This window comes from Henckelia pumila, chromosome 1 (genome assembly GCF_033568475.1).
Source record: "Henckelia pumila isolate YLH828 chromosome 1, ASM3356847v2, whole genome shotgun sequence".
Classification (NCBI taxonomy): domain Eukaryota; kingdom Viridiplantae; phylum Streptophyta; class Magnoliopsida; order Lamiales; family Gesneriaceae; genus Henckelia; species Henckelia pumila.
Genome location: NC_133120.1, coordinates 111892348 through 111964436, shown reverse-complemented (window position 1 = coordinate 111964436; position 72089 = coordinate 111892348). Strand labels below are relative to the sequence as shown.

General features: G+C 35.2%; 5 protein-coding genes across 6 annotated transcripts; all 5 read left to right on the top strand.

Moving 5' to 3' along the window:
- Positions 1-6949: 6949 nt before the first annotated feature.
- LOC140872704 (uncharacterized) lies at positions 6950-9324 on the top strand. Its single transcript, XM_073275573.1, has 7 exons — positions 6950-6961; positions 7075-7250; positions 7344-7485; positions 7573-7830; positions 7903-8719; positions 8771-9056; positions 9234-9324. The coding sequence occupies exons 1-7, from the start codon at positions 6950-6952 to the stop codon at positions 9322-9324; spliced, it is 1782 nt and encodes a 593-aa protein (XP_073131674.1).
- A 5157-nt stretch (positions 9325-14481) lies between these two features.
- On the top strand, positions 14482-16759 carry LOC140876339 (protein NRT1/ PTR FAMILY 1.2-like). The gene is made up of 4 exons (XM_073280292.1): positions 14482-14612; positions 14913-15130; positions 15239-15792; positions 15929-16759. Exons 1-4 carry the CDS (start codon positions 14504-14506, stop codon positions 16734-16736), a joined length of 1689 nt encoding a protein of 562 aa, XP_073136393.1. The 5' UTR covers positions 14482-14503; the 3' UTR covers positions 16737-16759.
- Positions 16760-34351: 17592 nt separating this feature from the next.
- LOC140874971 (protein disulfide isomerase pTAC5, chloroplastic) lies at positions 34352-37458 on the top strand. 2 transcript variants are annotated; one of them, XM_073278480.1, is made up of 7 exons: positions 34352-34739; positions 35329-35547; positions 35667-35762; positions 35861-35995; positions 36454-36697; positions 36800-36837; positions 37089-37458. In XM_073278480.1, the coding sequence occupies exons 1-7, from the start codon at positions 34377-34379 to the stop codon at positions 37191-37193; spliced, it is 1200 nt and encodes a 399-aa protein (XP_073134581.1). In that variant the 5' UTR covers positions 34352-34376; the 3' UTR covers positions 37194-37458. The 2 variants fall into 2 exon arrangements, with proteins under 2 accessions (XP_073134581.1, XP_073134582.1); XM_073278481.1 differs by having other exon boundaries at positions 35341-35547; positions 37089-37454.
- Positions 37459-38126: 668 nt separating this feature from the next.
- LOC140874756 (protein NRT1/ PTR FAMILY 1.2-like) lies at positions 38127-40941 on the top strand. The gene is made up of 4 exons (XM_073278134.1): positions 38127-38328; positions 38569-38786; positions 39411-39961; positions 40098-40941. Exons 1-4 carry the CDS (start codon positions 38235-38237, stop codon positions 40924-40926), a joined length of 1692 nt encoding a protein of 563 aa, XP_073134235.1. The 5' UTR covers positions 38127-38234; the 3' UTR covers positions 40927-40941.
- A 14206-nt stretch (positions 40942-55147) lies between these two features.
- Positions 55148-59828, top strand: LOC140875035 (protein NRT1/ PTR FAMILY 1.2-like). Its single transcript, XM_073278576.1, has 4 exons — positions 55148-55414; positions 55882-56099; positions 58204-58754; positions 58885-59828. The coding sequence occupies exons 1-4, from the start codon at positions 55306-55308 to the stop codon at positions 59711-59713; spliced, it is 1707 nt and encodes a 568-aa protein (XP_073134677.1). The 5' UTR covers positions 55148-55305; the 3' UTR covers positions 59714-59828.
- Positions 59829-72089: the final 12261 nt, after the last annotated feature.

Genomic DNA, 72089 nt, shown 5'->3' with positions numbered 1-72089 from the left:
CTCCCAAATCTCCTTTGCTGTGGAACATGACTTGATTTTGCTGAACATATTCTTGTCCAGTGTTTTGTATAGGATGTCCCGGGCCACATTGTCAAGATTGGCCTTCTTTTTGTCCTCAGTGGTCCACTCAGCTCTTGGTTTCTCAATCATTTGTCCTGCACCATCGGCTAGAGCTGGGTTGACCTTCGTAATTTTGATAGGACCGTCTGTTATGACATATAGCATGTCATCATCCTGTGCTGCAAGATGTGCCTGCATGCGAATTTTCCAATCATCATACTCTTCTTTAGAAAACATAGGAATTCTGTTGAAAGAAGTCATGATTTGAAAACTTCAGATCAGCAGTTGAGAAAGGAACCCGCTCTGATACCACTTGTTGGGATCGGTTCAGAGGGTAGAGGGGGGGTGAATACACTCTGAAACTTTTCTTCTACTTCTTTAAAATGATCAAGTGAAGTTTAGTTCACTTAATCAGTTTTCTCAACTTCTAAAACGTTTTGAACAACTTAAATAGTGCGGAAATAGTTCAGAGGTTTTAGTGATGCAAAGTTTATAATGCAATGTATGAGCAGGATGTGAGATAAGTGGCAGTAAATGCTAAAGCACGATTTTATGGAAGTTCGAAGGCTTAATCCTTCTACGTCTCCCCTTCTTCCACTTAGGAAGGAATTCACTAGAAGACTTTGGTTATTACAACGTCTTGTAATACACCCACTTCAGACTTAGGACTTATCCAATGCCTAATCCGAAACTCCTAGATTTACACAGATAAGATTCTCAGTTCTTATCAGACTGGTGGAAGCTTTCAGAGCAGCTTCAAGTCTCTTCAACACTGAGTATAGTTGAGTTGAGCTTCTCAGACTGCAGAGCGGTCGAGAGGCTTGAAAACCCTAGGATGATCCTTGACGATCAGATATGTGAACTGTAGGCGAGGGTTTATTTGAGCAGCAGATGATTGATCTTGTAAGTGTGCTCAAGTATATCAGATGAGGACTTCTGATATTAGTCAAGTGATTGAAATTTTTCTGAGTTGCTTGTCTCTCTTCGTTGTCTCGTATCACTTGTTGTTGTTGTTTGAGCAATCTTCCCTTTATATAGGTCAATCATCAACGTCTTTATTTTGAACGTTCTGATGCTGCATTGAATGCACATTTAATGCTCATAAATGCATTGATGATTCTGCATGAGGATCGTACACTGCAGACAACTTCCAGGGTCCAAAACTGGAATAAACGGTCGAATGCTTTATCTGCAGTCATTCTGTGTTTTTGCCATTTTGGTACAACCTGTTGTCTTGATTTGCAGGAGTCAACAAATCTTCTGAAACGCCGGTTCTGCTTTTAATAAAAGATCCTGCAAAGAACATCTTGTCATAGGTACTTATCTCGAGATATCTAGATAGGCAGTTGGCATTCTACCGGTAGAGATATTTGTCCTCTGCTGGTTTGAATAACCAGTCGATAAGCTTGTGACTTCAACCGGTCGAGAGATAAAGGCGGTTGACAAGCTTCCGGTAGATAGATTTATCCTCTGCTGGTCTTGATAGCCAGTTGATAGGCTTGTGACTTCAGCCGGTCGAGAGCAAAGGCGGTTGACAAGCTTTCGGTTAGAAGTTGTAGTAGGTTCCTGAAATACAATGGTTGGCAGCACATTCCTATACAATGAGTTGTTGTTTGTTATCACCAAAATATCGGATTCAACAGACACCGAAAAATATTGGTGTGACATCGAGAAAATATAACATGGCACTGAAAAATTCTCACTTGTCAAGTTGCTACGTCAACAATTGAACCAAAATCACCGAAAATTAAAAATTAGTGTACCAAAACCCAAAAATGGACAAGTTAATGGACCAAAAAAAACATTTTTATTATATTTTTTAAAAGAATACTATTGGTTTCGTCTATTTTAATCTAATTTATTTACAATCTTTAACTCAATTTTTAGCCTTGTATTTATATCTATCATATTAACCAATTTCTTCCATAAACACATATCAATCTTATGTATCATTACATGTTAATTATTTTATCATGCTTAATTATGAATGAACTATCTAAATTTAAGATCTTATGTTATTAGGAAAAGTACACTTGATCTAGTATTGCTGCTCAATATATTTTTCGAACCACCCAAATCGAATTATACTGTACCTAAATTTGCAATTTATTTTAGAAAATCGCGATTAAAATATAAATTTTAGACTGGACTGTATTATATGATGAGGTGCCAATTTTTTTATAGAACCACATCGACCGTACTTTTTATTTAATTATTATTTATATCTTATGATTATTAAATATATGAAGAGATTCCTAATTTACTAATTTTATTTATATACATATATTTAAAAAATAATACAATCAGTTTGATCTATTTTAACTAATTTATTTACGATTTTTAACTCAATTGTTAGAACTTGTATTTATATATATGTAAAGAAATTTCTTGCATAGACACACATATCAATCTCATGTATCACTATGCGTTAATTATTTTTATAATGCTTAATTTTGAATGCAATATTTAAAATTAAGATCTCAAAACACAAATTTGACAAAATAATTCAAAGACGTAAAAATCACAATGTGTAAAAAAATAATCAGTTAACACACAAAAAGATAAATAAAACACAGGTTTACGTTATTTATTTAACACAATAAATGAAAAGGTAAGAGAACATTCTTTCATAGACACACATATCAATCTCATATATCACTACGCGTTAATTATTTTTATATTTCTTAATTATGAATGTATAATTTAAAATTAAGATCTCAAACACAAATTTGACACAATAATTTAAAAACAAAACACCTCATTATATGACGTGGTGCCAAATTTTATTTTATAAAACCGCATCGATCACAGCGCTTATTTAATTATTATTTTATATTTTATAATTTCTAATTAAATTTATATCTATTTAGTATGTCGTGCGATATTTATATTTATTAATTACTAAATAAAATAAAATATTGCTAATTTACTAATTATATCATTTTTTAAAAAAAGAATACTATTTGGTCTATTTTAAATTTTTAACTCAATCTTTAGTCATTATATTTTATATATCTAATCATATTAAGCAATTTTTTTCATAGACAGAGTCACACATGAATTTCATGTTTTACGACGTGCTAATTATTTTTATCGTGATTAATTTTGAATGCATTATCTAAAATTAAGATTTTAAACACAAATTTGACAATAATTTAAAGACATACAAATCACAATGTGGATACAATTAATTAGTTAACACACAAAAATAAATAAATAAAACACTGATTTAAGTTATTTATTTAAAACAATAAATGAAAAATATAAGAGGACAACACATTTAACACAATTACAAATGTATACACAAAAAATGGACATTAAATATAAGGACACAATTATAAGAGGATAACACAAATTTAACACGATTAAAATATGGATACAAGGAAAATGGACACAATTACAACACATATTTAATTTATTTATTTAACACAATAAATGGAGAAGATAAGAGGACTATAGAAACTTAACACAATTAATACAATATTATGGATATAAGGGCAAAATGGACATTATACAATTCAACTCCTCATTTTTAATAGAATATTAGATTTATAATTTTTAATTAAATCTATATCTATTTAGTACGTCATGCGATATTTATATTTATTAATTACTAAATATATAAATAAGATATTGTTAATTTACTAAATATATCATTTTTTTAAAAAAAAAATACTACCAGTTTGGTCTATTTTAACTCAATTTATTTATGATCTTTAACTCAATCGTTAGCCATTATATTTTATATATCTAATCATATTAAGCAATTTTTTTCATAGACACACATATGAATTTCATGTTTCACTACGTGTTAATTATTTTTATCATGATTAATTTTGAATGCATGATCTAAAATTAAGATCTCAAACACAAACTTGACACAATAATTTAAATACATACAAATCACAATGTGGATACAATTAATTAGTTAACACAAAAAAAAGATAAATAAAACACCGATTTAAGTTATTTATTTAACACAATAAATGAAAAAGATAAGAGGGCAACACAAATTTAACACAATTACAAATGTATACACAGAAAATGGACATTAAATCTAAGGACACAATTATAATAGGACAACACAAATTTAACACAATTATAATATGGATATGAGGAAAATGGACACAATTACAACACATATTTAATTAATTTATTTAACACAATAAATGAAGAAGATAAGAGGACTATACAAACTTAACACAATTAATACAATATGGATATAAGGGCAAAATAAAAATTACACAATTCAACTCCTCCTTTTTAATAGAATATTAGAATTAGACTAGTAGCAATTATGTGTGTTGAACATAGAAAACAAACGTGATAAAATAAGAATGATCGTAATTTTTTTTGAAAAAATAATTATCATTCTTTTGCAAATGAATATATACATATAATTTTTTCATTTCTCATTCAATAACAATATTGTTCCATAATTTATTTATGACTACAAATAACCATGATTTTCAATGTTTTAATGCTTGATTTTCACGAGATTCATTTCTTTTAATTCATCGGTTTTTTCCTGCTTTTTTTGATCAAATTCAACAATGCTTTCATCAAATATCGTGGTTTTTGTGTCATCATTGAATTTAATGTTGATTATTCACTATATTTGTAGTAATTTGATTTTTTAAATAAGCAATTAATTGTCTAAGCATGTTTATAATGGTTAAAATATGATTAAAGAACTCTCGGATGAGATTATTAAGTAAAAAATCGGATTCAGGACGTTCAAAAATGGTCTCGAGGGTTCAAAGTGTTCAAGTGGTTCGGAAGGTCCAAACTTAAACTATAGATCGGTGGTTCCGATCCCTTCGGAAGATAGATTTGATGTTCGGAAGCTCTGGGCAGTTCGGAAGCTCCGATCCTGAGTTCGAAAGATCCGAACATCCAAAAAACAGATATGGGTTTTTGATTGGTGATTTGACAAGAGCGCGTTCGAAATCTCCGAACTCTGTCGACAGCTGTGTTGTCCAATCAAAGGACACACGTTTCGTGATGAGAGATCAGAAGGGATATCGAAAGTTCTGAAGTGCGTTTGGAAGCTCCGAACAAGAGATCGGACGTTCCGATCGTGGTCTATAAATAGGGGATCAGGGGCCTTCTGATAGTTATGTTTTTATTGCATTTGTTAGTGTCATTTTGCTGTTGTTTTGCATTTGTTTACGTGTCTTATTTATGCATTTTGTTCGTATTTCATTTTCCGTGTTTGCATGATTGGTTTCCCGGTTTTGTGGTTAGGTTGTAAATTTTGGCGGATACATGGAAGGAATCTTTGAAGCAATGGAAAAGCTGGAATTTCTGAAGAATTTTTGGCCGCTCGATCTGCAGGAGTTTACCGATCGAGCGGAGCATGTTCTGCGAAGACAGTAGGCTCGGATATTTTTTGGCCGCTCGATCTGCAGAAGTTTACCGATCGAGCGGTGCGCGTGTTTTGAATCCAGTAGCTTGATTATTTTGGCTCGCTCGATCAGCCAATGTTTACCGATCGAGCGGGCGTCGCTATCCGGGAAGAATTTTATGTTTTTGGAAACTTTGTTATTTTAGACTCTAGGCTTTATTAGAATTTTAATGCCATTTTTGGGGGATTATTATCAGACGAGGGAGATCTCTAAGGCGGCTAGGTTTTATTCTTTTCAATTTTATCTCTAGTTTTCTTCTCTTCTTTGAATTTTTATTGATTTGGTGATGAATCGTTGTAGCTAAACCTTTAATACTTGGTTGAGGGAGACGAAACCTTGATATATTTTATTCATGAGATTCGATTTTCAGTGTTTAATTCTTATTAAGTATCAATATTTGATCTGGTTTATTTGATGTTTGTATGCGAGATTTTAGGATTGGCCATCTTAGGATTTTGTTTTGCAAGCTATAGCTAAATTAGAATTCAAATCTGTAATTGTTTGAATGAACTAATTTGCGAAGCAACTACGTTTGATATTTTTTGCTGTTGAATTTATTAAATTGTAGGATCAATTATTGACTAGGCTAAATACAACCGCTGGTGTTTGTGTTGTCTAGGTTCGTCAGTTTTACTAGTTTGAATGCTACCGTGGATTTAAATCTGATCGCTGGTATTGGGTTAATCTATGGGGTAAGGGTTAATCTAGAATGCTGTTTTCTAATTAACTAAAATTAAGGTGAAACGGGAATTTGATTTTCAATGACGAATATTTAATAGGATTAATTATTTTTAGGGAATCGATGATTGAATGAATGAATATCAAGGGTGTAGTCGACTGATACCAACTCTCATCTCTTATTGATTTCTCTAGTTGAATTTTTATTCTTGCATGATAGTGATAATATTAAATTTTTTATTGCTTAAATTTCTAGTAGTTAATCTCAATCTCAAACCCCATTTTATTTATTTCCAGTATTTTTAAGAATACAAATAAATTTCACTTTTCTCGTGGAAACGATCCCTACTCTCACTACTACATAATTTATTTATCTGATTGGAGTCGGGTAATTTGGGTGCGACACGACTGAGCGCTACCAAATTTTGGCGCCGTTGTCGGGGAAGGCGTTTAGTTTATTTGTGTTCTTGTTTTTATTTTTTATTTTATATTCTTTCCCCAGTGCTTTTCGGGTTTGTTAATGCTTACAGGAGAATCTTCTGAAGAAGAATTCCCCTACGACACGGAGATTGAAAGAACTTTGCACAGGCAAAGGAGAGAACTCCGTAGGCAACAACAAGAAGCCACTGCTCGAGCTGCTTTTCCAGAAGAAGAAGAGATGGCTGCTAATGCAAATCTGAGTCTTCAACAATTGGGCACTCCTGACCCCAATCAACAACCTTTATGCATTACTTTTCCTACTTTAGAAAATAATGTTACTTTTGAGCTCAAATCTGGATTAATTCACTTATTACCTGCTTTTCATGGTCTTGCAGGTGAGGATCCGAATAAACACTTAATGGAGTTCCACGTGGTTTGCACAAGTATGAAACCCCATGGAGTGACAGAGGAGCAGATTCAGCTGAGAGCTTTTCCTTTCTCTTTGAAGAGTGCTGCTAAGGATTGGCTGTATTACTTGCCCTCTGGTTCCATCACGACGTGGACAGAAATGAAAAGAATCTTTCTGGAGAAATATTTCCCAGCCTCTAGAGATGCGAACATCCGGAAGAAAATCTATGGAATCAAGCAATACTCCGGAGAGTCACTGCATGAGTATTGGGAGCGGTTCAAGAAGCTTTGCACTAGCTGTCCGCAACATCAGATAAGCGAAAACCAATTAATTCAATTGTGCTATGAAGGTTTATTGTCTCATGACAGGAATATGCTGGATGCGTCCAGTGGAGGAGTTTTCGTGGACAAAACTCCAGTCCAAGCAAGGAATCTGATAGAGAACATGGCCGCCAATTCTCAACAATTTGGAACCGTCAAGAGTGATCCAACACCCGGAAGGAATACTGAGGTAAATGTTTCTTCCCTTGAACAACAACTGATTGATCTGACGTCTCTAGTGCGTCAAATGGCTGTAGCAAATGGACAAAATATGAAGGTTTGTGGAATTTGCACTGCAAGGGGACATTCGACTGACATGTGTCCCACACTTCAAGAGGGATCGACTGAGCAAGTCAATGCAGCAGGAGGATTTCCCGGACCGCCACAACGGAAGTATGATCCATACTCCAACACATACAATCCTGGTTGGAAGGATCATCCAAACCTGAGATATGGGAACCCACAAGCAATTCAAGCACCACCGCACAATCCAGCTTATAGGCCGTTGTACCCCCAAAAATCACAGCATCCTCAAGTCCCCACGCCTGGTGAGTTTCTAGAAAACATTGTTAAGGATCTTGCTACTAATACTGCCGCTTTTCAACAGGAAACTCGAGCAAGTATCCAAAAGTTGAACACTCAAATGGGGCAGTTGGCAACTGCAGTGAACATGTTGGAGGCACTGAATTCGAACAGCTTACCATCACAGACTGTGGTGAATCCGAGGGAGAATGTGAGTGCAATCACCTTGAGGAGTGGAAAGGAGTTGAAGGTTAATGAAGAAGTGGTGAAAGAACCAGTACAGAACAAAGATGAGCAGGAATCCAAGGTAGAGGAGGACGACACAATTCAGGAAGCACCTAGAGGTAAGTTCTCTCCTTTTTCCGAGTATAAACCTGTAGCCCCTTTTCCCTTAGCATTGAAAGAGTCTAGGAAAGATGATGGAATTAAGGGGTTGTATGAATTGTTTCGTAGATGCGAGGTAAATATCCCTTTGTTAGATGATATTAAACAAGTACCTCGTTATGATAAATTTTTAAAAGAATTGTGTACTGTGAAGAGAAAACAAAAGTTAAAGGGATGTCAAAAAGTTGAATTGGGAGAACAGGTCTCTACCATAATTCAAAGAAAGGTACCTACAAAATGCAAGGATCCAGGTATGTTCTCAATTCCTTTCAAGATAGGAGATGTTCAGCTTGATACGGCCATGTTAGATTTAGGAGCGTCGATCAATGTCATGTCATATTCTGTGTATGCTTCCTTAAAACTAGGGCCTTTGACTGAAACTGGAATTGTTATTCAAATGGCTGATAAATCTACAATTTTTCCAAGAGGAGTTCTAGAAGATGTTCTTGTGCAAGTTGACAATTTGGTCTTTCCGGCTGATTTCTATGTTCTTGATATCAAAAATAATGATTTGAATAGTCCAATTTTACTAGGAAGACCATTTTTGAAAAATTCAAAATCTGTTATAGATGTGAACAATGGCACTCTCACTATGGAGTTTGATAGGGAGGTTGTTAAGTTTCATATTTTTTATACCCTGCAAATTCCTGATTGTGAAAGTGTTGTTAATAATCTTGATGTCATTAATAACTTGTCGCAAGAACACAAGAAGGTTGTGAATGAGAATAAAGTTAAGAAGGTTATTGCAAGACCTATGGAGAATTTTACTACTGAAAGTGTTCGTTCTGAACTGCAGGCACCCAAGAAATCCAAGAAGAAGAAGCAAAGACCAAAAATCTCTACAAAACTGCGCAAGTGGGTAAAGGTGGACAAGGGAACTAGATATAAACCACCTTGATGAACTGAAGCTTGCAGTCGAGCTATAGACTCACTGTAAATTTATCGCTGGCTGGGAGGCAACCCAGTGTTAATTTCTTTTCGTTAGTTTTTATCTTTCATTTTGTTTTTGCGTTTTATTTTCGTTGATTTCAGAAACCGATTGCCGCCACCTCCGCAGTCAAAGTTTCAATATGATTCTTTCATGATGCTGTCAGACGTTGAAGAGGACAGTGTCATCACTTAAACCAGGGGAGTTTCGTTTTACATTTTTTGCATTGCATTGTGTTGAGTTGTTTGTTTGTGTTTTGTGTTTTGACGCATTGAGGGCAATGTTTCATTTAAGTGTGGGGGGATGTATTCATATTGTTGCATTTGTGTTGTTTTATTATTGCATTCATTTTGTTTTTTGTTTGTGTCGTATGCATGAGTTGAGGATGAGATTGTTAGCCTATGACGAGGTAGTTGAAAAATAATAAAATTTTTGAAAAATTTTACTCTTGATTGGATTTGAGAAACCGTAGGTTGTTTGTTGAATATTCCAAGCACGCCTGTTTAACCAGTGAGTTGTAGTGATGTATTTGATATTGTGAATGTCTGTTGGACCATTGCACGACATTAGGTGTTTGTGGAACTTGACGGTTCTTAAGTCTTGATAATCTTATTGATAGAGCATTCACTCTCTTGTTTTTTTTTTTTTTTGGAACATGCTTTTGAGCAATCGACTCCATCCGGGTTTCGAGCGAGATGTTTGAAATCCTATTCATCTTGTTTGTGGCTAAGTCTGCGGAAAAAAAATAATAATAAAATGGGGTTAAGCCTTGAAAAAAAAAATCTAGTAAGGCATCAGTTCCATCCGGGCTATAGACGAGGGGATTGAAATTCGAATCCTATCTAGTTATAGCTAAGTTTGCGGGTAATTATTGGGACTGTCAAAAGATCTAGATAATTGGTGCGTATTTTGCTTGAGAGAGTTTATGTTTTGTTGATGGATTATTGGGAGGAGAGTTCTTGATTGTGAGGCTTGCACTGAATTGTTTTAGGTCTGCGAACAGTCTTGAAACTTTGTTTTTTGAAGTTGCATGTAGCTGGGGTAACATGACACACACACACATTCGCATTCGAATGAAGGTATATCATTGATGATTGAGAGTAGCTATGAACTTGTTTTAGATGACAGTGGTTTTCTCTGAGGCTATGTTGTGTATGCTCATTCTTGCTTGTGTATCTGTTTTGTTTCATTTTGTTTTGCATGACTTACTCGAGGGCGAGTAAGGAGTAAGTGTGGGGGAGTTTGATAGTTATGTTTTTATTGCATTTGTTAGTGTCATTTTGTTGTTGTTTTGCATTTGTTTATGTGTCTTATTTATGCATTTTGTTCGTATTTCATTTTTTGTGTTTGCATGATTGGTTTCTCGGTTTTGTGGTTAGGTTGTACATTTTGGCGGATACATGGAAGGAATCTTTGAAGCAATGGAAAAGCTGGAATTTCTGAAGAATTTTTGGCCGCTCGATCTGCAGGAGTTTACCGATCGAGCGGAACATGTTTTGCGAAGACAGTAGGCTCGGATATTTTTTGGCCGCTCGATCTGCAGAAGTTTACCGTTCGAGCGGCGCGCGTGTTTTGAATCCAGTAGCTTGATTATTTTGGCTCGCTCGATCGGCCAATGTTTACCGATCGAGCGGGCGTCGCTATCCGAGAATAATTTTATATTTTTGGAAACTTTGTTATTTTAGACTCTAGGCTTTATTAGACTTTTAATTCCGTTTTTGGGGGATTATTATCAGACGAGGGAGATCTCTAAGGCGGCTAGGTTTTATACTTTTCAATTTTCTCTCTAGTTTTCTTCTCTTCTTTGAATTTTTATTGATTTGGTGATGAATCGTTGTAGCTAAACCTTTAATACTTGGTTGAGGGAGACGAAACCTTGATATATTTTATTCATGAGATTCAATTTTCAGTGTTTAATTCTTATTAAGTATCAATATTTGATCTGGTTTATTTCATGTTTGTATGCGAGATTTTAGGATTGGCCATCTTAGGATTTTGTTTTGCAAACTATAGCTAAATTAGAATTCAAATCCGTAATTGTTTGAATGAACTAATTTGCGAAGCCACTACGTTTGATATTTTCTGCTGTTGAATTTATTAAATTGTAGGATCAATTATTGACTAGGCTAAATACAACCGCTGGTGTTTGTGTTGTCTAGGTTCGTCAGTTTTACTAGTTTGAATGCTACCGTGGATTTAAATTTGATCGCTGGTATTGGGTTAATCTATAGGGTAAGGGTTAATCTAGAATGTTGTTTTCTAATTAACTAAAATTAAGGTGAAACAGGAATTTGATTTTCAATGATGAATATTTAATATAATTAATTATTTTTAGGGAATCGATGATTGAATGAATGAATATCAAGGATGTAGTCGACTGATACCAAGTCTCATCTCTTATTGATTTCTCCAGTTGAATTTTTATTCTTGCATGATAGTGATAATATTAAATTTTTAATTGCTTAAATTTCTAGTAGTTAATCTCAATCTCAAACCCCCTTTTATTTATTTCCAGTATTTTTATGAATATAAATAAATTTCACTTTTCTCGTGGTAATGATCCTTACTCTCACTACTATATAATTTATTTATCTGATTGGAGTCGGGTAATTTGGGCGCGACACGACTGAGCACTACCACCTTCATTTCCTTGCTCACTTTCCCCTCTTCTCTCTCGTTTCCTACTTGATTCTAGTGGGTTCTAGGCGTCGTTTCGAGGTCAGTCGATAGCGAGACGCTGCTGAGATCGTAGCGAAGTTGTGTCTAAGTTTTGAGGTCATCTTCATCAAAGGACTAACGACGGATGCAGGTATATTGCTAGACTCTAATTAACTTCTGTGATAACTATTAGTCTAGTTAAGGCTTTTTGTAAACGACAAGTGATATGGTGATTATCTGATTTTAGGCTTGGATTTGAGTGCCCGAGTGGCTAGGTTGCTTGAGTTGCTTCATTTGAGGTACAGACGTACTATCCAAGATATCCTGGTTGAGCATGCATATTCTATGTTTCCATGGTTTATATGGCATGACTTATGTGCATTTATTATGTCACGATTTTTATGCTACATGCATTATGACGTTGAGCCTATACCTTGATATTACAAATAGAGAGGTCGCTCAGCCCCGAGTTATTGTGTGGATGGATTCAATGGATTTGGTGTCATGCCCCGGGCCCAGGCCCGCGCAAGCGCGACTGCATAATGGGCCTCTACGAAAATGATTAACCCAAGTTGCTATAGAAATCCATTGTAGCCCATTTTGAACTCATTTTAAATCCTTGATTTTTTCCATGTGGGATAGGGGTGTCACAATCACCTCTCCTTCAGAACGCGACGTCCTCGTCGCGACCTGACCTCTCAATCCACCAGCACCGGGAATCTAGAGGTGGCTCCTACGGGTTCAAGAGGTGGCTCCCGTCATGTAGCACTTTGCCCATCAGGTTCAAAAGGTGGCTCCCACGCACGTAGCACTTTGTCCCGCATAACACTTATTTCTCGGGGTCTGTCGGCTGGTGACCGTCTCTGATACCATTCTATCACGCCCCGGGCCTAGGCCCGCGCAAGCGCGACTGCACAATGGGCCTCTATAGCAACTACTTCGTATTCGTCCTCGCTTTACGAAAATTATTAACCCAAGTTGTCATAGAAGTCCATTGTAGCCCATTTTGAACTCATTTTAAATCTTTGATTTTTTCCATGTGGGATAGGGGTGTCACATTTGGGTCCGATTATTTCCACAATTTATGGTATGAGAGCCACCTCATGATGCAACGACCCAGCGTACTAGATACCATGGCGCCTACGCGACTAGAACTTCGAAAATACCAACATTTTTATCCATATCGCTGCGTTATTCGTTCTCATTTTCTGAAAGTTCGAAAAAACATCTTTTGTTCTTCGGTTTTGTAATTTTGAGCTCTCTTTTTACAAAACGTTAATCCTTGTATTTTGAGAGACGTGTGACACAATCAGAAGTACCAATGTGGGAAAAAAAATCATCTTAAAAACATCTCCAGCCACAATTTTGATTTTTGTTTATGCTCTCATAATACAGTTTGCTGCAAGACAAACAACGACAACATATAATCGATTTAATTTTGCACCTCGTACAACACCAACAAATATGACTGTTGAACATTTATTTTACTGTAGGAAAATTTGTAAATTTGATCATATACATTTGTCCTTTTATAATTTAGATTTTCTTTGAAGTCACGGTTCATTATCTTTATTACCCCCACCCCCCAGTATGCCGACAAATTCCTGTACCTACAAAAAGTCATATGCACAGATGTTGATATCAAACATCATTTGATCTGTCCACTCTTTTGCACCCTATCTATCTACTCTATTATAATTTGCAATAGATGAAAGATATGTAAATTCAATGCCCACGATACGATGGTACGATAATAAAATAACCATGACATCTGTATTTTAAAAATTAATAAAAAAATATGGTCAAACACCATAGATTTTAAAAATTACTAGAGATTATTCTATTTAATAGTCAAAAGCCTTATTAAAAAAAACATCTCCAGAATTCTTAATCTTAATATAATCTCCATAATCTTGTATAGATTTCTTATCGATATAAATAATTCATTTATGCGTACAATACGTATCAGGTGATCTTGTAATCTAGTGACTATTATTATAATATATTCAGTGAGAGATGGACTCATATAACAAATAACCCTGGTCTATAAAATACTCCAGATCATTTTCTTTTCCAATATTTCCATTTTTTCACCTTTTATTCATACTTTCATGAACAAACACTCGAATAAAAAAAAAATTAGCCTGATAAAATGTATATCCCACATAAATTACAAAAACTAATACACACATCCACAACATTCTATGCCAATAATCAAATACTTATGCACTGTACACGAAGAATGAGTCACCATAATATAGATTCTTTGTTCCGTATTCTTACAACTATTTTTTATTAATCTTAACATAATACTCGAAAAATATAAATATAAAAATTAAAAAAAAACAGCAATCACTTTTTATAATTAAAAAAATAAAAACATATTAAAAAAAATAAATCTGGAAGTGGCGTGGCAGAGAACGTAGTAGATTAGTAACATGTAAAATAGATGACTCGTCAATGGAGACAAATTCCCAGGGGCCTGCAAAATCGGACGACGCAAACACGTACAAGCCAAAAGAGTCGCATCTATTTATGTTGTTTACACCTGTACACCACATCAAAGATCCATGTCTCTGCTGTCGCTTTCGACATGAGTTTTTTTAAATCGTGACTATGTTTTCTTCTGAAACTGTTCTATTTCTCGTGCTTGTATAAAAATGTACACACATCTGCGTGTTTCCGAAATATAATGAGAGAAGATAGAGAAGGAAAAATGATCGAGGAAGAAGGTGAGCTGCCTCTTCTGGAGCCGCGTAGTCGGGACGATGAAGTTGAATATGATAATGACAAGGGTGGATTCAGGACTTTGCCCTTTATCATTGGTGAGTTAGCGGATTACATATGTTTTTAGATTGAAACTACGCGCGATCAGAGACAGAGCCAAAGGAGGACAGTGGGACAGTGGATGTCACTGCCCCTCTTTGACTCCATTCTAGACTCTACACATTACTCTGTTTCATTAAAAAATATGTATATATTTTTTTATTATTATTATTTTTTTAAGTTTTTCTACCCTGTTTAGACAATAATAAAATTTTGTCGAGTTTTCTTGGTCCGTTCATGTACACGATCATATTTGCGGCAATTGATTTGAAGTTTTACTTGATAATAAATGATGACAGGGACGGAAGGATTGGAGAAGATGGCAACTTTTGGGTTGAATCCAAATATGACAGTTTATATGATGGGACAGTATCAAATGGGAATGACCACTGCATCAAATATATTGTTTATTTGGTCATCGGCGACAAATTTTATGCCAATTATATGGGCTATCATTGCAGATTCTTTCTTGGGCCAATTTTATGCCATCGGACTTGGAACGATAATATGCTTTCTGGTAATTTTTTTAAAGAAGTCACTTCTTGTTTATCGTATGAAATTTCAGTGTTTCTTTTTTATATATTTGATTTGATTCAGTATCTGAAGTAAATGCTTGTTTGTTTAGGGAGTGCTGCTTCTGTGGTCGACTACGATCATCCCAAATGCGAGACCGCCTCCATGCGACGAAACCAGTAGCAATGGCCTCTGCTACTCCCCCACATTCAACCAGCTCGCGTTCCTGTGCAGCGCATTCGGCCTGATCTCCGTCGGAGCCGGAGGGATCCGGTCGTCGTGTCTAGCCTTCGGTGCGAATCAGCTCAGAAAAGGACATTTCAAGAAGACATCATGTGTAAAAGACAGCTATTTCAGCTGGTACTATGTGTCCTACACTTTCTCCATCCTCATTGCCTACACATGTGTCGTTTACATTCAAGACAACTTGGGATGGAGCGCCGGTTTCGCCGTCCCCGCCGCCCTGATGTTGGTAGCCGTTTTCGTGTTCTTCTCGGCTTCCTTGTGGTACATCAAACCGGAGAGTAAAACGAGCTTAGTGACGAATGTTGTGAAGGTCGTCGCTGCTGCTTACCGAAACCGACATGTAAAACTGTCCGATAGAACCGATGTCTTGTACCATCGCAAGAGCGGCTCATCAAATGTTCCCCCCAGTCGGAAGCTCAGGTGAATGAGTTTTATATATCCTTTTCTTTTCGCTCTTTCGTGCGGTCATGAGCTAATAAACAGAGCCGAGTCAGGGGATTCTTGGGAGGGGAATGGATAATCGATGAAATTAAAGTTTTATGTTGAATGTTTTCAGGTTTCTGAACAAGGCTTGCGTAGTGAAAGATCCACGGTACGACACACATGCAAATCATCTTTGCACGGTGGATCAAGTCGAGGAGCTCAAGTCGTTGCTACGGATAATCCCGATATGGTCTACGGGAATGATCATGTTCGTAAACGTATCCCAGCCCTCATTTCTGGTACTCCAAGCCACAAAAATGAACAGAAAAATATCGTCTTTCGAGTTTCCTGCGGCCTCGTTCAGCATGTTTTCAGTCCTATCCATCATAGTATGGGTCATTTTCTACGACCGTGCGTTTCTTCCATTAGCATCCAAAGTCAGGGGGCGGCGGGTTCGGATCAGTACTAGAACAAGAATGGGACTCGGGATATTTCTCTCGTTCATCGCCATGTTGGTTACGTCTGCTGTCGAAGGCATCCGACGGACGGGAGTCGCGTCCAACATGTCAGCACTGTGGCTCATACCACAATATTGCCTCACAGGCTTCGCTGAGGCATCGAACGCGATCGCGCAAAACGAGTTCTATTTTTCGGAGCTTCCGAGAAGTATGTGGTGTATAGCTGCAACACTGAATGGGATTGGATTGGCTTTGGCGAATTTGATCGCGAGTTTGATACTGAATTGTGTCGATGTGATCTCGAAAGAAGGCGGGCACGAGAGCTGGATTTCGGACGATATCGATAAGGGTCACTATGATTATTACTTCCTGGTTCTTGCGGGATTGAGCATGGCTAATATGTTGTATTTCATTGTTTGTAGCAGTGCTTATGGTCCATCGAAAGCGGAAAGAAATCTTCCAGAAGAAGAAGATGAGTTCTGAATCTTGTTTCCCAGAATGTATATGTCTTGTATATCTTAGATTCTGGCAGTGGTAAATAATGTAATTATTATACTACAGTACAGAGTTTCCTTGTTTTTTTTTTCTGGGAATCATTTCATTAATAATAATATCCAAAAATTTTATTTTTTTTTATCTTGTATACATTATTTCCTCTGTTTTTATGTATATAAAAAAACCATGAAGATTTATGAATATTTTTATCTATAAATAGTATTCATCGATCTTTCTAGTTCGTAACAAACCACACTAACTACATACTAAGCAAGGGTGATCCCCGTGCAATTTAGGCGGTTTCATCACTACATCAAACCAAATTACCATGCGCATTTCGGTTTCAAGATTGCAAGTTGCGGTTTTATAAATTAAAACATGATGAACAATTTATGGTTGGTTTTGGGCATTTATCCAGTTTCTTTTTCTTTTTTTTCAAAAAAAGAAAATAAGCAAGTTCAAAATCAAGAAATGATCATGAGTGTTTTGTCGTTTTTCAATATTATCCCTCTTCCTTTCTTTTTTTTTTTTTCTTGTTTTTTTTTAATTGATCCAACAATCAATATGAGCTGGATCGAAATCGATCAGGATATTCTAAGGATAACATAGTATTATGCTATCCGTATATAAGAATGTTTTCTGCTTTTGTTTTGATGTCTTTTATGTTTATATGGTACCTCTACTAACCTAAGGTAGCATGCCCTCCTGCTTTTAATAGTCTATACTCTATATCCCTCAAAATTAGTTATTTAGTTTTCCTTTTTCTTTTCTTAAAAAGAAAAATTGTCAAGTGATATCATATCATGATATGATCTTTTACGTGTCAGGTGTTCGTATCACACATATGTCCAACTTTATGGTTAATTTTTTATTATTTTTCAACACGTATTTTATATCTCATATTTTATTATATATTTGTGACATTTATTTTGGTAGTTGGGAAAGTGGCGGATTGCAATTTTTTTTTTTTTTTGGCGGATTGCAATTTTTTTTTTTTAAAAAAAAAAAAAAATTGTGCTCTAACCAGCTAAGCTACCTAAATAAGTAAATAACCTTTCTAATGTTGAAACTTGAAAGGGAAGTTCTGTATGTGATTCCCAATCTCTAAATTGAGAGTGATGATCAGGAGCGGATTTAGGATCCTATATTAAGAGGATTTAGGATCCTATATTGGGAGAAATCGTATCGGTATACACAATGATAAAATAATTATTATATGTTTATATATAATTTTCAATAACAAAAATACAATAAATAAAAAATAAATAAATATTGTGATGTCTCGTATATTTGATTGAAGATTATGAAAATATTAAATACCGAATAATTTTTTGATTTTCTAAAAGATGCGTTGTGTTCGTAGGTATAAAATATGACACGTAAAATTAAGTTCAATCAACGAGTCAAAAATCATATTAATCAAAACTTGTTTAAAATTTCGCTGAACAAAATGATACTAATGTATACAGGAACGCATGCACTTCTTATTACATGCAACTCAAAATTATAAAATTAGGGGTGATCACGGTGCGGTTTGACGGTTTTTCGTAAAAAGACAAACCGAATGGCCAATTACGGTTCGTTTATATTTTATTTTTTTAGTTGCGGTTTTATATGTAAAATTATTTCAGGGTTTTCGGCGATTTTATACGGTTACGGTCGGTTTGCATTTTTTTTTAATGATAACTAAAATGGAAAAAATAGAACTATTCAAATTATTAGAACAATGAATGATAACTATAATAAAAAAATACAACTAAATAAAATAACAATCAAGCGACAATAAAGTTAATCAACGATAATATGTTTAGACAAGGTTGAAGATTAATATTTGTATAGAGAAGTAATAAATAGATTAACAAGAGAGAAAGATGGAAATTTTTTTTGAAAAAGAGTTGGGAAAGAAGAGAGTGGAGGCGACATTGGAATATGTTGTGTATAATGTATATAAAATGTGCTATAAATATAACCCTACCTAAATACAACTATACACGGTGGTGCGGGGCGGGGCGGTTTGGGCCAAAAATTATAACCGAACCGTGGCGGCGGGGCGGTTCCCATTTTTTAAAAAAACCACGATTATTTTAAAAAATGAGATACGACAGTGCGGAGCAGTCGGTTCGGGCGGTTTTTGAAAAAATTTGATCACCCCTATATAAAATATACAGTCTCAAAATAATAACGTATTTAAAACATGATTCGATCTTAAAAATAACATGCTAAAACACAAATTCAAATAAGCATGCATAAAGTATTATAATGCATAAATTTTATAATATATATAAATTTGAAGACACAAGTGGATATGAGTTTGTTTTTTATGCAAGTCGATGAGTAAATTTTCATTCAGAAAAAACATTGCAACTTGAAAGCAAAACAAGATCATCACAAAACGTCAATAAAAAATAAAATTAAATATAATACAATACAAAAAAGAACGAAAGATTAACAGAAGTCACGTGACTAAATGAAAAATTATCAATCACGTACTGAGCCAATTTTGATGTTAAGAAAAACCGAAAATTTATTAATCCTGATTTAAAAAAATAATGAAATTATTAATTACCAAAAACTCCAAATCTCAAATCTTAAAATCACTTCAAAGATATTAAAAATAGAGCAAATTAATGTACATTGAAGACAAGTTAAATAAAAACTTTAAAAAACTAAAAAAATTCACGAGTTTTTTAAAATAAAATATTTTAATTTTTCAAATAATCGAAAAAATAAAAATTATAATAGGGTTTAAATAAAGTATTAATTTTACAAATAAAAAATGATAAAATAATTTTAAATAAAATGAGTAAAAACGAGTAATAAAAACATAATAATAAAAAAAGGTCTTCAAATGGTGTCATGCGGAATTTAACTTGCATCTTATAATAGATTAGTTGGGACTTAAGTAAGGCCAACAACCAGTAGACCAAACACATGAATGTTTAACAGAAAAATTATACTTTTACAGTAGATCCGCCCATGGTGATGATTATTATTGTCGGGTCTCGGATTCAAGAATCAAGACCTGTTGAGATAATTTCATCTTATGTTTATCTGCACTATCCGATAATGTATTTAAATGTGAGGATTTATCAACATTTAAGGGTCCACCGAAAAAATAGTAAGACCTACATGTATTGATAAATTTTAATCTTTAAATATGTGTTAAGATAACGTCTGTACATGTAAAATCTCACTCAACACTTAGTTTCAAATTTGAGATCTTGGAATTTGATGGTCTACACATCATCAGAAAAAAAAATTTCAATTCTAATTATACATTGATTCGTTATCGTATCGTACTGAAATCTTTAATATATCAAAAATTTCGATAAATTTTGTAATTTTTGGTACGATAACCTCGGTATACTAAAAATTTTGGCATATTTTCCCACCCCTAGATCGATTCATATAAAAAATAACTATGGTCTTTAAAATATTTCAGAAATTATATATACTAGTAAAAGTCACGTGCGATGTACGTGTCAACATCTTTTGTTGTCGATAAAGGTTTTTAAATAAATTAATTGAAATAAGAAGATATTAACACACAACTAATAAGTGATTTCCATGGTAATAATATGTACTTTTGAAAGAAAAAAAAAATCTATTACATGTCTTAGTGATGTAATCAATATAATATTTGACATTGCAACTAATAAAAATATTTGCAACATTTTCGAATAATGTAACACTTGCAGTTTCAATGTTTGTATTATTTACGGTCATGATTATTTTACATCCATATTAACATTTTAGAATAAGACATTATCAATAATACATGTAAGCTTATAAATATAAGTATTACGTTTATTGTAGTTTTATATTAACACAATATTGATATTGAAACTTATGTAATTATTACAGATCAATCTATTTTTTTATTTTTTTATTAATCTTGAAAAATTATGACATGTTTCGTACCATGAATTCGTCTTATTTTCTATCTCATGTATATATGATTTATTCTTTATTTGTTAATAAGTGAGATATGTTAATCAAATTATATTAAATATGATTTTGTAATTTTCTATGTTATATATTGATCACTATTGATTTATGAAAAAAAAAAAAAATTGGTATAGATAATGCATTCTAAACCTTAACTTAAATTATTGCGTCAAATATTTTTTTTTATATTTGAGATTTTTCTTTTTTTAACGATTTTTCATATCATGTGTTTTTTTATTCTACATGAAATAATCATTATTATCATCATCTTTAATAACAATTCTTGTAATACTATCTTCATCAATCATTTGCATTTTTCTATCGTTATTATTTAATCAGACGGTATTTTTTTTATGCTAAAAATATTTACATGCAAAGAATAATAATGAATTCATCATTCTCATCTGCATTCTGGTATTTATCGTCTTCCATTACTTGTATGTCAGTATCGTTAACGATCAATGTATTTGTTGGGCATCATCTTTTCTTTTTGATTTCTCGTTTTTTGAAATCTACTGATCTCTTTTTGCTTACAATGCTCTCATTGCTGAAACTTTTGATTGAATTTTGAATGTCTTTTTATTACAAATGTTAATATTTCATATTTTATTTCAACCGTTCTGTTCCATATTTTTTTTATTTATTCATCTGATTGAAAGTTTGCATCAATGTAATTTTTACATGATCTTTAATTTAATGTGAGACGTGTTATCCATAATTTTTCTAGACTTCTTTTTTTGATTTATTAACTAACCCGTAGTAGATTGATTAACATAGATATAATTACAGACTTCAATAATATTTAAATAATATCAATTTTATAGTTTTGCTAAAAATAATTGAAGATATTCATCTCCAACTCTTGTAAGAATATTCCTTCGTTAATTGTAACATCATATCATAAAATAATTGATATAGTTTTTAGATTTTTTGAAGATGAAAAATAGTTAATTTTTTAAATTTCAAATTTTACATATATAATATTTGTGGGTTGGTTTGTTTTTTGTTTATTATTTTGAATTAAAACTTGACTCCACGTGAATTGATTTATTTCAACACCGATGTGTAATTTAATTTATATATATACATAATAATGTTTAAAAATCTGATATTTTGTTATATTTATGAACTCATGATATAATTATTTAGTTCAATAGATCCTTACGCAAATTAAAATACATAAGATTTTTTTGTTGAAAAATGTCATTCCATGTACAAACAAATAAAAACTAAAATATTTTGATATTTGAATCTTTTAGAAAACTGGATAAGTATTTAATTTAATTAAAATTTTGTGGAAAAAATATGTTCACTTTATCTACAAGAAAATAAAAACTAAAATATTTTGGTATATCAATATTTTTGAAAACTGAAACCTTATCTAACATGCACACATTGTCAATTTTGATATTATCATAATAATTGATTTTACAAATGTATCTTGATAGAATTTATCGAGTGTGTACTAACCAAGGACAAAGTTAAAAACATTATTTTTAGAACCGGACCGGACCGGCCGGTTCAACCGGTTCGACCGGGAACCGGTTGTCGGTCCGCTCCGAAACTTCACCAAGAACCAGAAAACCGGTCCAACCGGTCAGAACTGGTCAAAATCGGTTGGACCGGTCAATAACCGGAAAATCGGTTGAACCGGTTAAACAGGTTTTTTGAAATTTTTTATTTTTTTTTTGAAAATTTTAATTTTTTATTTTTCAAATTTTTAAATTTACTATTTTTATATATATACATGATTATTTGGAATTTTTACTAGATTAAAAAATTATTTAAATAATTATTGTTTTTTTAAATTTTAATAATTATTTATTTAAATAATTTAGAACTATAATTGATATTTTGAATATATTTACATATTTATTTAGTTTTCAAACTATGACAAATATATATATTTTTGTTTATTTATATATATTTTTTAATTTTTAAAATTCAAAATATATTATTTATTATATTATATTATATGAACGATTTTTCGGTTCGACCATCCGGTTAAAACGGTTTAACTTTTACATTTATATCCTTATATGTATTTAATTTTACATAAATTTGTGTAGAGTAAAAGGGCAAAGTTGTAGATTCACAATTGTTAAATTTTGCCCTTTTACTCACTCTTTTATATAGGTAATAGATATATATATTATTACTATTACATTACACATATATAAATATGTGAGTCTATTTGTGAATTTACTTGACTACTTTTTTCTCATTATTAAATAATTAATTTGTTTTTCTCTTTAAATAATTTATTTATGTGACTCTTTACTTAACTATTTAAAAGTATATCATTCACTCATCTATTTAAAAAATATATTATGCACTATTTCGAATATAAAAAAATAAAATACTATTAATATTCTCTAAAAAATTTTACCATACTTTCTAATTTATTTTATTCGATTTATAATTCACATATGAAAAAGTACATGTAATACTAATAATACTCTTATAAGATATTATATGAATACTTAAAATAAAAAAGTTATATAGTGTACTTTATTTCTTATAATCTATCTAATATTTATTTTATTACTATTATAATTTAATATATGAGTAACAATTGTGAATTAACTTTAATATTTAATTTTTTACACACTATTTTTCTATTGTACGATCCAATGAATGAATTGTAATGAGAAAATAAATTGACTCATAATTAGGAACATTGTATAACAATAGTACGTACAAATGAGATATGTAAAACAGTCTACTGAATTTATTATTTATCTTTTGTAACCAGTGTATATTTTTAATGACTATAACTTCTCTTTTAAAGGTCATCTGACATATTCTGATGGAAAAAGTATTACATTGTATTTACGACTATCAACTGGTTTTCTTGAAGACATCAAATCATCAAAACTAGATTGTTTAACATGATAGCTACAATATATATTAATATGATTTTAGTGAATTTTTCGATATTAAGATGCATAATAAATCTTATATAATAATATATAAAATTTTAACCTTATAAGTGAAATAATTCAAAACATATATAAAATATACAAAATTTCAGTACAAATACAATCAAGTGTTTTTATTTAAAATTGTGTTTTATTCTGCGCAAATTCTTGTCAAACTTAGCGATTATGGATTCGACATATATTAAATCAACAAGCTAAAGAACATGTCGGTTAACGAATTGTGTAACCACATATTTTTAAATGTCTGTATTAGTTTTTATCTTGATAATTTGTTTCATTTGATATTTTCAATTATAAGATACTATTATTATAACTAAAGGCAATAAATTTTTTTCCCAAAAATGCTCATGAGGATTCTGTTGGGGAGCGGTTGTGTGTATAGAGGGGGCTGAATGCACACTCTCAAAAATATTATTGTTATCGTAATGAAGTTCAGAAGATGTTAGTCTTCTTAACTAGATTTTTCTCAGCTTCCTAGATGAATAAGATCTACAAAAAATTAGTGCGGAAAACGGCTCTCACTGAACTAGGTGACAATAGTGAGCATATGAAGTGATGCAATAATGTAAATGTGAACAGAGTTGTCTATGGATGTTCGGAGCTCAATCTCCTACGCCACCCCTTCTTCCTCACGGGAAGGATACACTAGAAGACTTTGGCTATACATCTTGTAATACACCCGATCTAAGTTAAGACTTATCACTGCCTAAAGTGGAACTCCTAGATTTACACTGATAAGATTTCTAAGTTCTTATCAAACTTCTCCGGTAGATGATGATAAATTCCTAAGCTTTTGAAACCTTAGAATCTCAAATCCTTGGAGTATAGTCGGTGTTCTTCAAACAACGGCTTGGATTTGAGTAACCGTTGCGAAATTTACACTCGCAAGCGCACGATTGTCAAGTTTTAATAAAGTGATGAATAGAGTATCGTTTCCACGAAGAGTAATATGAAATTATTCAGTGCTTGTAATTAAAATAGTCCTAATTTTATTTAAAAAATTAAATAAGATAATTTTGTTTTTCAATAATAAATTAATTAATAAATTCTGGAAAATTTAGCAAACCACACACTTCAATTCAGAGAAATATCAATATGAGAAAAATGGTCTAAAGGTTTTGATTTCACCTGGTTTCGACAATAACTACTCCTAAATAATTTATTTTCATGAATTCTATTCAATTAATAGCCAAGAACACTTAGGTTATTCTATTTCCCTCTCCCGAGCAACAAATAGAGTGTATCAACTAAGATTCAATTTCAATATCCCTATTAAAAATCTAGTCTTAGTGATATGTGTAAAACAATGTTCTTTCTAAGGCTCCATTAAAGTTATATACTCTCCCGAGCTATATCAATTAACGGTGTAAATTCTAATGATCCTATTCAAAATATCCTCTCCCAAACAATGATTTCAAATAAATATAACAAATCAATTTATGGCCAGTAAATTGAAGAGACAATCAAAACTAGAAAAAAACAATTAATCTAGAAAAATTCAATCCAATAATATTAAAAACTCGTAGAAGTATCTACACTAGGTTCCATCCTCCCTCTAGACTATGAAAAGTTTAGTTCATGATAAAATTCAAATAAATCACAATCATTTTTTTCAATCCAGACATAATTCAGAATTTAAAAGAATAAAGATAAAAGAACAAATCCAATGATCGATGTCGTGTCCGGGTGATCTTCGTCTTTGTCACGGTTGAAGCTCTTAAGATTCCTTGCCCAGATTCGCTCCTTTAAAACTCACGATCAGTCTCTCCAATATTGCTCTGAAGTGTGTGGTGGCTTCCTCCTCATTGAGTCCAAAATAATCCTTTTATATGTCCCCAAGACCGTCCAAGAAAAAACCCAAAATAATCTTCTAATTTCCTTCTAGAATCAGATTCTGCAATTCAGAAGATCGCGATGCGCGGGCGCACATCATATTCGCATATTGTGGGCGAACAATTGATATGGGCGGGCGCGCATGCAATACGCATATTTCCTCACAACTTTTCCTCATCTGAGCGGGCAATGGCGGCATCTTGTCCATGAATGCTATTGTTGAGGCTCTTCATAGTAGTACGAAAATTCTCAATGATACTTTCAAGATCATATTCGGGAGACTCCATGGCGATTAGAGAAGTTGAGGCAGGCTTGGCTACCATACTGACGTTATCAATTCTGGAAACAGGATTGGTGATTGTTGTATTTCAGAGCACAAGGAGAGCAATTTATATCATTCACGGCAACCATTATCAATAGACGATTCACCAAAATCCAGCCAACATTCGAAGAATAAGAACACACACAAGAGAAACAATAACAACACGACAATTTACTTGGTTCGGATTGAGATCAATCCTACATCCAAGGTTCTGGGAAACTCCCAAAGAATTCACTAAGAATCGAGACAAAAAAACTAGTTCAATACAATCCTCTCAATCGATGTTATGCCACGAACTAAAACAAGTAAATCAGGCATAAAACGAACAAGAACATCAGGGACACAATCACCGAAGTTTCAGCTCCAATCAGGAACCCTTCAATCTTCACTCTAATATCAAGAAGAAGATCCCTAATAATCTTCAAGGATAAGAACTGTTCGACGACTCAAGAAGGAGAAGAGCACCCAGATCTATTTTACTTTTTCTGTGTCGATTAACCCCCCAGATCCAAGCTCTACTTAAACTAACTCAACTAATTAACTACCCTAACTAACTGAGCTAATCTAATCTGTTGAATAACATCTTGACTCCATTAGACTGATCTAAGCCGTTGAATACAACTAATGCTCAAGTCAACAAGTCAATATTTTATCCCACAAATCTCCACCTTTGACAGATTCGTTGCTCCAAAAAAAAATGAATTCAATGAGTTCCCATTTCAACAGAGATTAGATCACTCCACAAGCTGCAGCATGCTCAAAGCTTGATTGAGCTTGCCAACCGGTATTACTTTAGTTAACATATCTGCCGGATTAACATTTGTATCAATTTTCAAAATTTTAATCAATCCTTTTGATACAATGTCCCTTACAAAATGCAACCTTACATCTATATGCTTTTTCCTTTCATGACAGACAGAATTTTTCGATAGATGTATAGCACTTTGTGAATCACAGAATATTGTAACACCTTTCTGCTTGAATCCAATTTCTGTCACAAATCCTGAGATCCAAAGACCTTCTTTTACAGCTTCTGTTAAGCTTATATACTCTGCTTCAGTAGTAGATAACGCAACCACACTTTGCAAATTTGACTTCCAGCTCACTACATTTCCTCCAAAAGTGAACACATATCCTGAAATTGACCTCCGTTTATCCAAATCAGCTGCATAATCTGAATCACAATAACCAGTGACTTCATATGGTTTCAATGCAGGTTCTGAATACTTCAGCTTTAATCTTTTAGTTCCCTTAAGGTATTTTAGTAACCACTGTACAGCCTTCCAATGATCTCGACTTGGTTTACTCATGAACCTACTAACAAGACCCAAACTATAAGTAATATCTGGATGAGTTGAAACCATCATATACATGATGCTTCCTACAACATTAGAATATGGAACATTCTTCATATGCAAAGCCTCTAACTCTTCTTGATCTTCCTTCATTGCTTTTAACTTGAAATGAGCATCAATAGGAGTAGTTACTGATCTAGCTTCTGCCATATTGAAAGTTTCTAGGACCTTGTTTATGTAACTTTCTTGAGTCAAACACAAAATCCTTGTCCTTCTATCTCTTTGAATTTCAACTCCTAGTATTTGCTTTGCTGGACCAAGATCTTTCATTTCAAATGCAATATTAAGCTGCTGCTTTAGTTTCTGAATTTCCTTAAGCTCTTTACATGCTATAAGCATGTAATCCACATAAATCAACAGATAGATAAAACACTGATCATGAAGCTTCTTGAAATAAACACAACTGTCAAATTTGGACCTTTCATAACCTTGCTGGAGCATAAAATCATCAAAACGTTTATACCATTGTCTTGGTGATTGTTTAAGACCATACAAGGATTTTTTCAGCATAAAAACTTGTCCTGCTCGAGGATTAATCTCAAAACCTTTAGGCTGTGTCATCAGAATCTCTTCTTCTAGATTTCCATGTAAGAACGCTGTTTTAACATCTAGTTGTTCTAATTCAAGATCTTCCATAGCTGTAATGGCAAGAAAAATTCTGATAGAAGTGTGCTTCACGACTGGAGAAAACACTTCATGGTAGTCTATACCTTCAATCTGAGAGAATCCTTTTGCAACTAATCTAGCCTTGTATCTCGGTTTTTCAACTCCTGGGATTCCAGGTTTTCTTTTGTATATCCATTTGCATCCAATCACCCTCTTATCTTCTGGTTTATTGACTAATGTCCATGTGTCATTCTTGATCAATGACTTATACTCTTCTTGCATAGCATTCTGCCAGAGTGCTCTATCTTTACCTTTCATTGCCTCTTCATATGTTGTAGGTTCATTTACTTCCATTAATTCAGCCATATTAAGAGCAAAAGCAGTGAACTCAGATGATGCAAATCTTGAGGGAAGCCTGATTTCTCTTCTTATTCTGTCTCTTGCTAGTTTATAGTCTTCCAAATTGTGTTCAGAATCTGTATCAACATCTTGTTCATCTTTGTTTTCATTTGAGACCTCTGAATTTTGAATTTCATTGTGACATATATCATAAGAATCTTCAGGTGAGTCTTGGTTAGCTCCACCTTCATCCTTATACAGTGCATTGCTGGATGTTTGAGTCTGATTTTCATTGTGAAAAGGCTGCTCAGCATGTTTAGAGCTGGCTGCTCCTGGAACAACTTTGTTAGCATAAAAATTAGACTCATTAAATACCACATCTCTACTGATAATGCACTTTTGTTCATCTAAAAGCCAGATTCTATACCCTTTTACGCCAGTAGGATACCCCAAGAAGATGCCCTTCTTAGCTCTAGGACTTAACTTCCCTTGATTTGCATGAGTATATACAACACAACCAAAAGTCCTTAGATGTGTATAACTTGGTTTTATGCTAGACCATTTCTGTTCTGGAACCATAAACTCGATGGCAGAAGATGGTGATAAATTGATCAAGTAACAAGCTGTGGAGGCAGCTTCTGCCCAGAATCTTTGTGGCAATCCACTCTCACTAAGCATGCATCTAACTTTATTCATGATAGTTCTATTCATACGTTCCGCAACTCCATTTTGTTGTGGTGTATAAGTGCAAGTCTTATGTCTAGTAATGCCATACTTAGTACAATATTCATCAAAATCATGATTACAAAATTCCAAGCCATTATCAGTTCTTAAAGTCTTGATTTTATTTCCAGATTTGTTCTCAACTAAGATTTTCCACTCTATAAACTTGCTAAAAGCTTGATCTTTTGTTTTCAGAAAATATATCCAAACTTTTCGAGAATAGTCATCAATAAAGGAAATGAAATATTGACATTTAGAGAGTGATAGAGGTACCTTAGGAGATCCCCACAGGTCAGCATGTATATAATCCAGAGGTGACTTAGTGTTATGAGTAGCTGTATTGAAACTCAATCTATGTGTTTTACCTAAAACACAATTCTCACAGAAGTTCAGATTACTGATGTATTTTGCATCCAGAAGTCCCTGCTTGCACAACTCTTGTAACCCCTTTAAGCTCATATGCCCGAGCCTTTGATGCCAAAGAAGAGTTTGATCTTTATCAGACATGGTTAGATGAGTTTCAGATAATAGAGTTGATCCCTGAAGTATATACAGCCCTTGTTTCAGAATGGCTTTCATTATCACTAGTGAACCTTTCACTACTTTAAGAGTGTCACCTTGAGCTTTGTAACTCATCCCCTTCTGATCCAAGGTACCTAAAGAGATCAAATTCCTTTTTAGCTCAGGAATGTACCTTACATCAGATAGAATCTTCACTGATCCATCCCACATCTTTAGCTTTATTGATCCAACCCCATGAATTTTGCAAGACTCATTGTTTCCTAGAAGCACATAGCCTGTTTGTGTCTCAACGAAATCTGAGAACCAGTCCTTTCTAGGGGACATATGATAGGTGCATCCTGAATCAAGAATCCATTCTTCTTTTGGGTCATCCATTGAGATGGTTAGGACCTCAGCCTCTTCATAACTCTCAAGAATATTTGCTGCATCAGTTGTATGAGTGACCTCCTATCCTTGATTGGATTTTCTCAAAGGACAGAACCTCCTGATGTGGCCTTCCTTCTTGCAAGACCAACATGTTCTCTTTGGTCTTGACTTAGATCTAGACCTTGATTTTGGCCTACTGGCAGGTCCTCTTTTCTCAAGTGATCTTCCTCTTATATTTAGGCCTTCTCCAGCAGGCTTTTGAAGCTTTCCATTTGCCTTCAAGTCTAGTTCCTTGGAATAAGCTGCTCCTGTCACTTCTTCAAGTGTAAGAGTCTCCCTGCCATATTTCAAGGTGTCCCTCAGTTGATCATATGCTCTTGGCAGGGAGTTTAGAAGAAAGATTGCCTGATCTTCCTCATCAATATTGACCTCCATATTCTCGAGATCTGATAACAGCTTAGTAAAATCATCAATGTTCTCATCTATCGATTTGTGTTCCTCCATCTTAAAGCTGTAAAATCTCTGCTTCAAGTATATCCTATTTGGTAATGCTTTTGTCATATACAATTGCTCCAGTTTGAGCCACATATCGGCAGCAGTTTTCTCTCTTACAACTTTTCTAAGGATCTGATCACTTAGACTGAGAACAATTGTGTTTCTTGCCTTCTTTAATATCTCTGATTTGTTCTCCTTCGAATCTGGAATCTTAGACTCTCCTAATAATGCATCATCAAGACCAAGATTTCCTAGATGTGCTATCATCTTCTCCCTCCATAGGTTGAAGTCATTTTTTCCATCGAATTTCTCTACCTCAAATCTTGAGGTGGACATTGCTAGAGAGTGTCCATGGCCAGTAGACATTCTTCAACAATAATTCCACACACACCCGAGACAGGATAATCCAATGATTCAAACAAGAGGAAGATAGATCAGAACACCCTCTCAAGATCTTTTCGCCCCAAGATTTTTACCTTGAGGCTCTGATACCACTTGTTGTATTTCAGAGCACAAGGAGAGCAATTTATATCATTCACGGCAACCACTATCAATAGACGATTCACCAAAATCCAGCCAACATTCGAAGAATAAGAACACACGCAAGAGAAACAATAACAACACGGCAATTTACTTGGTTCGGATTGAGATCAATCCTACATCCAAGGTTCTGGGAAACTCCCAAAGAATTCACTAAGAATCGAGACAAAAAAACTAGTTCAATACAATCCTCTCAATCGATGTTATGCCACGAACTAAAACAAGTAAATCAGGCATAAAACAAACAAGAACATCAGGGACACAATCACCGAAGTTTCAGCTCCAATCAGGAACCCTTCAATCTTCACTCTAATATCAAGAAGAAGATCCCTAATAATCTTCAAGGATAAGAACTGTTCGACGACTCAAGAAGGAGAAGAGCACCCAGATCTATTTTACTTTTTCTGTGTCGATTAACCCCCCAGATCCAAGCTCTACTTAAACTAACTCAACTAATTAACTACCCTAACTAACTGAGCTAATCTAATCTGTTGAATAACTTCTTGACTCCATTAGACTGATCTAAGCCGTTGAATACAACTAATGCTCAAGTCAACAAGTCAACATTTTATCCCATAAATCTCCACCTTTGACAGATTCGTTGCTCCAAAAAAAAATGAATTCAATGAGTTCCCATTTCAACTGAGATTAGATCACTCCACAAGCTGCAGCATGCTCAAAGCTTGATTGAGCTTGCCAACCGGTATTACTTTAGTTAACATATCTGCCGGATTAACATTTGTATCAGTGATGACTTGAACAACAATGGTAGTCTTGATAGTAGATAAGATGGTAGGATCATCATAATTTTCTGCCAAGATCTCCGGGTCTTTTGAAGAAAATTCAGCTGTTCTTGTGATCTGTTCCGTATTGATTGTATAATTATTGGGAAGAGTTTCTTCAAAGATTGTTTCTGGAGACGATTCAACTGACGTGGTCTCAGTATGAAAAGATGCATGCTGAGCAACTTCAAAGTCGGATAACGGCTGAAGAACTTTTGAAACAGAGGTGAGGGGAATTTCGGGTAATGGATCTTCAACAGCATCTGTGTTCATAGTTGATGAGTTGGGATTAGAAATTCCATGATGTAGTGTTGTCGGTGGTTCTTCTAATGTGGTTGCAAATCATGTGGAAAAAGTAGGATAATACATCGGAGAGTCATCTTGTGCTGCTAGGAAAACTTGTTCTTCGGCTGTGAAGATGTGCTCATGTTCATCAGATGCATCGTAGGATTCCATGGTGAGTATCATGGCCTTAGCTTCTTCAAGATACATTTGAATATACTCGTCACAGACGGTTGATGAGGTATGTGATGCTTCAACCGATATTCATGAAGAAATTCACCAGCTACGTCAACCGATTGCTTGAGATGCAAAATAACCTCACAATCATCTTTGGCAGTTTTGCTCATTGGGTCAAAATGTGTTCTCTTCAAAGAATAACATGTCGAGCTAGGCTGTCACTAAGATGAATATCAACGAGTTTAAATCGGCCTATAGCTGTTTCAAGATGAGAGGTAGCAGTTAGAACAAATATCTTATCTTTTATCTTCAAATTTGGCTAAATAATCCAACTTATTTTCTTGGAGAATTTGAGAATATGAGATTTGGGTTCTGTATGTGAACCACTCATCAGATTCTCGTAGCCTGAATTGTATTGCAATGAGGATTCCTGAAAGAATGAGCATTGCTTCAATTTTGGCAACAGATTGTTGGCACTTCCCAGGAATTCTTCCGACTAGGTTTTTCTTTCACAACTACATAAAGGACAGGACAGAAAGAAAAGGGCACGTCTTACTTTTGGGATTCGACAATTTTATTATTATTTCTATTAACAGCGTAATTTGAGAACTGTAAATAATAAATATTATTATAAATAAAAGATTTTATTGTAAGGCTATTAACAACGTGTAGAACTTGCTACAAATATAAAATTTTAACAGCATATATATGTTCGTTGTTGAAATAACTATTTACAACGTGCATTTTTTGCAAGCTGTTGTTTGTATAAGCTATAATAATATTAACAACGCACATGAATGGGGGTGTTATGTAAATAATAACATTGGAAGCGTGCTTTTAATTTACGCCGTTGATGTTGTGCCGCGAAAACCTATTTTTCTTGTAGTAACGAAGAGTGAATTGGTCCATCAAATATAGATTTTCTATTCTGCCCTCTCACAGTAATGGCTGGCTAATTTAATTATTTTATCTATCTTAACATAAAATTGGAAAAAATAAAAAATAATATTTTAAAAATATTACCGCAACGTGAGCACTCTGTATATTAAAAATAAAAGGTCATAATAAATTTAAGGCGTGTCTCAAAGAATATTGATGTAGTAGTCCACCTAGCATTCCACCTCCGCCCAAAAAGCGTTCCACCTCGGTCCAGGGAGCATTTCCACCTCTGCCCAGGTAGTACTGTAGTAGTCTGCCGCAGCTCGAGAAAAAGTCCACCTTGACTCGACACAGGATGATTGACTCGGGATGGTAGGGTAGTATATTCAAAGGAACAAGTCCGGAATGACAAGCCTCAAGAGGGTCTAATGGAAGTCGGAGCCAGTGGTAGAGGTACTGGAGGACGAGGTCAGAAGTGTTATAAGATTTTGTTTCCTTTGTAAAAGATTTTATATTCTATGAGATAGGAAATAATCTAGGACAAGGGAAAAAATAAGATTTTTATTTCAGGAAAGGATAATGTTTCTTATTGGCGAGAATCTCCTAGGATTCCGAGGTTTTCTCAAAATTTTGATTCATTATTACTTAGGCATTGGAGTGGTCACACCGAAAAACTCTTCCGATGCCCATTCACGAGTTGTTTATTGTGTGCAGAAAATCAATCCGATTGAAAATACATGGTGAACAGGAATATCTACCCATCTTTTTTCCGGTGATATCAAATATATAATTAATGGCTACACATTAAAGATCAGAAATTAATAAGGCCAGCAAGGTTGGAACTTGGAAGAAAAAATAGGATTGTCAGAACCGGTTAGGTTCGTTGTATCCGGATCTAGTTGGGTCGGCTAGTTTTCGTTATAAAGAATGTGCGGGTTAAGCTATGTATTGTAAATTTGTTGAAGTTTTTCAGAACCGGTTGATAGTACTTTGGAGAACTTTTGAAAAGTATTTTTCAGTTTTTTCTTTAATAAAACTTCTTAAAAATTTTTCCAAATACTATATTAGTCCATTTGGATTATGGGTTGGCAAGAGTCTTCCTGCAGCTGGATTAGAAGAATTAAATTTTTTTTTTGTCCATTATGCATTTTGAAAATTTGAAACTAGCATTTGATATGACATTGATTCCTATTATTTCGCAACAGTGCAAATATATTTGTTTGAAATCCCAAATATTATCTTTATTTTTGTATTCTTTTTTCTGATTACTCCTTCTTTATATATTATACTAGTTACGTTCGTACACACATTTCATATATCGTTTAAACATCAATATTTATTATTGTTGTTGTTAATATATTTTTATTTCTAACATATTTAAAATTTAAATAAAATGGACTAAAAATTTTAACCACTCAACCGTCAAAAATCCTATCAAATCGAACAACTGTGTCGAATGTATACATATATACACCGTACACGATAGGTATTTTCACAGCTCCTTCAACTTTGCAGTAATGTCTTCTATACTGCCCCTAACTTCGAACTTTGGCCTCCCTTTTCTCCACAGTTCTCATAAAAGTTCAATACCCTTCAAATCCTGGTCAAAATCCCAGGTATGCTTCTCATTTTCACCTTCAAAGGAGAGCCCAATTGGGTATGGTCCACAGGAAGAAGCGCGGTGGCTGAGGGAGGAGCAGCGGTGGTTGCGGGAGGAGCAGCGGTGGCTTAGGGAGGAGGGGAGGTGGAAGGAAGAACGCCAACGGTTGGTTCAAGAAATAAACAGCCTCAGGCTTAGAGTACAAGAACTCGAGCAGCTCAATTCTCTTCCGGCGGCCTCGGTTTCTGACACTCTTGCGCATATTGCTAAATTATTGCAGGTATTTTAAGAAATTAGGTTCGCATTTTAACTCAAGGATCTTTAAAATTGTGTTTTGAATCCGTGGAGAATGGCCAGTAGCTCAGCTGCTAGAACAGAGGGAAGGAAATGGAGTGATTCTGGGTGACTCCGACACTATATATTTTAAAGGGTAAAACTAAAATGGCTTGTAGTTTCTTTTTAAAGGAGTGCCATATCCACTTTTTGTGGTATCATGAAATGAAATATAGGACTTATTTTAATGGCTGAAACAATGCTTTAACAAATCATGTTTTAGAGTCTAGAAATATGGAATTGAGTTCTGTGGTCTCACAGACAAAGTCATATGTGATCCCTTTCTTCATAAGTATATGGCCAAAGTTTTTATGAGAGTAAAAACTGATATTAATTTATCTTAAGATACTGAGTAAAATATATTTTAAATTACAATACAATTGATGATAGTTGTTGCAAGTATCACATGATGCATGTCTCTCGTTGTAATGAATGTTACTCGTTTTTATTTGCGTTTCCTCCTATGTACACCCCATTGGTTCTCAGGTGAATCCATGTAAGTGACAGCATATTTTTGATGGTGATGAATACTTCAGTTTTTTCTGCAGGTTGTGAAGGATGGAGATTCGGGGAAGAACGTGAATAGAATTACTGAGAGTGGTTCGAGTGCTGTGCCGCTAGTGGTTGAGGCAGCAATAAAAAATGAGGAAGTTGTAGTTAAGGAAGTAATTAGTGTTTCCGATGGAAAGGAGATAGTGAAAAGGAGGGTGACATTGAGGAATGGATCAGAAGGAGAAGAAGTGCGGGCCTTGCAGGTATGTAAGTGGCGAATGACAAGTGGCAATTTCATTTGTGACTTGTTTGAAAAATCAAGGAGAAAAACAAATTTGTAATGATTGTGTTTGAAATTTTGATTTTGCATTGTCTATGATAGGACGCCTTGCAGAAATTAGGATTTTATTCTGGCGAAGAGGACATCGAATTTTCGAGCTTCTCAAGTGGAACTGAGCGTGCTGTAAAAACCTGGCAAGTATGTTGTGCTTTACTGGAACAACTTGGTAAAAACTCGTCACTAATCAGGTGCTGCTGCCTAAATTAGTTACGACCTTTTCCTAATTTTCTTGACAGTCCTCTATAGGAGCACGAGAAGATGGCGTGATGACCGCAGAACTTCTGGAACAGTTGTTTATGGAGCAAAAATTTGGAAGTTCTGGCCCTGCAGCCACCAAAAGTAAAGAAAAAAAATCCGCTAGTCCAAAGAAGGTGCGGTGAATTGCTCGAACTGTAGTATTTTTGCTATTCTAGTTGAGAAAAGCTAACTACAGGTTTAAAAGCCAGACTAGAAGAAAGAAGATTAGTTAAAAAACCGATCGTCCGTACTGTTATAGGTTCATCCAGATTGAGAAATCCGTCCTAGGAAATTATCGGCTCCATATGAATATGAAACCCCTGATATTTAAGAACCATTGCTTGCCATTTGGAGCACGACCTTCTGATTAGACAGTCTTAATAATTGATTGTATGAACCATCATTTATTTTAGGATCCCATACACAAGTTAGGTCAGACTGGGGCATTTGAACATATGCGAACATGGTTAAGTAGTATGGTCCTTTATCAACTTTTAGTTTTCGGGCAGTCCATGCAATTGGAAAATTTAGAATGATCTAGAATAAATGGTTGGCTCGGGGCACACAACATTTTAATCATATTTTCTTGAAGAGCGTAAATGGATCCCCAATCTCTTCCACCACCGGTATATCTGAAGTTCAGAAGACAGGAGAAGGTGCATCTGAAGCTTCCTACTCTCCAGGCCGAGTTTTTCTTCTAGGAGAGAATCGATGGGAAGAACCTTCAAGACTTTCTGGAAGTAGCAAACGAACGGTACCGATCAAGACCGGCAGCAGCAATGCTACAGTAGTAAAGTGCCTTGCGTGTTATGGAGAGGGACGTGTTTTGTGCATGGGTACACGTTCTCTTCTTTCATACTCTCCTGGTTTACAGAAGTATATTGATTTCCTATCATTCGTTTATCCATTGCCAATAACTTGTTTGTTTTTTTCGACAGAATGTGATGGAACTGGGGAGCCAAACATTGAGCCACAGGTTAGAAAATGTCTGAAACTTTTCATAGTTCTTCATTTTGATAGTGCTTTATGGTAGTGCGGACTTCGTAGGTTTAAAGGCCACATATAAAGACAGCATCCCAATGCTATTCCTAAACCTCAACGCACTTTCTCCCCGTTCATATAACATTTCGTTGATGCCACTTGCTGTTTTTACAGTGGAAGTGTTTCTGTATCTAAACTTGACGTACATTTCACGTTTTTTACTAACAAGTGAGATATGCGGTGCAGTTTCTGGAGTGGGTAGATGAAGGAACAAAATGTCCTTACTGTGAAGGTCTCGGATTCACGACGTGCGATGTATGTGGGGGACCAGCAACGACTGATGCTTCATGATATGTGCATGCACTGCACAGGAGACGTATGATGCGTAAACTCTTGTTTGCTGTATATAAATGTGTTGATTCATAAAGAGAATAGAGTTGTATTAATATAAATATAAACAAGGAGATTGTTTCAACAGAAATATCAGATAGATAATAGAGAGTCAAATTGGAACAAATAGATGAGCATATGCTATAATTGGTTTCTTTGCTGTGGCACTAAGGCCATTATAATGTGCTATTGCTGTATAAAAAAAAGTTATGATACATGTACACGGAGGGTTACCCATTGGATTAAACATTGCACTTGAAATTTTTGAAAGATTTTTTTTATCAAACAGGTATTATTTTGTAATCTCAAAGCTAATGTGTAACACTATATGTACATTGAATCATTTTTCATATAAAAATAATACAGAAAATTAAATCAAGTTATTATAAAGTTGTATTTGGATTGATGAATTGAAAATCATAAATACTTTATTTCGAATTTTTTGATTTACTAAGATGGATAAAATTTTAGGTCGCGTTTTTCCTTTCGAATGACATTTTAAATATTTTGTTTTTGGATTCACGGAATCAATTTTAATTCCGTTAATAAGTAATGCTCTCTTTTAACAATATAATAATATATATATAGTTTTTTTTCAAATGCCCATCTATTATGTCCACTGTCATATTTATTAATGATGTAGCACTATTATAATATAAATATAAATATATATATAATATAAATATATAAATTTTGATGAGTTGGCAGACCTAACCCAGGACCGGAGACCGAGAGGGATTGGTCGAGGTTTTCTCAACCTACCAGATTGACGGGACTGACTTCCCGTTTCACGGCTCCGGAGAAAACCACGTGCGAAGCAAAAAGTCTGATTTTATTTTTATTATGTTAACAAACAAACACTTGGCTCCTCAATCGCCTTCATGACCTGTCTTTATCATAGATTTGCAACGTAAATCTAATTTCTTTGGAATCCTCGTCTTTTCTTCTTTTTTTTTTTCCCATAAAATAAAATAAACCCATTTATCGGAAATAGAGAAGAAAATGATCGAAGAAGAAGGAGAGAAGCCTCTTCTTTGTAAAAATAAAGATGATACCAACGACAAGGGTGGCTTCAGAACTTTGCCCTTTATCATTGGTAAGTATCATTGTTGGATTATTGTTTCTTGTTTTATTTTTTTAATTTGTCGAGAGTATATGCACATTCAGTGAGGGAGTCAAAGGGGCAGGTGGTTGCACTCATCGTTATCCGATAAAAAAAAAATCATTTTAGTCCGAATTTCAATTTATGTTTCTCGATTGAAATTGTTCTGGTTTTGACTACTACTCAATCAAGTGTAATAATTTCTATTCTTTTATTACCGATAAAATATGACAGGGGCCGAAGCATTGGAGAAGCTGGCAACGTATGGGCTGACTCCAAATATGACAGTTTATTTGATGGGCCAGTTTCATATGGGAATGGCCACTGCTTCAAATGTATTGTTTCTTTGGTCCTCAGCAACAAATTTCATGCCAATTGTATGGGCTATCATTGCAGATACGTTCTTGGGCCAGTTTTATGCCATCGGATTTGGATCCATAATTTGCTTTCTGGTATTTTCTTTAATTTCCCATTTTTTTAAAAGAAAAATGAAAATTGTGAACAAATTTTAAGCCTTTTCCATTAGAGACCACGGAACGTATTCGGCATGTTGCGTAAGGTTCGAAATATTTTTGTTTTTTGTATTTTTTTTTCCCTGAACTTGATTTGGATTTGTTAACGCATTTATGTACTATCAATCACGAAGGGGGATGGAGTCGATCTCTATTGGGTTTTATTTAATTATTTGCCCCATTCTTCTAAAGATAAATTTGGATTTTGGATGGAAGGATTTTAAATAAACTATTTCAAATCAAAGGTTTTAAATTCATCTTCACTCTTGAAATCCACAGTTCTGAAATCATCTCCCAAAATGTTTAACCATTTTTTTGAACTTTGTTTATTAATCAAAATAGATTGAATTCAATTTTCTTCCCAAATGCAACTGATCAGCCTTATACCGTGGTCACATTTCAGCCTTCGAGTCACCAACTAAAATAATGTACTTGTTGATTTTTGGTGTCAAGACGATGTACTAAAGATTAAGAAGAACGAAAGACAAGAAAAAATCCAAGTTATTGTAACAAATCCAAGTTATTACAACCAAAACATTGATTCTTTCTCCATATATCCTACAGGGAATGATTCTTCTGTGGTTAACCACGGTGATCACTAATGCGAAACCGCCTCCATGCGATGAATCCAGCGCCCATTGCAGCTCCCCCACGGTCCTCCAGTTTGTGTTCCTGTGCAGCTCTCTAGGCCTGATTTCCATCGGAGCAGGAGGAGTCCGATCCTCGTCGTTAGCCTTCGGTGCAAATCAACTCCGCAAAGGAAATCCCAAGAAGACATCACGTGTAAAAGACAGCTATTTCAGCTGGTACTATGCGGCCACCACTTTCTCCGTCCTTATAGCCTACACATGTCCTGTTTACATTCAAGATAACTTGGGATGGAGCGTCGGTTTCTCCGTCCCCGCCTTGCTGATGTTGCTAGCCGTGTTTGTGTTCTTCTCAGCTTCCTCATGCTACATCAAACCAGATTGTAAAACAAGCTTGGTGACCGATTTGGTTAAGGTCATCGTAGCTTCTTACAGAAACCGGCATTTCAAACTATCCGATGGAACCGCGGATGTGGTGTACCATCACAAGAATGGCTCGACTAATATTCCTCCTAGTCGGAAGCTCAGGTGAACGAGAATTCAGAATGATGAGATTTATTTTCCCTCTTTCATATAGAATATGGCGAGTCAGGGGATAATCGATGAAATTAAAGTGCCAAACTTTTGAACAAACCTTGCTGAACTCTGTGTTGTATGTTTTCAGGTTTCTTAACAAGGCTTGCGTGGTTAAAGATCCACAGTGCGACGCAGCGGCAAATGGGACCGCTACAAATTCGAGTGGTATGTGCACGGTAGATCAAGTCGAGGAGCTCAAGTCTCTGCTACGAGTAATCCCGATATGGTGTTCAGGAATGATAATGTATGTAAACGTTAGCCAGGCCTCATTTCCAGTACTCCAGGCCGCATCAATGAACCGAAAAATATCGTCTTTCGAGTTTCCTGCAGCCTCATTTAGCACATTGACAGTCCTATCAGTCATAATATGGATCATTCTCTACGATCGTGTGTTTCTTCCATTAGCATCCAGAGTCAGGGGTCGGCGGGTTCGGATCAGTACTAAAACAAGAATGGGATTCGGGATATTTCTCTCATTCACTGCCATGTTGGTTACAGCTGCAGTCGAAAGCATCCGGCGGAGAGTAGTTGCTGCCAACATGTCAGCAATGTGGCTCGTGCCACAATATTGCCTCACAGGCTTTGCAGAGGCGTTGAACATTATCGCACAAAACGAGTTCTATTTTTCGGAGCTTCCGAGAAGTATGTGGAGTATAGCTGCAACACTGAATGCGATTGGATTAGCTTTGGCGAATTTGGTTGCGAGTTTGATACTGAATTGTGTGGATGTGATCTCGAAAGGAGGCGGGCACGAGAGCTGGATTTCGGACCATATCGATAAGGGTCACTATGATTATTACTACTTGGTTCTTGCGGGGTTAAGCATGGCTAATATGTTGTATTTTCTTGTTTGTAGCAGTGTTTATGGTTCATTGAAAGGGGAAACAGATCTTGTAGAAGAAGGGGATGAGTACTAAGTCTTGTTTCCCAAAATTATATATCTTTAATTCCGGTAGCGACAAACTTGCTTGAGGTGTGATGAAAGACATGTACTTTATAAACATTACATGTAACATTTTTATAACTTTGAAATTTTAATATTACATCACCAAATCCATCGTTGATATATCAGAGTTATTAAAGTTCACGAATGAAAGACATGTACTTTATAAACATTACATGTAACATTTTTATAACTTTGAAATTTTAATATTACATCACCAAATCCATCACCCCCTACTATAGTTCACATTCTTTCCAATAATATATCATTCGTGAACTTTAATAACTCTGATATATCAACACTTATTATTGTAGAAACAAATCACTTTAAGAAGCAATTTAATTCAGTGAACATATACTTGAAGCACGGTACAACTGTCAGATAGTTCTCTCGTAAACAAACACATCAGTTTAGTATGAAAAATATAAAACTCGTTAGACAATAGTCAATCAAGATTTTATTCTACAACTTTCCAAAAAACTCTATTGTCATACCATTTTTTCATGCTTGAGTTTAATTTAAAAGTAAAGTGAAATAGAAAATATAATTATAAACTCTATTGTTTGTATGCATTATTATAGAAGAAAATATGTAAATAAATGTATAATGGAGGGGACAATATAAAAGATAAGTGAAAATTTTAAGGGTGTGTGTAGTGACCTGTCACGGATCACCTACTAAACAAAAATTTAAGCATGCAATTAACTTAAACAGATAGATATAATCATATATAGTAAATCGCGAAATCTTAAAGCAAATAAAAATCCAACAATATACAAACAAAAATATACTGAAAACCCAACAAAACAAATTATAGAACTCGACCGAATTAAACAGATACCAGAAGCACACTTGGACTAAAACCACTAGCAACCCATGCTCTCAAGGTCACCGACCAAACATCGATCCAGCTCCTGGTCAACTTGCAAACATGTCCCATAGAATGGGGTACTGTCAGAGATAAAAGAAGATATGTGAGCGTTAACGCCCAGTACGAAATTATGAGTATACAGATCTATATGTGATGCATGCAACATAAACACATGCATGCTCTATTAACCTGGGATCAAACTCTCGCATCATGCTCAGAACGTAGGCGCCACCAGTATGCGCACTCTGCCCCCGAAGGATCTAGGTATTGCCACACATATTGACTCAGGTTTCGGACTATCGTCGTCCTGGGTAAAACTCTAGACACTGCCCCGTCGACCCACTTGGTGGCACACGGTACTCGATCGTACAAGGAAACAGTACTTGAAAGGGCCCGTGTCCTGATTTAATATTTAATGATCAAACAACCAGGATTAACTAATATAAACAGCGAAAATGAGTTAAAAAAGTGCGGTTTGGGCCTACAGAAAATTCGGCATGACCTATTCGTAAATAGGACATCCCAAAAACCTGTACAACACAACCAGCAATATATACTCGAAAATAGAGACACAACACAAATTTACAAACCTATAGCCGCACTGGCCAGGACTAAACACATGTAGAGCCGGCAAGGCTCGATCATACAAATAACAATCCAAAACAAAGTCCAAAACTATCGATACAGATACACAGGGCATCACCCCGACAAATATAAAACTTGCTAAACTGATATATACATATATCTGGAAACTCGACTCCACGCTCGACTCACTGGGTACCACTAGATGACGCTCCACCAGATGCGTCAAATCCCCCTGGATAACCTGCTATGGAATCACAAACAACCACAGCATAAAAAGAAAACAGGGATCAGACCCCAGTACGACGAACTAGAAAAATTACGACAAATATAACTGACATGAATAAAATCAAGTACAATGCAATGCGTGACAAGTATCAATAGAATAAGGGATACCAAATGGAATCCAAATAATCGTATCACAATAATCTCAGTGGCCACCTGTGCCAGGAACGCAACAGACTTCGAATCATCACTGCTAATCCACACACGTAGCATCGAGGGCGACAGGAGCTACCCGTCCGGCCTCATGCTGTCATCAGGAGTGTCGTACGTAGCATCGAGAGCACGGTTGCTACCCGCTCGGTCTCATGCTAACTCATGAGTGCACTAAATAATGTCACTCGCTCCATCGATGACTCAATACATCTCAAGAGATCAATATCAATAGCAATCAAAGGAGTCAAGGCTCAACGTGCTATGAAAAATTGTAAATTAGTGAATGCAATCATATAATCCACATAAGCACATAAAGCACGTTATCACTCATTACAAAATACTAAATATCATTACATGCCATTATAGGCGTCGTAGTATAAGCAGCTCATACGTACCTCAACCAACACTTAATTTACCACAGAAATATCTCAAGTATTTCTCGAATAATCCAATCCTGAGGAAAAATCATTTACTGAAACTAAGTCTAAAAATCAAACTAACATTTCCAAATATTCATATTTCATATTAAATCATCCTATCAATGTCTAAATCTCAATAAATGACTCTAAAATGTCGAAATACTGAAATTAAAACAATCTGAATTTTTTTCAAAAATTCCTACAAATTTCGAAAATTCGCATTTATATTTTCTAGAGCATCTAAACACTCCATTAATGAATAATAAAAACTAAAATTCGAAAATCCCCAATATTAAAAATCTGGAAATTCGAAATTAATCCCAAATAAATTCTGAAAAATAGTCAATATCTTCAATCAACTCCGATATAATACCTACAACCAATAATAAATCAAATATCAATTATCGGATGTCAATTGAATCGAAATACCCAAAATTAGAAACCCTAGCTACTGAAAATACCTCCAAGCTTCGAATTAAAGGTCCAAACAACTCAAACAATGTTCCTTCTATCCTAGGCGGTGAACGGCGGCAGCAGGGGCGGCGAACGGCGGCGGCTGGTCGGAATCGGGTTTTCGAGACGACAACAAAACCTTGCGAAATTGGTATCAAAAGAAATCTTACGTCGCAAGGATTTCGAAACTATATTTACTTTTAAAATCCGGCCAAAAACGAAGGAGATACGAGCATTTAAAGCGACGGGAAAAGTTTTGAAAAATAAAGGAAGAAGACGACGCAGAGAGAAATCTGGAGGAGAGAGAAACGGTCTGACTATATATATCCATATCTATTAAATTAGATATGTATTGCTTTAATGTGCATCTTATTTTTATTCATTCGGGATTAAATCTTGACCCGGTTCGAGTTATTTTATCTTTTGTGTGCTCGATAAATAAAATATGTAATTTAATATCATCTATAAACCGATATTTATACATACATATTTTAACACACAAATTAATTAACATATTAAAATCGGATCCTTACATTTCTCCCTCTCTAAAAAGAAAATTTTGTCCTCGAAATCAAACACACATCAAACTTATATACATAGTGGTCAAGCATCTACCACTGATAGTACATAGGAAAATCAGAGTACATGGCATAAGTCACCACATTGTCAAACAAATGAGGCCATTCTTGATGCATTCTAGACTCCAATTCCCATGTAGCTTCTTCTCTCCCATGTCTACTCCATTCCACCATAACCAAAGGAATCGTCTTATTCCTCAGTTGCTTTTCTTTACGATCAAGAATCTGCACTGGATACTCAACATAGCTAAGGGAACTATCTAACTCCACATCATCAGCCCTCAAGATATAAGAAGGATCAGGTTCATACTTCCGCAGCATAGATACGTGAAATACATCATGTATCGCAGAAAAACTCTGCGGCAAGTTCAAACGATACGTCAAACTACCAATCTTCTCAACAATCTCGTACGGACCGATATAACGAGGAGCTAATTTCCCTTTACGCCCAAATCTCATAGTACCACGAAATGGTAATACTTTCAAGAAAACAAAATCGCCAACTTGAAATTCTAAAGGTCTACGTCTGTTATTAGCATAGCTGGTTTGACGATCCTGGGATGCTTTCATTCTTTTCCTGATCAGTTCAACTTTTTCTTTCATCTCTTGAATAAACTCTGGTCTTGACAACTTTCGTTCTCCTACTTCTTCCCAACATATCTGAGATCTACATTTTCTGCCATACAAGGCTTCAAATGGTGTCATCCCGATAGATACTTGATAACTATTATTGTAAGAGAATTCCACCAAAGCTAATGATTCTTTCCAACCAACACTGAAATCCATCACAACAGCTCGTAATAAATCTTCAAGCGTCTGAATAGTTCTTTCAGATTGACCATCTGTCTGTGGATGATAGGCAGTACTCATGGCCAATTTAGAACCCAAAGCAGATTGTAAACTAGACCAAAACTTAGAAGTAAATCTGGGATCACGGTCTGATACTATAATAACTGGCACACCATGCAATCGCACTATCTGATCAATGTACATTTTCGCCATTTTCGTATATGTCCAAGTACGATCATAAGGAATAAAATGGGCAGATTTAAACAATCTATCCACAATAACCCAAATGACATCACAACCACGATTAGATCGAGGTAGGTGTGTCACGAAATCCATAGTAATGTGTTCCCAATTCCACTGTGTTACTTCAAGACTAAGTAACATACCACCTGGTCTCATTCTTTTGGCCTTAACTTGTTGACACGTCAAACACTTAGCCACAAAGTCAGAAATATCTTTCTTCATACCTTCCCACCAATAATGGGCTTTCAAGATATGATACATCTTTCGAATTCCAGGATGTATACTATGTCTACTACAATGAGATTCTCGTAGTATCTCTTCTTTCAAATCTATCAAATTCGGAACCACAAGTCTACCATTATAACGCAAACATTCATCATAAGCAACAATGAATTTCCCTGACTGACCTGCTGGAGTTAATTCTTTCAAGTGATGAATGTATGGATTAGTCTTCTGCGCTGCTTTGATTTTTGAAATTATTCGTGGTTCAACTTGAATAGATGAAACTATGAAATGATTACCTTTAGTTCGATAAGTCCATCCTGAAGTTCCCAAATGCTTATGAAGTTTAGAAATAGTTAAATATGCTAACATCTTAGTATAAACTTTCCTGCTCAAAGCATCTGCAACTTGATTCACATTTCCTGGCTGGTATTGAATATCACAGTCAAAATCCTTAAGCAGTTCCAACCATCGACGTTGTCTCATATTCAAATCAGACTGTGTGAATAAATATTTCAGACTCTTATGATCGGAATAAATCACAAACTGTTCACCGTACAGATAATGACGCCATATTTTCAATGCATGCATAATGGCAGCCAATTCTAAATCATGAACTGGATAACGAGTCTCATGTGGTTTCAATTGACGAGATGCATACGCAATCACGCGTCCATTTTGCATCAAAACACAACCTAGTCCATTCAAAGAAGCATCTGTACAGACAACAAATCCACCTGAGCCTGAAGGTAATGCTAGTACTGGAGCCGTAGTCAATTTTTCTTTCAAAGTCTGAAAACTAGCTTCACATTCCTTAGTCCACACAAAACGTCGATCTTTTTGAGTCAATATCGTCATAGGTCTTGCTATGCCAGAAAATCCCTTAATAAAACGCCTGTAATATCCAGCCAGACCCAAAAAGCTACGAATCTCAGAGACATTGGTTGGTCTAGACCAATTAAGAACAACTTCAACTTTACTAGGAACGACAGATACCCCTTGTGCTGATATCACATGTGCTAGAAATAATACTCTATCCAACCAAAACTCGCACTTAGAAAACTTAGCATATAATTGTGATGTTCTGAGTTTCTGCAGAACTAATGTCAAATGTTCTTTATGCTCCTTCCTTGATTTAGAATAAATCAAAATGTCATCAATAAACACGATAACAAATAGATCTATAAACTCCCGAAACACACGATTCATTAAATCCATAAAAATCGCTGGAGCATTAGTCAACCCGAAAGGCACAACTAAGAATTCATAATGTCCATAACGTGTTTGAAATGCTGTCTTGGGAACATCTTCCTCTCGAACTCTAAGTTGATGATATCCGAAACGAAGATCAATTTTAGAATACACATATGTACCCTGCAACTGATTAAACAAGTCATCAATTCGTGGCAAAGGATACTTATTCTTCACAGTAGCCTGGTTCAATTGCTGATAATCGATGCACATTCTCATAGTTCCGTCTTTCTTCTTCACAAACAAGACTGGAGCACCCCAAGGCGACACACTTGGTCTAATATAACCTTTTTCCAGCAAATCTTGCAATTGTGTCTTGAGTTCTTTCAATTCTGCTGGAGCTAATCGATATGGGGCTCGAAAAATAGGACTTGTCCCTGGCATCAACTCAATGCTAAGATCTATTTCCCTCTGAGGCGGAAAACCCGGAATATCATCAGAAAATACATCAGGAAAATCCTTGACGACAGGAATATCTGAAACTTTCAATTTCTCATCCTTCGTCGTATCAAGAGCATAGATCTTAAATCCTTCATTTCCTATCGACAATAATCTAAACATTTTCATTGCCGATACTAATGGAATGCGAGATTGTGAATCAGTACCATAAAAATTCCATTTATTGCCATAATACGGTCTAAATCTCACAATTCCATGGAAACAATCAACAGTAGCTCTATAGTTCATCAGTGCATCCATACCCAAGATACAGTCAAAATCAGAAATAGCTAGTTTGATTAGATTGGTTATCATGATCTTATCCTCAAATCTAATCACACAATTCGAAACTATCTCATTAGACATCAAGAAAACACCAGCAGGAGTAGCAACAGACACAGTATCCAATAACGGAGTAAAAGCAATCTCATGCTCATCAGCAAATGTAACAGATAAAAATGAATGAGATGCTCCTGTGTCTATCAAGATATGTGTAGGATATTCAAAAATATAACAAATACCTGCAATAACTCCCCCAGGTGCATCTTGTGTCTGATCCTGAGTCATGGCATGCACTTGTGCCTGCTGTGGCCCTGGAAAACGTTGCTGACTCTGAGGAGATGGATACCTAGGCTGTTGAGTTGACTGTACTGGAACATAAGGCTGTGTAGGAGAAAATTGCGGTACAGAAGCATATGGCCTGAACGATGGTCTTCCAAGAAACTGACCAAACTGTTGTGGTTGAGACTGTTGTCTTCCCGCATTTGGACACGCTCTGGCCAAATGTCCAACCTGACCATAGATAAAACAAGTCCCTGAAAATCCTGTACAATGTGCACTCAAATGGTTACCACCACATCTATCACAGTACACTCTACTAGTCGATCCAACTGAACTTCCACCACGACTACCACTGGAACTCGATGAACTGGACTGCTGTTTCTTTTTAAATTTTTTTCTCGTAGTTTAAACCAAGGCTTCTTCGCTTGCTGAGAAGACTGAGTAGGCTGATATGGAGGTAAACCCACCGGTGTTTGCGAAGTGCTTCCAGCTCCTTGAGGAACAGATGCTGGGATTGGTTGTGGTTCACTTCTGAGTAAACTCGCTTCAATCTTCTTTGCCTTTTCTACTGCTTTCATATAAGTCGATGGAGTTCCAGTAGTTACCAACGTGTGGATAGTTCGTGTAAGCCCCTTCAGAAAGTGATAAAGCTTTGACCGATCATTCTTTGCAACGTGAGGGACATAAGGCAGAAGAGCAGAAAACTGAGAAGCATATTCAGCAACAGATTTATTTCCTTGCACCAACAGATTAAATTCATCTTCCTTAGCAGAATAGTATGATGGTGGTGCATATTCCTGTGCAAATTGAGTACGAAATACTTTCCATGTAATCTTTTCACCAGAAGCAGAAAGTGTTTCTGTCGTCGTTTCCCACCAAAGTTGCGCTCGATCTTTAAGTTGAAATGGAACTAACTTCAATCGAATTTCATCAGGATACTCTAGTCCATTAAACATATTATTGAGACTTTTCAACCAACTAGCAGCTTTCTCACTTCCTTCATTGCCAAAGAACTTATGAGGATGCAACTCCTGAAATTGAGAAATTATTAATCGTATTCCTCCCATTTTCTCAGTCAATTGGGTCACTGGATCAACCTCAGCCTGGACAGATTTTCCCTTGTCAGGATTTACCCGTGGCTGTTGTTCCACCTCTAATTCCACATCTTTCGGAGGCTGAATAGCTGGTCGACCACGTCTTCCCCTGACAATATCATCAAGATTTCTAACATTTTCCGCTGCAGACTCTTCTACAACTTCCTTTCCTTTTCTACCTCTTCCTCCCGGTGCCATTCTACAAGACACAAGGATTTAAATACACAGGCAGAAAGAACGTAACGAACAGAAAACTATGATAGGAACTCAGAGTTCTAAAGAAAATTCATAAACTAAGTTCTAAAGCCAAGAACTACTGGTTCAATCAGATAAGTTCAAATAATAAACACAACAAGTAAGTCACGTAAGAACAAGTAATCACACACATACGCAACCATTTTGTTAGTGTCTAAACTCGAGTGTCCTAGACTCTAATTCGAGCATATCCCAGTTTATGCTTTGATACCAAATGAAAGGACCCGTGTCCTGATTTAATATTTAATGATCAAACAACCAGGATTAACTAATGTAAACAGCGAAAACGAGTTAAAAATTTGCGGTTTGGGCCTACAGAAAATTCGGCATGACCTATTCGTAAATAGGACATTCCAAAAACCTGTACAACACAACCAGCAATATATACTCGAAAATAGAGACACAACACAAATTTACAAACCTATAGCCGTACTGGCCAGGACTAAACACATGTAAAGCCGGCAAGGCTCGATCATACAAATAAAAATCCAAAACAAAGTCCAAAACTATCGATACAGATACACAGGGCATCACCTCGGCAAATATAAAACTCGCTAAACTGATATATACATATTTCTGGGAACTCGACTCCACGCTCGACTCACTGGGTACCACTAGATGACGCTCCACCAGATGCGTCAAATCCCCCTGGATAACCTGCTATGGAATCACAAACAACCACAACATAAAAAGAAAACAGGGGTCGGACCCCAGTACGACGAACTAGAAAAATTACGACAAATATAACTGACATGAATAACATCAAGTACAATGCAATGACATGCAATGCAATGCGTGACAGGTATCAATAGAATAAGGGACACCAAATGGAATCCAAATAATCGTATCACAATAATCTCAGTGGCCACCCGTGCCAAGAATGCAGCAGACCTCGAAGCATCACTGCTAATCCACACACGTAGCATCGAGGGCGACAGGAGCTACCCATCCGACGTCATGCTGTCATCAGGAGTGTCGTACGTAGCATCGAGAGCACGGTTGCTACCCGCTCGGTCTCGTGCTAACTCAAGAGTGTACTAAATAATGTCACTCGCTCCATCGATGACTCAATATATCTCAAGATATCAATATCAATAGCAATCAAAGGAGTCAAGGCTCAACGTGCTATGAAAAATTGTAAATGAGTGAATGCAATCATATAATCCACATAAGCACATAAAGCACGTTATCACTCATTACAAAATACTAAATATCATTACATGTCATTATAGGCGTCGTATTATAAGCAGCTCATACGTACCTCAACCAATACTGAATTTACCACAAAAATATCTCAAGTATTTCTCGAATAATCCAATCCTGAGGAAAAATCATTTACTGAAACTAAGTCTAAAAATCAAACTAACATTTCCAAATATTCATATTTCATATTAAATCATCCTATCAATGTTTATATCTCGATAAATGACTCTAAAATGTCGAAATACTGAAATTAAAACAATCTGAATTTTTTCCGAAAATTCCTACAAATTTCGAAAATTCGCATTTATATTTTCTAGAACATCTAAACACTCCATTAATGAATAATAAACACTAAAATTCGAAAATCCCCAATATTAAAAATCTGGAAATTCTAAATTAATCCCAAATAAATTCTGAAAAATAGTCAATACCTTCAATCAACTTCGATATAATACCTACAACCAATAATAAATCAAATATCAATTATCGGATGTCAATTGAATCGAAATACCCAAAATTCGAAACCCTAGCTACTGAAAATACTTCCAAGCTTTGAATTAAAGGTCCAAACAACTCAAACAATGTTCCTTCTATCCTAGGCGGCGAACGGCGGCAGCAGGGGCAACGAACGGCGGCGGCAGGTCGGAATCGGGTTTTCGAGATGACAACGAAACCTTGCCAAATTGGTATCAAAAGAAAGCTTACGTCGCGAGGATTTCGAAACTATATTTACTTTTGAAATCCGGCCAAAAACGAAGGATATACGAGCATTTAAAGCGACGGGAAAAGTTTTGAAAAATAAAGAAAGAAGACGACGCAGAGAGGAATCTGGAGGAGAGAGAAACGGTCTGACTATATATATCCATATCTATTAAATTAGATATGTATTTCTTTAATGTGTGTCTTATTTTTATTCATTCGGGGTTAAATCTTGACCCGGTTCGAGTTATTTTAACTTTTGTGCTTGATAAATAAAATATGCAATTTAATATCGTCTATAAACCGATATTTATACATACATATTTTAACACACAAATTAATTAACATATTAAAATCGGGTCCTTACAGTACTAGAGCTGAACGACCCTAGAAACAATAGGCTATCTCAAAAGGATAACAGAATACTCAACATGGTATACCAATGTCACATACATAAACATGAATAGTATAATCATTCATCATATGAAAGATAATAATTCAACATATAAACATGCATACGCAGCTGGCTATCTTAGTTTGTACTTACGTACATCAACTCACTGGTCTAGCAGTACAGCTGTCTACAGTTCAATCCTACAAGTCAATTGATATCACTATAACTTATCTAAAAGTGTTAACTAGACTAATAGCTACTTCCAAAAGCTATTAAGAGTCTAAAATTATACATGTGTCCGTCGCTAGCCCGCTGCTATCGGAGTCCCTGACTCAAGCACAGCTCTAGTGCCCGACCCTCGATAATAATACTAGAAACACTCAAAGGTATTCCCTGAATATTCAAACCTAAACGCCTAAGACACGCACCAACTATGAGAAATCCGAGTCTTATTTATAGAGCACGATCGAACGCTTTGATCTCTGGTTCGAACCTTTCGAACTCGCATGATTTTCACGTGCCACAACCATTTCAACACCTCTCAGGACATCCAAGGGTGGAGCTACATTTGTAGAACAGCCCAGGTAAAAAAAAAATTGAAATTTTTATGTCTTAATTTTAGCTCAATTTTTTAGTAGCCCGATTGTTCAATTAAAAAAATAAAAAGAGTTCAGCTCAATCCATGAAATATAGTGGGCTAAAAAAATTATACTTAAAAAAGTAGGTTTTTTTTTCGCTCACAATTGAGATTTGTAATCGTGTATATAAGGGGAAGAAGAAGAAAGTGTCTGGGACGAAATTATGTAAAAGGAGAAAAAGCGCGTGTAGGAGAACAATTCTATTTTGTAGACATGGACTTCTGGTTTATTTAAAATTAATACGCTGTACGTGAAAAATTTATAATTAGATTTATGTTTATGAATATCTAATACATAAAATATATAATTAACAATATTAATTAACACACACAATATGATTAATTAATTGTGAGATGATAAAATAGAAAACGAAAGGTAAATAGTAAATTCACAATTCAAATGATACATAATAATAATAATAATAATAATAATAATAATAATAATAATAATAATAATAATAATAATAATAATAATAATAATAATAATAATAATAATAATAATAATAATAATAGATATTGAATGTTTTTATTTTATACAACGTGCACTTCTAATTTTAATATTTTGGGATGACATATGCTAGAGTTGCATATATTATGTGTTTTGGAAAACATTATATATATATATATATATAATGTATTAATTTTTAAATATTATATTTTACTATGAATGTAGTTTATATATTTTTTCAAAGTTCTGCTAATTTTTTAATTTATTTTAAAATTTTGATCCACGATTGTTCAATGAAATAATATTAGAACTAAGACGCCAGTTTCCGCGACCGTTGTGAACCATGAGTTTGGTGGCTCAAGTTTAAAAATAAAAATAGCTCAGTTCAACCCATAAAAAAGAAAAGATCTAACAAATGAGCAAACGACTAAAATCTTAAACGAGTGATAAAAATTGATCCAAGATAGCATAAATATTCTTGAAATTTCGGCAGATATATGTGAGAATTGTAGTCCGGGCAGAGCTAAAATTATGGCTCCGCCATTGGGGATAGATGCGTTCGAACGATCCGAACTCATACATATACATATCCTCTTGAAACCTAACTAGAGTGTGTGGCCTAACTTTCGGACTTTTCGATGCTAGTTCGGACGATCCGATCCTATCTTTTGCATTCGAACTCACTTTCGATCGATTCGTTGCTTCCAAACCCACTTCGAATGATCCAATTTTATTTTCTTATTTTTGAACTGATTAAACACTTCGTTAATTACAATAATGATCCCTAAAGACATGTTTCAACATTTAATCTCGTAAAATGGAGTTTGGGATACTACATCGTGGTTGTTATTTTTTAAAATTCATTTGAGTTTTTTTTTAAAATTTTTTTCATATCAACGTAATTAACCCTACGTAAAAAAAATTATAAATTGAATAGACAATACCTAAAATATCATGTGCCCATAACCAATATGAAATATCGAGTGTATACGAAGAATGAATTGGTCATCAAAATAGATATTCAATTCAGGCCCTCGCAATAATGGCCAGGTAATTTAAGATAATATAAAATTAGAACGAATCAAAAATAATATTTAAAAAATATTACCGCCACGTGATTACGCGGTGATCACTTTTATTAAAAAAAATTTAAAGTTCATATTAAATTTAAGGCGTGTGGCAAAGAATATATAAATTAACTTTTTTTATGTTCTTTATATGGTTTTTTTACTCAAAATATAATCATATTAATTTGCTTTCATATCTCATATGATTTGTTTGGTCATGACATTGACCTTATTAATATTTTTATCTGAAATCTCAAATATATCGTTGTTTTTGTGTTTTTCCTCATTAACTCATTTTCTTATTATTTTTTAAGAAATTTTAGGGAGTGTTTGCAATAGATTGTGCTTTGTAAAAGTAATTAATTTATAAATTATAAAAAATTTAAGAAAAATCAAAAGTTGGTAGTGTTTAGAAACAAATGTGAAAATCTAAAAATCAAAGTTTGGTAGTTTTTGATAAATAAGTGATTATAGTGATTTTAACAATGACCTTCTTATTAGAATCACTTTTGGAGAATCATAATCACCACATGAGTAGCTTTTGGATTTCAATTAAGTTAAGCATAAGCTAACACATAATCTTAATCTTAAGGGTGGCAAATTTTACATAAATCCCGACCCGACCCGTCCCGATTCCCAACCCGTTTTCGTCCCGAATTTTTTCCGTCCCGAACTTTTCACGATCCGAGTGGTCGGGTTTCGGGATCGGGATCGGGATAGGCAACTCTTTCCGACGGGATTTCCGACCCGACCCGAATATAAAAATAATATTTTTTTAATAATATTTTTTAATTAAAAAAATATTTTTTTTAAATTTTATGTTTTAATGTTAATGTTTTATAATTATATACCATATAAATTTTTTTATATTTATCTTTTTTAATATTAACATTGAGTTATAAATTTTTATTTTGTTTTTTCTATTATTATGAATAATTATATGTTTTTTTTATTAATCAAGTAATTGTTTTAGTTTATTTGTAATGTACTAAAAAAATATTTTAGTTTTTTAATGGTTATATATAAAGAAATTTTAATTTATTTTTAATGTATTAAGAAATTGTTTGATTTTTTTCATAATTTTTTTTTAAAAATATTTTCATAGAATTTTTTTTAAAAAAAAATATTATTCGGGATTACCCTATCCCGACCCGACGGGATCCCGAACATTCGGGTCCCGACACTTCTCGGGTGCGGGATCGGGAGAAAAAAAAAATACAAATTCCTATCGGGACGGGAATTGGGTAAGGAGGTTACGGGACGGGTCCCGACCCGATTTCACCCCTACATAATCTAGGTTTAAGAAACACACAAAAATAATTTTTTTTAAGCCAAAAACTAACAATCACTTTTTTTTAGTGATTGCAAACACTCCTTTAGTCGGTTGACACCTAATTTTCCAGAAAACGAGAAAACCATAAGCGGATATTTGAAGTATTTTCAACCCGCTACAATCGACGGACTCTCAGCATAGGAAATCGTGAAAACCACATGCGAACCAAAGTCATTTTTATATTTATTTTGTTACTTTACTCTTGGAGTCATATAAGATCCATGCCTCCTCAATTGCTTTCATGACCTGTATTTATCATGGATTTGCAACGTAACTTTGATTTCCTTGGAATCCTCGGCTTTTCTTTTTCTTTTCTTTTCTTTACTTAAAATAAAATAGACCCATCTGCTCGGGAACTCAGAAATAGAGAGATCGAAAATGATCGAAGAAAAACAAGAACAAGAACAAGGACAAGAGCCTCTTCTTCGTGAAAATGAAGATGATACTAACAATAAGGGTGGCTTCAGAACTTTGCCCTTTATCGTTGGTAAGTATCATGACATATCTAGTACTGATTAAATCACGTTCGTTTGGATCGATGGATTTTAAGTATTCTTTTTGTTTTTAACCATGGATTCAGCTTCAATTTAATCATCACATCATTTGAAATCTATTCTACGTTTTATTATTTACTTTGATCTATTGTATTTTCATTATGAACGTCCAAGATACTATAATCGTAATCCATAGATTTCAAATCAATTCAAGCGAGTTAACTCTTAGCTTTCATTTAGGTAACCATATATATGGAACTGTTGAATGATTGCTTCTTGTTGTATTTTCTGTCTCTGTAGTTTGGCGAGTATGCACGTTAATTTCTGTTTCTTTCACATTATTTCATTAGATAATTAATAAGCCGCGGGAATGACTCAAAAACATATACAAATGGAAATTAACTACGCAATCAAGTGTAATAATTTCGATTAGTTTTACTTGTAATTAAAATTATGACAGGGGCTGAAGCATTGGAGAAGCTGGCAACATATGGGCTGACTCCAAATATGACAGTTTATTTGATGGGACAGTATCATATGAGAATGACCACTGCGTCAAATGTATTGTTTCTTTGGTCCTCAGCAACAAATTTCATGCCAATTGTATGGGCGATCATTGCAGATTCTTTATTGGGCCGGTTTTATGCCATCGGATTTGGATCCATAATTTGCTTTCTGGTATTTTTTTATTTCCCTTCTTCTTCTTTTAAATAAAAAAAATGAAAATTATGAACAAATTTTAACCCTTTTTCAATTCTAGACTAAGGAACATACTTGACATACACAAAAATTCGGTTTCATAGGTTAAATTTGTGAGACGAATCTCTTATTTAGATCATTTTTTATGTCAAAATATTATCTTTTATTTTAAATATCGACAGAATCTCACGAATAATTAAAGATGCATAAAACATTCTTATAAGGGACTTATTTTCGACCTATTGCATAAGGTTCAAAATGCTTTTCCCTACCCCTTTTTTTCCCTCTTAACTTGATTTGGATATGTTAATGCATTTGTGTACTACTGTCATCGACATCTTCACCATCTCTAAGGCGAATGGAGTGGGTCTCAAGGGTTTTATTTATTTATTTATTTAATTTTCTTTTATTTAAAGATGTATTTAATTTGGATAGAAGAATTTCAAATAAAACTATTTTAAATCAAATATTTAAATTCATTTTCCTTATTTGGTGATTTTGAAATTGTGTTTGCTGACATTTTTTTACTTGTTCATTAACCAAAATTAAGTCATTTAAAAAAAAAAAAAAAATCTTCCCCCCACATGCAATTTTAGCCTTTTACGTGATGGCATTTCAGTCTTCGAGTCACCCACTACAATAAATAATAATATTGTACTTATTTAAATATTTAGTGTGCTGCATGTTTTAAATATTGATTTGGAAACGTGAAGGATCCAATTCTTCATATAATTTCAGTGTTTGCTTATATAAATTTGATCAAGTATTTGATCAAGTAAATGTTTGTTTGATCTAATATATCCCCGAACATTGCACACGTATATGTGTATAATATAATCAATAAATTTTAATTATTTCTTCTATACGTGCATTTAATAATTGAAGTTGGTGGTTTCATAGTTTTTTTTTTATAAAATTATCATTTAGATAACATTATATTAAATATATAATTTGTTTAATATGCGAATATTTGAACTTTTGGAGTAGTAGTTATAATTTACTAATTTTTTTATTAAATAAAAATATTAATTTTAGGTTAAAGGGATATTTTTGTAAAAACTCATCGGTCCCATCAGGTCGGAGTCGTCGAACCACTGACAAACATAAAATATTATAATATATATTTGTGTGCACATATATTTATTTATTTATTATTTATATTAAACCGGTTAATTCTAATGTACTTTAATCGAGTTAATTATAATGTACTTTAATCGAATGATGATTATTGGATGTAATGAAAAAAGTTATTAGCTTAGAACTAATGTCGTAGGATAATGAGGTTGGGATAAACTATTTATAATAATTTATATATATTCTATGATGTTTAGTTTATTAATTTTTATAAACCTAACAAGTTGTTAATATTTAAGATTCAACACTTATAATTTTACTAAAATTTATAACTTGCGATGAAATTATAACTCAAATACTTGAAACTATATATACAACAACATATAATCTGTTCAAAAAAAAAATACAACATATAATCGTAATGTGTCTCCTGCTCTCTCCCTAACCAAACTTAAATATCAATATTTTTTAAAAAATTATAAAATGTATTTAAAAATCTCATTTCTCACGTTAAAATAAAGTTAATTTAATAAATTAAAGTTAACTTCTTGATATGACATGGTTATTAATCTTTTTTTTTCTTATTCTTCTTTTAAAAATTAGGCAAATATGTATAGCTTCATTGAAACAATTCAAATATCTTTTTTTTTTAAAAAATGCAATTATAGGTTATAATACGATATTTGACTAGTATATAGATCATATCTGACTCCATACGGATATGAGGATGAAAATAAAATTGAAAACCCAAAGACAATGAAGATGTAAGGAGGAAATGAAATCAAGAATCTTACCCGAATATGAACAATTGACATCCCTAATTACATAGGACAACTCAGCATTTTTCGTTGTCACGTTTTTATTCGATGAAATAGGAGTATAGGACCGATAATCCAAAAATATGAAAGTTATTGTAGCAAAACAAAAATTGAAATTTCAGTGGACCGAAATCAAAAACGAAAATGTTATTGAATCAAAAAAAATATTTTTCCATGATTATACTATGCAGGGAATGATTCTTCTGTGGTTAACCACTGTGATCACAAATGCGAAACCGACTCCATGTGATGAATCCAGCGCCCATTGCAGCTCCCCCACGGTCCTCCAGTTTGTGTTCCTGTGCAGCTCTCTCGGCCTGATTTCCATAGGAGCAGGAGGAGTCCGATCATCGTCGTTAGCCTTCGGTGCAAATCAACTCCGCAAAGGAAATCCCAAGAAGACATCACGTGTAAAAGACAGCTATTTCAGCTGGTACTATGCGTCCACCACTTTCTCCGTCATTATTGCCTACACATGTGTTGTTTACATTCAAGACAACTTGGGATGGAGAGTAGGCATCGCCGTCCCCGCCTCGCTGATGTTGCTAGCCGTGTTTGTGTTCTTCTCAGCTTCCTCATTCTACATCAAACCGGATTGTAAAACAAGCTTAGTAACCGATTTGGTTAAGGTGATCGTAGCTTCTTACAAAAACCGGCATTTCAAACTATCCGATGGAACCGCGGATGTGGTGTACCAACACAATAATGGCTCGTCTAATATTCCTCCTAGTCGGAACCTCAGGTGAATGAGAATTCAGAATGCTGAGATTTATTTATTTTCCCTCTTTCATATAGAATATGGCGAGTCAGGGGATAATCGATGAAATTAAAAAGTGCCAAACTTTTCTGAACTCTGTGTTGAATGTTTTCAGGCTTCTTAACAAGGCTTGCGTAGTTAAAGATCCACAGTGCGACCCGGCGGCAAATGGGATCGCAACAAATTCGATTAGTATGTGCACGGTAGATCAAGTCGAGGAGCTCAAGTCTCTGCTACGAGTAATCCCGATATGGTCTACAGGAATGATCATGTTTGTAAACGTATGCCAGACCTCATTTACAGTACTCCAGGCCGCATCAATGAACCGAAAAATATCGTCTTTCGAGGTTCCTGCGGCCTCATTTAGCACATTGGCGTTCCTATCGGTGATAATATGGGTCATTTTCTACGACCGTGTGTTTCTTTCATTAGCATCCAGAGTCAGGGGACGGCGGGTTCAAATCAGTACTAGAACAAGAATGGGATTCGGGATATTTCTCTCATTTACAGCCATGTTGGTTACAGCTGCAGTCGAAAGCATCCGGCGAACAACAGTTGCTGCCAACATGTCTGCAGTCTGGCTCGTGCCACAACATTGCCTCACAGGCTTTGCAGAGGCGTTGAACGTTATCGCACAAAACGAGTTCTATTTCTCGGAACTCCCGAGAAGTATGTGGAGCATAGCTGCAACACTGAATGCGATTGGATTAGCTTTGGCGAATTTGGTTGCGAGTTTTATACTTAATAGTGTTGATGTGATCTCGAAAGAAGGCGGGCACGAGAGCTGGATTTCGAGCGATATCGATAAGGGTCGCTATGATTATTACTACTTGGTTCTTGCGGGGTTGAGCATGGCTAACATGTTGTATTTTCTTGTTTGTAGCAATGCTTATGGTCCATTGAAAGTGGATACAAATCTTGCAGAAGAAGAGAATGAGTTCTGACTCTTGCTTCCCAGAAATTATATCTTTAATTCTTGCAGTGGCATGTATACTACAAAGTCTTAAAATTTAAGAATTGGATGTGATAAAATACTTTGGTGTCGAGAATAAAACTCAAATGTTTTCTGCTATTCTAAAGTGTCAAACTACTCTTGCTTTAAGTGTATGATTTTAGAATTCTATTTAGGGTATATATGGTAAAATGATTATGAATAATTGTTTGGTGGGTTATACTGTGTTCAGGGTATCTCTCAATTTTTCGAGGAATAAAAGACTTTATTCCTGCTTTTAAGATAAGTTGACTGGTATACTAAATTTAATAACAATTATAATTCTAAATCAAAACAAATCACTCCTACATATACCATAAAATAATATTTTTTGGTATCGTAACTGACAAGTATTTATTTTTACTGATGCTGATCGATTAACGGTCTCTTAGTACACTAATTTACATTTTTTGTAGACTAATATGCAGCAAATAAGTCAATGATATACGATATTGTGTCAGCAATGTTTGATGATATCATTTTCTGACATCAAGTTACATGAATACTCTGGTGAAAAAAAAAAAACCTAAAATTGAAAATTGTGCAAATTAGTGGTTTAAATTAAGGATGCAAATGAATCGAGTCGGTTCGCGAGTTTTTCGAGTCGTCTCGATAAATATTTGATTCGTATTCGAATTTATCGAACTCGAGCTGAATTCGAACATGTTCGAACATCTTTTCGAACCGAGCTCATCAAAATTATTTTGTTCGTTAGTTCGCGAATAATTCACGAGCCTTAATATTTTATTAATACTAGCAAAAAGCACACACGTTGTGTGTGAAAACTACATAAAATACAATAATTGAAGGAAAAAAATGAGTTAAAAAAAGATAAAAGATCATGAGCGATTTTATGCTTTTTTGATCACATAAATAAATTATTTTTGGGTGAGGAGCACAACCAAATATTACAATAGTGGAGATAAAGGTGAGAGAGATGTTGAGAAAGTGAGATAGTGGGAATGAAATTAATATTACTTTATTATTCTTCTTGTATTGGTTTTTTTAAAATTTCAATTAGTAAAATTAAGGGCATTATAGGATGTTTACTTAAAACACCTAAAGTACTTTTTATGAGACTCTCTTCTATTGTAATATAGTAAAGATAATATAATGTTTTCCAAAAAAAAAAAAAATAATATAATGATATAATAAATATTATACATTTCGATTTTTTTTAGACATTTCGAGCTTTTCGAGCCATAATATTCGAGCAATAGTTCGAATAGTTCACAAATAAGTTCGAATATTTCGAACTGTGAGCCAAAATATTTGAAATTTTTGAATTTTGAATCGACCTAAACTCAAATATACTTAATTTGAGCCGAACTCGAATTACCTTAATATCAATTAAAGTTGCAATTCTTGAGCCAACCAATCGTCATACACAAATGCTAAAAAAAAAAAAAAAAGAGAAAAAAACATTTGTCACTCACTGACACACGCACGTTAATGCCTTATAGCCTAATTTTGCAATCACAAATACGCAAATTTGATTTTCAAAAATTCGTTTACTTTTATCTACTGTTTTGCAATCTTTTTTAACTTTTTTTTGTTGAAAAAATCAAAGACCAGTAAGCAACAAGCTGCCAATCTTGTAAAACAAACTTAGTTATAATATGGAAGAATAGAAACTTTTATTTTTTGAAAGTAAAAACTTCCATTGAAATCAGTAACCACAGTTTACAAAACAAAAAAAATAGCACAATCAGACAAAAAAATCAGTCGGCTTAACTAAACAATGAGTCATTTAGCTAAACAATAACCCGCCTTTCACAATTCAGAATATAAATTTGTTTGCTCATGTTTCATGATGTTTCTCAACACGTAAAACATAATCAATCAATTCATTAAAATAAAGAAATCAAAAGTTTAGAATGAGGACGAATTGTGAAAATACCCCTGCCTTTAAAAATTAATAAAAATATAAATTAGTTAGGACCAATTGGGCAACAGAAATTTCAAGATTCTCGCAATGTCAATATGGACCCAGTTTATTCTATGATTTGGCCCATCTTTTTTAAAAAATAGTTGAGCCCGTTTACTAATTTTTTAAACCTAAAAATGCTTCATGGTTACCTCTTGTCTCTAGTATATAAGGTACACTCGTTTTTTATTCTTCTCTCTGTTTGTTTTTTAAAAAAGATTTGTCTCTTTTCTCCATTTTTTTATGATGGATTAGTTGTTTTGTTGTTTAATTAATTACAAACTTTTAATATTTAATGGTTATATGATTGCCAATTTGTTTTTACTTTGATGAGATTGCTGTCATTATATTTTTGTTTATTGAGATTGTTGATTGAGTTATAAATTATTTTTGATTTCATTGGTTAGAAGAATTAATAAAGTTAGGTGACACTTGAAAATAAATTTTTAACATAGATAGTTAAATATAATTTTTATTATTGAAGTAATTAACCATTATAAATTTGATTTATTATCTACTACATGAAAACACAACTTGGATTTTTGTAGAGTTAGGAGACCTACAATTTTATTTGAGTTCGTTGAAAGAAACTATAGAACTTGATTATTATTATTTTTTGGATAGAGATATCGAAATTGGCATTAGAATAATAAAATTTACTCGGCACTTGGGAGAGACAGTAAATCACATTTATAAGGGTTCTTTGCCTATAAATTGAAATATGCGACCTTATCAATTGAAATGATTGAAATTAATGAAAAAATGAGAGAAATCTTGTATCCAGAACAAGTCTCATTCGTTGATTTTTTTAAATAAAATTAAAATTATTTTAATTGCAATATTAAATGTTCATATAAAATTCTAATTTTCGATCATAAGAATGATACTTTATTGATCATATATTAAAAGTTAACATTATACGCTTTCGAACGCAAAAAAAATCCGACAAAAAGTTATTGCTTGCACAATCAACAGATAAGACTCAATATTGTACACATATTTTCTCTCAACCCATTTCACACATTCCTTTCTCTTGCTCCCACCAATTCCTTCCATGATCATTTGTTCCAAAGGGTTGGGTCCATTAGGACTCCAGATTTTTATATGTTAAAATTTTAAAAAATTCGTACTGATTTTGATCTATTAAAACTTTAATTAAGACCCAAAGTTTATTGGAATCATTAGATGCATCATACATCTGACCCCATTAGATAATATTTAATATTTTTTACATCTCCAATTCTTAAGTAGTATATTTATAACAAAATATGTAACGCCCCGTTTTTATTTTAAATGAGTTTATTTGAGTTAATCGGAGATTACAGAGTTCACGAGCCGATTTGATTTTGATCAGGGTCCTTTTTGCAAAACTTGGAATTTTCAGGGACTAAAACACAATTATTGGATTTTATATATTATCTACATTTGGAATTGATTAGAAAAGTTTTCATCTTCCTCCTCCTAACCGTGAGCTCCATTGAAGACGCCTCCAACCTTTTCCAAGCTTCCAGATTTCAGTCCGAGCTTGATCCGGCCGTTGGAATTTATTTCTGAAGGCAGATTATCGATCACTGCAGTGAGAGCTCTGTTATATTGTAAGTTTTTCTACGATCGGATACATTCTAGTTTTTGGATGTTGTTAGAATCGTTCGAGATTCGAGTATGTTGTTCTAGACAGAGTTCTGATCGTTTATTATCTGTCGGTTTTGAATTAGAGCGACGTTCGGATTTGTTATGATTTTTGGAAGCCTTTTTCGAAAATTATGGTTTTGAGATTTGTTGGGTTTGCCATGTTTTGGTTGTATTGGCTTTGATAAGTTGATATCAGTATTGAACTGCTGTCTGCATTTCCGGGTTGTTCAGTTTATAGCCGTTATGCCGTCGATTTGAGTTTTGGGGATTTCGAACCGTTTTTGAGTTGTTGAACTTGGCTTGTAAGTCGATCATGGTAATTGATCTTTGATTTGTATTTGAACAGATTCGTTTGGAGTTTGTCAAGCTCGTGTTAGCAGCATTGTTCGTCAAGAGTTGGACGAAAAACGGTAAAGAGATTACCTTGAACCGTTGCCTTTGTTGTTGGATTGTTTAGTTGTTGATTAAACCTTTTGTTGTAGCTTATCCAGAGTTGGAACTACTGCATTGAAAGGTAAAAGCAGACATCGATAGCGGGATAGCATACTCGGGACAGTTGGTTCTCGAGTTTTTCTTAAAATCACATACTTGCATCTACACTCGTTCTAGCATGAGGAACTTGTGTTTTGTTGTTTTGATTGAGCTTTTGTTATATGGCTATGTTTTATGTTTCTGTTATGCATTCATCTTGAGCCAATCTTGTTTTCAGCGGGCAGAACCGCCCTTTTTGTTTAGACATTTGGAAACTATGATTGAGTTGCCTAGGTCGTAGTCGTTTCACCTAGTGCTAGCATACTCATTATAGTTGCTCAAAGTCTAGAGGAGTGGGATACGTGGCACCACCTCGATTGGGTGAGTCGGTGTGTCGTTACGTAATCTCACCCTCGGGATCCCAAAAGCACAGCAGCAATCCCTCGTTATCAGATTTGATATCCCGGTTTAAAGATATGCATTTCATTACATCGTTATTGATTTCGTTGTTGTCTTGAAAGCATGTTTATTGTTGTATTACTTGATATGTTGTTTTTACTGAGATTATCATTCTCACCGGTTTATCCGGCTGTTGCTTTGTTTTGTATGTGTACTTGGCAACAGGTGGGGCAGGACCAAGTCAGCGAAGGCCTGGTTAGCAACAAGAGGGAGAGCTAGTAGTGAGACTCGGTTTAGAAGTCGTGTCAATATGTTTATTTAGTTATATTAGAACATGTTTAGATCTCGAACTTCGTTGTTTATGTTGTATCGATTATGCGAGTCTTATGTTGCATGTTATAGACTGGTTCGTAGTTGATCAACGTTAGCATTTCATGTAATAACTGGAGAAGTTATGTTTTTAATGCATGAATTTGAGTTTGATGTATGGAATAACTTTTAGTTTGAGATGCCAAGCTTTTTCTGCTCTGTTCTGTTTCTGCTGCAGGGGGAGGCCGAGCTGCAGTTTTTAGCAGCCCGAGCGCACCCCAGTTCGAGTAATCCAGCAGCGCTGGAGTTTAGGGCGTGCTCGAGCGGCAGTTTTTACCCGCCCGAGCGCACCCCTCTTTAAAAAAAAAAAATTTCTTTCTTACTTTGGTCTTGGATCTTGTATGCTTAATTTTTGTTTAAGCCAAGATTAGTTGTTTAGAACCGAGGTCTCACATTAAGTGGTATCAGAGAGTTAAGATTCTTGGTCGAACTAGAGTGAGCGGGTAGATCGAGTCAGCGTGTATTGGCTCCTCGCATGTATTTGAATTATTTTAACTATGTATTTAATTCCATGCGAGCATGCTTTATTATTGAGAGTTATTGAATTACATGGTTTTGTGATTTAATTTATAAAGCATGATCTACTTGAGATATAACTATTTCTATTATCGACTGGTATCCGGTATTCCAAGCGGTTGTAAGGGCACTGATTGTAGAAATTGAGATATCTCGTGTCCTAACCTTTGATTATCAGATGGGTCCTCGTCGAGTGATAAACAGAAACACACCGCCAGTTATCCCTGCGACTGAGCAAGCTAGCACTGAAGTTGATCAGTTGGATGCTTCAGCGACTCCTATGGAAACCTTGCTGAAGAGGTTTCAGTCGTTCAATCCGCTGTTGTTGATGGGTTTAGAAAATCCAGTTGACTGTGAGAGTTGGTTGGATGATATGGATCAGTTGTTTGATTCCATTGACTACACAGATGACCGCCGAATCAGGTTAGTAATTCATCAGCTGCGTGGTGGTGCTAAGAGCTGGTGGATCATGACAAAGAAAGCATTTGAGAGTAGAGGTACAGAGGTTACTTGGACTTTTTTTAAATCTAAGTTTTATAAGCGGTTTTTCCCTATCTCGTATCGTAAGGATAAGGGAGCAGAGTTTGAAAATCTGAAGCAAGGGAATCTGAACATTGAAGAGTACGTGGCTAAGTTTGATAGTCTGTTGCGTTTTGCGCCGCTAATTGCCGGGGATGAAGAAGCTAAGGCAGATCAGTTCATCAATGGTTTGAACCCCGACGTCTTCACGTTGGTAAATACCAACAGGCCTAACAACTTTGTGGATGCCATGAATCACGCAAAGGGAGCAAAAGCAGGCTTGTGGAGGCAAAGAGGTAACCAGATAGCACCTCAGCAACAGAGGCAGTATCAGAACCCACCATCTCAGTATCAGAATCAGCCACCGCAGCATCAGAACCAGCAGCAAAGGTATGAAGGTGGAAACAGTGGGGGAAACAGAAAGGATCAGTACAAGGTAAGAGGTAAGCAGTTTAAGAGGCAAGGAAACAGTTCGTCCAGTTCCAGTGGTTCGAAGCAATTCGGTTCAGGACCGAGTTCTGGGTCATCATCCTTGTACTGCAGCAAGTGTGGAGGAAGACACTCACCGGATCAGTGTGTGGGAGTCTTTGGTAATTGTAACACCTGTCAGCAATCGGGACACTTCTCTAAGGTGTGTCCTCAGCGTAACAGAGATAGAGCTCAGAGTGGGAGTTCGTCTAGACCTGCAGTTCAGCCGGAGAGGCAGTCGTCTGCAGTGCACTCTTTCCAGCCTCAGCAGCAGAACAGACAGGGAGGTAATTCTAGTGCGAACCAGCCTTCGAGACAGCAAACACGAGTCTTTGCTTTGACAGAGGATCAGGCTCAGGCAGCACCTGAAGATGTTATAGCAGGTAACTGCTCGATTTTTGGTTATTCTGCTCATGTCTTGATAGATACAGGTGCTTCCCATTCCTTTATCTCTGAGAAATTTGTGTTATTGCATGCTTTGCCAACTGAATTGTTGCCTACAGTAGTAGCTGTTACTTCACCTTTGGGTGGAGGAATTGTTTCTGTCAGACTAATCAGGAACTGTGAACTTTGTTTTGAGTGGAATTTGTTAGAATTCGACTGTATTGTGCTTGGGTTGTCAGATTTTGATTGTATTGTCGGTATAGATGCTTTGACCAAGTACAGGGCAACAGTTGATTGTTTTCTGAAGGTTTTCAGGTTCAGACCTGAAATGGCCAACGAGTGGAAATTCTTTGGTAAGAGTTCTCGATCTAGAATTTCTTTGATTTCAGTGTTATCTATGACTAGTTTACTACAAAAAGGTGCAGAAGGATTTTTTGTGTATGCAGTTGATGTACTGAAATCTAGCCCAGCTTTGGTGGATTTACCGGTGGTGAGAGAATTTGCGGATGTGTTTCCGAAAGATGTTCCTGGATTGCCACCCATTCGAGAGGTTGAATTCAGCATTGACTTAGTGCCATGTACTCAACCTATTTCAAAAGCTCCATATCGTATGGCACTTATTGAATTGAGAGAGTTGAAGGAGCAGCTTGAGGATTTGATTGCCAAGGGATACATCAGACCTAGTGTATCGCCTTGGGGTGCTCCTGTGCTTTTTGTTCGAAAGAAGGATGGTTTTATGTGGCTCTGTATCGACTACCGCCAATTGAATCAGGCTACAGTTAAGAACAGGTATCCTTTACCCCGAATAGATGACCTTTTTGATCAGCTGCAGGGTTTTTCTGTCTATTCTAAGATTGATTTGAGGTCAGGTTATCACCAATTGAGAGTGCGAGAGGAAGATATTCCTAAGACCGCATTCAGAACGAGGTATGGTCACTTTGAGTTTATAGTCATGTCATTCGGTTTGACTAACGCTTCAGCGGTTTTTATGGGATTGATGAACCGTATCTTTCAGCGCTATCTAGATGGTTCGTCATTATCTTCATCGATGATATTCTTATCTATTCAAAGAACCGTACTGACCATGTAGAGCACTTGAGGATCATCTTGCAGATCTTACGAGCGGAGCAGTTTTTTGCCAAGCTGTCGAAATGTGAATTCTGGCTAGATCGAGTTGTCTTTCTCGGTCATATTATTTCTGAAGATGGGATTTCTGTCAATCCCAGCAAGATTGAAGCGGTTATGAATTGGCCTAGACCTACTTCAGTGCCAGAGATCCGAAGCTTCATGGGTTTAGCTGGTTATTACCGTCGTTTCATCGAGGGTTTCTCGTCTATTGCCAAGCTAATTACCCAGCTGACTCAGAAGAATGCGCCTTTTTGTTTGGACTCCAGATTGTGAGGCTAGCTTTGTTGATCTGAAGAGGAGACTGACCAGTGCTCCAATTATTTCTATTCCAAAGGGTACTGGAGGTTTCACAGTCTATTGTGATGCTTCTAACCGAGGCTTGAGTTGTGTTCTTATGCAGCATAAGCATGTGATAGCGTATGCATCGAGGCAGCTGAAATCGCACGAGACGCGTTATCCGGTTCATGACCTTGAACTAGCTGCGATTGTATTTGCTTTGAAGATCTGGCGTCACTATCTTTATGGTGAGTTTTTCGAGATCTTTTCTGATCATAAGAGCCTTAAGTACTTATTTTCACAGGCAGAGCTGAATATGAGACAGAGAAGATGGTAAGATCTGTTGAAGGATTTCGACTGTGAAATCAAGTATTATCCGGGAAAGTCGAATGCAGTTGCAGATGCCTTGAGCCGAAAGCTATGTTCTTTATCTCTTTCTACTATTGGTGTTTCTCAGTTGATCGATGATTGTTGCACTTGTGGTTTAGAGTTTGAAACATATAGGGAGACTATCAGAGTGTTTGCTATTCAAGCCGAACCGGAGTTGTTTGTTGCAATCAGAGATGCACAGAAGTCTGAGCCGAGCATTCAGGTTTCAGTAGAGAAAGTTAGATCTGGGCATCAGTCTGAATTCCAGGTTAGAGATGATGTACTATATGTAAATAACCGTATTGTTGTGCCTGATATTTTTGAATTGAGACAGCGTATTCTCCGAGAGGCTCATTGCAGTCGGTTTAGTATTCATCCTGGAGGTCGTAAGATGTACAACGATCTGAAAAACCAGTTCTGGTGGAAGAGAATGAAGAGCGATGTTGCGAGGTTTGTATCTCGGTGTTTGAATTGTCAGCAATTAAAAGCAGAACGGAAGCGACCAGAAGGTCTGTTGCACAGTTTATCTGTTCCTGAATGGAAGTAGAATCACATTTCCATGGATTTCGTCACGAAGCTACCACGATCCGTTCCAGGATGCGATACCATTTGGGTAGTGATCGACCGATTGACGAAGTCTGCGTGTCTTATTCCATACAGGATGACGTATCGTCATGATCAGATGGCTGAGTTGTATGTTAGCAATGTTGTGAGATTGCATGGTGTGCCGAAGTCGATCGTTTCAGACAGAGATCCTAGATTCACTTCTCACTTTTGGCACAGTCTTCAGGGGGCACTTGGTACTCGATTGCATCTGAGTACAGCTTATCATCCTCAGACCGATGGACAGTCAAAGCGGACTATCCAGACGTTAGAGGATATGCTGCGAGCAGTAGTGCTAGACTTTGGCACTAGTTGGCAGGATTCTTTGCCTCTTGTCGAGTTTTCTTACAACAACAGCTTCCAAGCGAGTATCGGTATGGCGCATTTTGAGGCTTTGTACAGCAAGAAGTGCCGATATCCGCTGTTTTGGGATGACTTGTCCGAGTCACCAGATTTGGGACCAGAGATGCTTAGAGATATGGCAGAGCAGGTTAAGATCATTCAGACCAGAATGAAGTCAGCTCAAGATAGACAGGCGAAGTATGCGAATTTCAGGCGTAGACCTCTGAGTTTTGATCAGGGAGACCGAGTTTTTCTGAAGATTTCACCTTTCAGAGGCACTGTCAGATTCGGTAAGAGAGGGAAGTTATCTCCGAGATTCATCGGGTCGTACGAGATTCTCGAGAAGATAGGCGATCTTGCCTACAGACTTGCACTTCCTCCGTCTTTATCTGGTATTCACGACGTTTTTCACGTCTCTATACTGCGAAAGTATCATCCAGATCCTTCTCATATCCTTCAGCCTGATGAAGCCGAGTTAGACGAGACTCTGAGCTACTTTAAACGACCGATTCAGATCCTTGATCGGAAGGAGAAGCAACTCAGAACCAAGTTGATTCCATTGGTGAAAGTGCAGTGGAGCCGTCACGGCGTCGAGGAAGCAACTTGGGAGACAGAATCTGACATGAGGCAGCTATTTCCGGAGTTATTCGGATGACGTGAGTTCTTCTTACTGTCTTTAGTTCTTTATTCTATCTTATGAGTTGTGGTTCTTGTTGATTTCGAGGACGAAATCTCTTCTTAGTGGGGGAGAATTGTAACGCTCCGTTTTTATCTTAAATGAGTTTATTTGAGTTAATCGGAGATTACAGAGTTCACGAGCCGACTTTATTTTGATCAGGGTCCTTTTTGCAAAAATTGGATTTTTCAGGGACTAAAACGCAATTATTGGATTTTATATATTATCTACACTTGAAATTGATTGGGAAAGTTTTCATCTTCCTCCTCCTAACCGTGAGCTCCATTGAAGACGCCTCCAACCTTTTCCAAGCTTCCAGATTTCAGTCCGAGCTCGATCCGGCCGTTGGAATTTATTTCTGAAGGCAGATTATCGATCACTGCAGTGAGAGCTCTGTTATATTGTAAGTTCTTCTACGATCGGATACATTCTAGTTTTTGGATGTTGTTAGAATCGTTCGAGATTCGAGTATGTTGTTCTAGACAGAGTTCTGATCATTTATTATCTGTCGGTTTTGAATTAGAGCGACGTTCGGATTTGTTATGATTTTTGGAAGCCTTTTTCGAAAATTATGGTTTTGAGATTTGTTGGGTTTGCCTTGTTTTGGTTTTATTGGCTTTGATATGAGTTGATATCAGTATTGAACTGCTGTCTGCATTTCCGGGTTGTTCAGTTTATAGCCGTTATGCCGTCGATTTGAGTTTTGGGGATTTCGAACCATTTTTGAGTTGTTGAACTTGGCTTGTAAGTCGATCATGGTAATTGATCTTTGATTTGTATCTGAACAGATTCGTTTGGAGTTTGTCAAGCCCGTGTTAGCAGCATTGTTCGTCAAGAGTTGGACGAAGAACGGTAAAGAGATTACCTTGAACCGTTGCCTTTGTTGTTGGATTGTTTAGTTGTTGATTAAACCTTTTGTTGTAGCTTATCCAGAGTTGGAACTACTGCATTGAAAGATAAAAGCAGACATCGATAGCGGGATAGCATACTCGGGACAGTTGGTTCTCGAGTTTCCCTTAAAATCACATACTTGCATCTACACTCGTTCTAGCATGAGGAACTTGTGTTTTGTTGTTTTGATTGAGCTTTTGTTATATGGCTATGTTTTATGTTTCTTTTATGCATTCATCTTGAGCCAATCTTGTTTTCAGCGGGCAGAACCGCCTTTTTTGTTTAGACGTTTGGGAACTATGATTGAGTGGCCTAGATCGTAGTTGTTTCACCTAGTGCTAGCATACTCATTATAGTTGCTCAAAGTCTAGAGGAATGAGATACGTGGCACCACCTCGATTGGGTGAGTCGGTGTGTCGTTACGTAATCTCACCATCGGGATCCCAAAAGCACAGCAGCAATCCCTCGTTATCAGATTTGATATCCCGGTTTAAAGACATGCATTTCATTACATCGTTATTGATTTCGTTGTTGTCTTGAAAGCATGTTTATTGTTGTATTACTTGATATGTTGTTTTTACTGGGATTATCATTCTCACCGGTTTATCCGGCTGTTGCTTTGTTTTGTATGTGTACTTGGCAATAGGTGGGGCAGGACCAAGTCAGCGAAGGCCTGGTTAGCAACAAGAGGGAGAGCTAGTAGTGAGACTCGGTTTAGAAGTCGTGTCAATATGTTTATCTAGTTATATTAGAACATGTTTAGATCTCGAACTTCGTTGTTTATGTTGTATCGATTATGCGAGTCTTATGTTGCATGTTATAGACTGGTTCGTAGTTGATCAACGTTAGCATTTCATGTAATAACTGGAGAAGTTATGTTTTTAATGCATGAATTTGAGTTTGATGTATGGAATAACTTTTAGTTTGAGATGCCAAGATTTTTCTGCTCTGTTCTGTTTCTGCTGCAGGGGGGGCGCCCGAGCTGCAGTTTTTAGCAGCCCGAGCGCACCCCAGTTCGAGTAATCCAACAGCGCTGGAGTTTAGGGCGCGCTCGAGCGGCAGTTTTTGCCCGCCCGAGCGCACCCCCCTTTAAAAAAAAAAAATTTCTTTCTTACTTTGGTCTTGGATCTTGTATGCTTAATTGTTGTTTAAGCTGAGATTAGTTTTTTAGAACCGATGTCTCACAAAATATTATTAAAAATCATTGAATAAGGTTCTTCTTAACCAAACCAATAAATGATATAATCTTCTAGATTATTATAAAGGTCGAATTAAAAGCATATTTATTATTTTTTGGGTGCAATAATTTTCTATGATAGGAGAAATATCTAATTGAAATGGTAGAAAAGAAAAACAAAA

Coding starts and splice junctions, on each gene's coding strand:
- LOC140874971 (XM_073278480.1), top strand. CDS start 34,377: ATGTCTTCTATACTGCCCCTAACTTCGAACTTTGGCCTCCCTTTTCTC. Junction 35,548..35,666: donor AAGAAGTGCGGGCCTTGCAG/GTATGTAAGTGG, acceptor TGTCTATGATAG/GACGCCTTGCAGAAATTAGG. Junction 35,763..35,860: donor GTGCTGTAAAAACCTGGCAA/GTATGTTGTGCT, acceptor TTTTCTTGACAG/TCCTCTATAGGAGCACGAGA.
- LOC140876339 (XM_073280292.1), top strand. CDS start 14,504: ATGATCGAGGAAGAAGGTGAGCTGCCTCTTCTGGAGCCGCGTAGTCGG. Junction 14,613..14,912: donor GACTTTGCCCTTTATCATTG/GTGAGTTAGCGG, acceptor AAATGATGACAG/GGACGGAAGGATTGGAGAAG. Junction 15,131..15,238: donor GAACGATAATATGCTTTCTG/GTAATTTTTTTA, acceptor TTGTTTGTTTAG/GGAGTGCTGCTTCTGTGGTC.
- LOC140875035 (XM_073278576.1), top strand. CDS start 55,306: ATGATCGAAGAAAAACAAGAACAAGAACAAGGACAAGAGCCTCTTCTT. Junction 55,415..55,881: donor AACTTTGCCCTTTATCGTTG/GTAAGTATCATG, acceptor AAATTATGACAG/GGGCTGAAGCATTGGAGAAG. Junction 58,755..58,884: donor CCTCCTAGTCGGAACCTCAG/GTGAATGAGAAT, acceptor GAATGTTTTCAG/GCTTCTTAACAAGGCTTGCG.
- LOC140872704 (XM_073275573.1), top strand. Junction 7,486..7,572: donor CACCCGGAAGGAATACTGAG/GTAAATGTTTCT, acceptor CAAAATATGAAG/GTTTGTGGAATTTGCACTGC. Junction 9,057..9,233: donor ATCTCTACAAAACTGCGCAA/GTGGGTAAAGGT, acceptor CGTTGATTTCAG/AAACCGATTGCCGCCACCTC.
- LOC140874756 (XM_073278134.1), top strand. CDS start 38,235: ATGATCGAAGAAGAAGGAGAGAAGCCTCTTCTTTGTAAAAATAAAGAT. Junction 38,329..38,568: donor AACTTTGCCCTTTATCATTG/GTAAGTATCATT, acceptor AAAATATGACAG/GGGCCGAAGCATTGGAGAAG. Junction 39,962..40,097: donor CCTCCTAGTCGGAAGCTCAG/GTGAACGAGAAT, acceptor GTATGTTTTCAG/GTTTCTTAACAAGGCTTGCG.